Source organism: Nicotiana sylvestris, chromosome 11 (assembly GCF_000393655.2).
Source record: "Nicotiana sylvestris chromosome 11, ASM39365v2, whole genome shotgun sequence".
NCBI classification, from domain to species: domain Eukaryota; kingdom Viridiplantae; phylum Streptophyta; class Magnoliopsida; order Solanales; family Solanaceae; genus Nicotiana; species Nicotiana sylvestris.
In genome coordinates, this window is record NC_091067.1 from 61,953,010 (window position 1) to 62,025,098 (window position 72,089).

The following is a 72,089-nucleotide window of genomic DNA, read 5'->3' on the forward strand; positions in this document are numbered from 1 at the left end:
AGGAAATGCACTAGACTTAGGGTCAACTCGTTCCGGTACCAAAATCTACACAGAAAGTGCAGAGTGCAGTATCAGTATAACTGACCCCATGTACTGGTAAGGGTCGAGTCTAACATCGGCGAAGTAGTGACGAAGCTAAGAAAAGACACATTCATAAACTTGTGCAGTTAAATAATATACGAGCACAATAATGATTAATAGAAGCTGAACAGATAATAACGGGAGGGGAAACATGCTAAGGGGAGTACAAGATAAAGAAAATTGTAATAGTAAAGAAACCACAACAGACAATATGCTTTGCACCAATGAAAGTATTAAACATAGTAAAAACAAGTGCACGACATCACCCTTCGTGCTTTTACTCTTATCCTCACCATAATAATTAACAGAAATGGCATGGTATCACCCTTCGTGCATCATCTTTCATCCTCACCATATAAACAAAAGAAACAGCACGGCATCACCCTTCGTGCATTAACACTCACATATCATGGCATGGCATCACCCTTCGTGCATTAACTCTCACTCCAAAAACATTGCACGACATCACCTTCGTGCTTTAACAGACTCCCTCACCAAAACAATGAACAATAACAACAGAGAAATAGAAATATCAAGAACCAGTCATAGTTGAAGATTTAGTTCCACAATAGCAACCTCAATTTTGAGTCAATACTCATTCAATACCAAATTCCGTAAAACATGATAAGAGTTGCTCAACATAACGAATAGCTAGTCTAAGCATGAACAATATGATTCAAGAATACAACAATTATAAGAATAAGACTCACTCGCATGCTATGACTCGACAACAACGCATAGGTGCTCGTCACCTCACCTATATGTTGTACGCAATAACCAAACATGTAGCAAATAGACAAATAATACCTAATCCCTCAAGCCAAGGTTAACCATGACACTTACCATGCTCCAACGACCAAACTCATAGCTCAATAACAAATTTTCCCTTCACACAAGCCTCCGGACCAATAGAATCTAGCAATTTAACAACCAAACAATTCAAATAATGCCTTAGGATCTACTTACGATCGTAAAGAATTCAATTTAGGCTATTTTTTAAAAAGTCAACAAAAGTTAACCCGGGCCCGCTTGGTCCAAACTAGAAATTCGGACCAAAACCCGATTACCCATTAACCCCGAGCCCGGATATATAATTGGTTTTGAAATCTGACCTCTATTTGAGGTCTAAATTCCCAAATTTCGAAATCCCTAGTTTCGACCCAAAACCCCCAATTTCACCATGAAAACCTTAGATTTTTTGTTGAATCTTATGAAAAAGTAGTGAAAGATTGAAAGAAATTAGTTTAAGATTCTTTACCAATAATTTGGGGAAGAAAAGTTCTTTGGAAAAGCGCCTCTTATATTTTAGGTTTTGAAAATTTGGGAAATGAATCAAAAATCCCGTCTAAGTCATCTTTTTTTAGCTGCAGGTATCGCATTTGCGAATAAAACTTCGCATTTGTGAATGAACAGTGTTTTCACAATTGCCATAAATGGTTCACAATTGCGAATGAACAGTGTTTTCGCAATTGCCATAAAAGGTTCGCAATTGCAAATGAACAGTGTGGCACGAAAAACCAGCAAAAGCCAAACTTCTGCGAAATGATCCGAAACCACCCCAAAACTCATCCGGAACCTCCCGGACACAAACCATACATGAATTTTTATCATAAAACACGCTACGGACCAGCTCGAGCACTCAAAACACTAAAAAGAGGTCGTCTTAACCCGATATTGACCATGGTCAAGCTCCCAAATTTCTTAACTTTACTAGTCTCTCAACCAAAGATCCAAAAATACACCCAAGCCCCTCAGCACTCCAAACCAAAAGTGCACACCAGTCTAAAAACATCATATGAACTTGCTCGCATGATCAAATCACCAAAATAATACCTAGAACTACGAATTGAATACCAAATCAAATGAAATTTTCAAGAAAACTTTGGAATCTCTATTTTTACCACCGGACGTCCGAATCACATCAAACCGACTCTGTTTCCCACCAAATTTCACGGATAAGTCAAATATTATATTAGATTTGTACCGGGCTCCGAAACTAATACACAGACCCGATACCAACGAGATCAAACATCAATAATTTCTTAAAGGCAAATAAATTTTTAGACTTTCAATTTTAAATAAAAATTCATAACTCAGGCTAGGGACCTCCGAATCCAATTTCGGGTATACGCCCAGGTCCCAAATTTCGATACACACCCACCAGGACTGCCAAAATACGAGTTCGGGTCCATTTACCAAAAATATTTACCGAAGTCAACTCAAAAGGGTTTTAAGCAAAATTCTTTATTTTTATCAACTTTCAATATAAAAGCTTTTCAAAAATACGTCCGGACTACGCACATAAATCGAGGGATAAAATGAGGTTTTATAAGGCCTCAGAACACAGAATTTATTTTTAATTCATAAGATGACCTATCGGGTCATCATAGTTGCAAAGGATTAGGGGATTGTTTTATTTGACTTAAGGTATATTACCGATACCGGATTTGGTTATGAGAAACTATTATCGTCTAAAGGGTTAGCATGTTTTGTGCTCTGCATTCAGAATGAGTGGAACGTGATCGCGATGAATAATTTTTGTTAGGGGTTTCTTTTGTCCAGAAATTCAGGAATTGCTCAGGAAAAGCCGACTTTGGAGGGGGAGTTTTACTACTATTTTATGGGTAAGTTATTTCTACTTGGATTTTATTATATATATAGTTTTCCTATGAGGTGTTACGGATGTAGGGTCAGATTTGTGTACCCAATATGGATGGATTGCGTGAGTTGATTCTTGAGTAGGCCAATAGTTCGCGGCATTCCATTCATCCGGGTGCCGCCAAGATGTATTTGCATTTGAGGCAACACTATTGGTGGAGAATAATGAAGGAAGATATAGTAAAGTATGTGTCTTGGTGTTTGAACTGTCAATAGGTGAAGTCGAGCACTAGAAGTTGGGTGGTTTGCTTTAGAGATTTGACATACCTGAGTGGATGTGGAAGCTTATTACCATGGATTTTGTTGTTTGTCTCCTAAAGTTGAAGAAATTCGACATAGTATGGGTTATTGTGGATAGACTAACCAAGTCTACATACTTCATTCTAATTATAACTACCTATTATTCAAAGCACTTAGCTCGGATCTATATCCGCAAGATAGTTCGTCTTCATGGTGTGATAGTATCTATAATCCCCGATCGAGGTAAGCAGTTCACATTGCATTTCTAGAGAGTAGTGTTGCATGAGTTAGATACACAGTTTGAGTTAAGTACAATATTTCACCCCCAGAAAGACGGGCAGTCCGAGCACACTATTCAAATCTTGGAGGATATGTTACGCGCTTGTGTTATGGGTTTCGGGGTTCATGGGATCAGTTTTTACCGCTTGTAGAGTTTTCCTACAACAACAACTACCAATCAAGTATTCAGATGGCTCCTTATGAGGCCTTATATGGGAGGTAGTGTCGTTCTCTAGTTGGTTGGTTTGAGCTGGGAGAGGCTAGGTTGTTGGGAACTGATTTGGTTCGGGATGCCTTGGAGAAAGTCAAGTTGATTTAGGATAGGCTTTGTATAGCACAATCTAGGCAGAAGAGTTACGTTGATCGTAAGGTTCATGATATTGCATGTATGGGTAGTGAGAAGGTGTTTCTCATAGTTTCACCTATGAAGGGTGTGATGAGGTTTGGGAAGAAGGGAAAGTTGAGCCCTCGGTATATTGGTCCCTTTGAGGTTCTTGAGAGAGTTGGAGAGGTGGCCTACAAGCTTGCATTGCCACCTAGTCTATCGGGTATTCACCTAGTGTTTCATATTTCTATGCTCCAAAAATATTATGGTTATCCGCCATATGTTTTGGACTTCAACACAATTCAGTTAGATACGGATTTGACTTTTGATGTGGAGCCGGTGGCCATTTTAGACCCGCATGTTCAGAAGTTGAAGGTCAAAGAATATAGCGTCAGTGAAGGTGCGATAGAGAGGATAGACACTCGAGGAGGTTACTTGGGAGACCGAACGGGAGATGAAAAGTATATATCCACACCTATTTGATACCCCGATTATGATTCTAGATTCGTTCCAGAAAGAACGTTTGTTTAAGAGAGGGAGAATGTAACGACCAGGCTGATCATTTTATATATTGTTGTACTGTTCCCCTATTTATCGCTTCTTTTATATTCATTTGTGATTATGTGACTTGCAGGGGTAGTTGGATTTATTTCAGAAAAGTTTCAGAGTGAAATGGGACACTTAGTCCCAAGGTTGAAGGCTTAAGTTGAAAGAGTTGATTGGAGTTTGACTTTTGGGAAGACGACTCCAGAATGGAGTTTTGAGGGTTCCAACAGCTTCGTATAGTGATTTGGATTTAGGCATATGTCCGGATATTGACTTGGAGGTCCGTAGGTTGATTTGAAGTTTTTTGGCAAAAGTTGGAAAGTTGAAAGTTGGAAGGTTGGGAGGTTTGATCGAGAGTTGACTTTGGTGATATTGAGTCCAGATTTTGGTTCCAAGAGGAGGAGTAAGTTCATTGTGTCATTTATGACTTGTGTACAAAATTTGGGGTGCAATTTGTAGTTTTGATATTGTTTGACGTGATTTGAGGCTTCGACTAAGTTTGTATCATATTTTAGGACTTTTTGGTATATTTGAATGGGGTCTGGGGCCTCAGGTGCGATCCGGATGATGTGCAGACCAAGTTTGGACTTAGTAGAAATGCTGAAGAATTTCAAGTTCTGGTTCAGTCGCACCTGCGGGGATTTGGTCGCAGGTGCAAGACTGCAGAAGCGGTCAGACCACCATAGGTGCGTAATATGCTTGGGCTGGGGAATTGCACAGGTGCGAATGTTGGTCCGCATCTGCAAGCTCGCAGATGGGGGAAGTGGAGCATAGAAGCGAAGTGGAGTGTGGTCGTGGTTTTCCGCAGATGCAGATGTTAGGGCGCAGGTGCCCGTGCGCAGAAGCGCAGATGTGACCATAGGAGCAGATGTTGGCTGGAAGGTCTGGGACCGCATATATGACAACTTTTCAGCAGATGCGGTTAAGTGACCGCAGGTGCGGATTGACTGGCAGTGTTATATTTCAAAGGGTTTCGCAGTTTTTCTCATTTGGAGAGTTTTGGGACTCGGCTAAGGGCAATTTTTGAGAAGGATTTGGCTACAACTGAAGAGTTAAGTGAAGATTCATCACTTTTATTGATAAAAATTGATTACCCATTGACTATTACACTTAGGCTATGTTGTTGGAGAGTGAAATTTGGTGATTTGGGGGTCGATTTATGGATGAAATTGGATGAAATTAGTATGGTTGGACTCGTAATTGAATGGATATTCGAAATTTGTGAATTTTATGGGGTTCCGAGGTGTAGGCCCGAGATTGGCCTTTTGGGTTGACTTTGCATATTTGATTCAAGACCTTAGCTTTATCTTATGGAATTGTTTCCTATGGCTATTATTGATGGTATTAAGTTGTTTGTGATTATATTTAAGTCATTCGGAGGCCGATTTGCGAGGCAAGGGCTTGTTGGAGTTTTGAGTTACACGCTTTGAGGTATGTAGCACATCTAAACTTGGATTTGAGGGTATTTAACCCCAAGAACTATGTTATATGAAAGATATTGGGGTGACTTGCACGCTAGGTGACAAACATGTGTATATACCAGTGTGTTCATGGTTTGGGGAGACCTTTTAGGCTATATTTTGCTATCATATCTTGTTATTCCCCCGTTTTCCCTACTTGTTTGATAATTTGAATTGTGATTTATGTTAGACATCATGTTTAGGCTAATGCTATTTGTTTGAGACTGGATAGGGCAATTCTTGATGTTTCAGAGTTATGTGCCTTATTTGATTATCGTTTTGAGCTCGACATTGCTTTCAGCCCAAGGCTAGTGTTGTTACTTATTGAGTACATGAGGTTGGTTGTACTCATACTGCGCTCTGCATTTTGTGTGCAGATCCAGGTACATCGAGTCGAGGTGATTTCCAAACTTGAGTTGTTGCAAGCCTTTGGGAGACTACGAGGTAGTTGTTATGTCGTCATCAGTCCTTGAAATTCTCTTCAGTTATTTCTATCTTTACTTTGTATTTTTCAGACGGTTGTATTAGATAAATTTGCTTATATCTTGTTATTCATTAGTGCTCGTGTACTTGTTGACACCAGACTTTGGGGATGGTTGTAGCAGTTCTATGGTTATATTCTCAGATATTTTATAATTTTTTTTCCGTTTTGGCTTAATTATCGGGTTGGGGTTAGGTACCATCACGACTAGTGAATTTGGATTGTGACATATCTTTTTCTATTTTTAATCTCTCTCATTCTTCCTCTTCCATACGCTAGTTTTCTTCCTCTTTCCTTTTTCTCCCTCTCACGTACGACTTACACTTATACCAGAACTATAAATACAACATTTTTTCTACCTTGCCTCTGATCTGTCCATAGCAGCTAGCAGCCTCCATCCAACAATTCGGTCCAAAATCATAGTTTTGACCAACTTCTTTTTTTGCTTTTCAAAAATACGTCAGAAATCAATTATAACCTCAGTAATGATAGCTTTGTCGCTTTACTGATTCTTAACCACACCTATTTGACATATTCAATGCACATGTTAGGACTTTGTTTTTAAATCACAGTAACTTTAATAAAATCAAAAAAAGAAGAAAAGAAAAAGGAATAAGCAGAAAATGCAGTATGCAATCTATGTATCCAAGTGGACAGAGTATTGCAAAGACAAAGTCGAACATACATGTAATAGAGATGTTTATCTTACCACATCCGAAGAGGTGTTAGGTTGAGAGATGATGCAACTGGCAAATAGCAGCAATGCATATTGTGTGGAAGGCTTGTTAAAAGAAAGAAGGTAACAGTGATGGCTCGTTTAGTAAGAGGGATAAAGAATAATTAATCATGAGACTAAGTTTAATAAAAATATATTTTATATTTAGTTGGTAAAAAATTACAGTATAATTAATCTCATACTAATTATCCCGAAATTGTGTGGACGGCTTGTTAAAAGAAAGAAGGTAACAGGTAGAGAGGTTAGTTACTGATCAGGACACAACCTTTCTAGAAAGGTTTCATCTTGTTCATTTTTCTTTTAAATTTTAATAGAGAAAAAGGGCCAAAAATCATGAGAAAAAGAAATACGTATTCTGATCATTGAGGTTGTCACATCATCGGGCCCATGTCCCAAGATTATATATATTCAATGAAAAGTACCTCAAAAGTTTTTAGTAACTTATTTGGCCAAGCTTTTAAAATCAAGTTATTTTGAATTTTTTTTTTAAAAGTGCTTTTAAAAAAATATTTTGGGATTTTTTTTTCTATTTCTCAAAAACAGCTTCTACTCAAAACACTTCTTTACCTTGCCAAATATCTTTGAAAAAATATATTTTTGTCCAAAAAAAACCTTGACCAATCAGACTATAAGTGGTGTAAGCATTTTATGACCATTTGCCTCCCCACCCCACCCCACCCCCACACCCACACCCGACAAAACGCAATGCAGGATGGCATTGTTTTGTATACATGTGGTTTTTTCGGTCTTTGACAATCCAAACAAAAAGTTCGAAAATTAAATCCTCTTATCACCACATGAATCATGGATTTTGGACCACATATCTATGCGGGAGATACAATATATCCTCATTGCTGATTTGGGCCGTAACACCAACATGGGATTGTTTACTGGAAACCGGATGCCCTTTGCTAGTCAGACTTGGAATTGAAACCACACAATATTTAGCTTGGAATCCAGTTCGTTGGTCCAGTTATCATGTAGATTAATTTGAGATTGTTATAGAAACCCATAAACTTAAAATTCTGGATCCGCCTCTGCAGCTCTCATGGAATATAACGGAGGATCTTTTATTCTGCTTTTAATTTGCATAAATAGATATTGACATTTTTAACACTTTCTTGACATTTCTGTGGACAATTTTTGAAAATAGTTCTCGTGAGTCTTTTAAAGATTTTGTGTTAACTGGATGGTTGTAGCCTTTTATTTTTTATTTTTTGAAGTTTCGTGAAAGTTTTCAAAAGAATCACTACTAGAAACTTGAGAAAAATTGTAAAAAAAAACGATCAAAGTTAGCCAGTAATGGTCAATAACCGTCCAAAACGCGACCATTAATGTGTGACTGATATTTTGAAGGTCGGAAGGGCATACCAACCAAAGTTGGTCGGAAATTACAAACCAACTTTGGTCGGTCAATTAAATTCAAAAAAAATTGCCGAAAAAATCGACCAAAAGCTGGACGGTATTTTAATTATGTAATTAAAAAATGTACCATATGAGAATCGAATCGGGGTCTGTACAGTGGCAGGATACTATTCTACCGCTAGACCATTGGTGCATTTTGTTTTAAAACTATTTTTATTTCATTTATACTCTTTAATTGTATTTTCGCGCAAAAATAACCGACCAAAGTTAGTCAGTTTTATTAAAAAATATAATTATCGACCGAATTCGATCGATTTTTTAAATGACCGGCAGAATTAACTGACCGAAATTGGTCGTTTTTTTAAATATTAATACTAATTTATTTTAAATGAAAAACCAACCAAAGTTGGTCGGTTTCTTGAAAAATTCGAGGGACTCAAAAATAGTTTCCCGCATATTTGCGCTAAAGAAAACTGACTAAAGTTGGTCGGCTTCGTAAATAAAATTAAAAAATAAAATATTTTGAAAACACGACCGACTTTGGTCATTTTTTGGCCGATTTTTTGGCCGATTAAAATTGGTCAGTCGACCGTGTCGCGCCCCCTTTTTCCCCTCCGCGGAGAGAAGTTCGGGTTTCGACGTTCATGGAGGGTAATAACTCATTTCCTTTTGGGATTTGGGTATTTTAAGAGTCGCCACATAACGGGTTATGGTGCGTTAGGACACCTGTCACGACCCAAATTTCTCACCCTCGGGAGTCGTGATGACCCCTACTCGTGAAAGCTAGGCTAACCGAGTATTATAGATTCACTAACTCTTTATTTATCCCTTTTTAACAATTTAAATCAACATGCGATCAACAGTGAAATATTAACAATAATTAAATACATGCGGAAGACATAATCTGATAACTTAGCCAAAAACAAGTACGACAATATCAAGTACATCTCTACCCGGAACCGGTGTCACAATATCACGGACCGTCTACGAATACTACAATCAATTGTCTGGAAAGAAAGATACAATCTGTATCTGAAGTAAATAAAATAGAATATGAAGATAGAAGAGAACACCGGGGCCTGCGGACGCTTGCAAGACTACCTCGGGATCTCTGACTGGACTGAAGGCAACCACCCAAAGTTATGGTCCAAAAGCTGCCGCTCTAGGATCTGAACACAGTGCAGAGTGTAGTATCAGCACAGCCGTCCCCATGTGCTGGTAAGTGCCTGGCCTAACCCCGGCGAAGTAGTGACGAGGCTAGGACCAGACTACCAAATAAACCTGTGCAGTTATATAATATGCAACGGAAAATAAAATAGAAATAAACAAGTAAAGATGGGAGGGGGACATGCTGCGGGGGAATATCATTTACCAACAGTAATTTAAGAGAAAATATAAAGAACAATTTAGAATTCACAGCAAAAGAATAAGGAACTCGTAACCAACTAATAAGCACTTTTATTATCTATTGTTGAGGCACACAACCCGATCCAAGTCATAAAAATACTGTTGCGACGTGCAACCCGATCCATATCATTTATCACTGTTGTGGCGTGCAACCCGATCCAATCATATTATTGTCGTGGCGTGCAACCCGATCAAAATATAATATTGTTACGGTGTGCAACCCGATCCAAATATAATATTGTTGCAGCGTGTAACCCGATCCACATATACAATTCAACACCAATCACAAAGGGAGTCCCGGCAAGGGATCAATAAAGAAACAACACTATCCCGGCAAGGGAATCGATAATATAAGTAAATACGTCCCAGCAAGGGAAAATCAGCTATAACCAAACTTGTTCCAACATCTAACTTCCTCAACTAGCACCAATACTCAATCATAAGTAATTTTCACGAGAATAATCATAATCTATGCTCAACATAGAGAATCAACAACTTAGGCATTCGTAGTATTTGTTAAGAACACAACAATTTCAATTTAAGACTCACGGTTATGCTTGAGACCAACGTATAGATACTCGTCACCATGCCTATACGTCGTACTCAACAAGTAACACGTAGCAAATAGGACACAACTCCTAATCCCTCAAGCTAAGGTTAGACCAAATACTTATCTCGAACTTCCACGGTCAACTCAAGCCTCAAACACCGCTTTTCTTTTAGAATTTGCCTCTGAACAACTCGTATCTAGTCCAAATTGATTTAACAACATCAATAAATGCTAAAGAATTCATACCCAATGCTTAATTATAGATTTCCTATCATTCTTCCCAAAAAGTCAAAAATTGATCCCAGACCCGCTTGGTCAAAACACGAGGTTTGGACCGAAACCCGATCACCCATTCACCCACGAGCCCGGATATGTAATTAGTTTTGAAATCCGACCTCAAAACGAGGTCTAAATTCCAATTATACAAAAAGCCCTAACTCTACCCAAATCCTTAATTTTCTACCCTTAAGAACATGATTTAGGCCTAAAAATCTAATAGGCGTTAATGAAAATTGAAGAAAATGAGTCTAAGATTACATACCTATGAATTTGTGGTGAAGTTCTCTTTATAAAATCGCCCAATTTGGAGTTTGGAAGAAGATTTTATGAGTTTTGGGTTAAATCTCGTTTTTGTTACTGTTTTAAAATCACTGGCCAGACATTCATCGTGTTCGCGATGGGTCTGCCGCGTTTGCGAAGAGCAGCCTTCCTCAGGCTTATGCGCTCGCGAGATCCTCTACGCGTTCGCGAAGGATAAGCCCCCTGGCCTTCGCATTCACGGACAGCAGTACACGTTCGCGTAGATGGAATGACAAGTCCCTAGCCCACCTCTATTTTACACTATGAGTTTGCGTGACACTGGTCGCGTTCGCGATGAGCAACCCCCTAGTGCTCCGCATTCGCGACTGTAGCTTCGCGTTCGCGAAGAACAAATCCACCCCTACCCAATTTTCCCTCTCGCGATCACATGATAGGCTTTGCGATCGCGAAGTATAGAAGGCCTGTGCATTAGAACAGCAGTTTCTGCAATTTTCCTAAGTTCAAAAACCTTCCAAAACCTATCCGAAACTCACCCGAACCCTCGGGGCTCCAAACCAAACATGTACACTACCTCAAAAACACCCTCCAGACTTACTTGTGCGATCAAATTACCAAAATAACATCAACAACTGTGAATTTAGCATCAAAATCATGAAATCACTTAAGAACTTCAAATTCTCCAATTTTCTCAAATACGGTCTGATTCACGTCATTTCAAGTCCGTTTCTTACCAAATTTCACAGACTCGACTTAAACCACATATAAGACCTGTACCGGACTCCGAAACTAGAATATGGGCTTGATGCCATCAAATTTTAAATACATTTCATATTTAAAAACTCATAAATATTCCAGAAATAATTTTCTTTAAAAATTCATTTCTCGGGCTTGGACCTTGAAATTCAATTTCGGGCATGCGCTCAAGTCCCATATTTTCCTACGGACCCTCCGGGACTGTCAAATTACGGGTCCGAGTCCATTTACCCAAAATGTTGACCGAAGTCAACTTAAATTCATTTTAAAGTTAAAATTTATTATTTTTCACAGGTTTTCATATAATGGCTTTCCGGCTATGTGCCCGGGTTGTGCACGCAAATCGAGGTGATACTGAAAGAGGTTTTTAAGGCCTCAGAACGCAGAATTTATTTCTAAAACAAGTGATGACCTTTTGGGTCATCACATTCTCCACCTCTAAAATAATCATTCGTCATCGAACGGACATAAGAAGGAAATACTTTAGTCGGGGAAAAGATGGGGATAACGGCTCCGCATATCGAACTCGGACTCCCAGGTCGATGCCTCAGCAGGCTGACCTCTCCACTGAAGACGAACAGAGGGAAAACTCTTCGATCTCAACTGACGAACCTGCCGGTCTAGAATAGCTACCAGCTCCTCCTCATAAGACAAGTCCTTGTCCAACTGAACAGTGCTGAAATCTAACATGTGGGATGGATCGCCGTGATACTTTTGAAGCATGGACACATGAATACTGGGTGCATGGCTGATAAGCTTGGCGGCAATGCAAGTCTGTAAGCCACCTCTCCCACTTGATCAAGAATCTCAAACGGGCCAATGAACCAAGGGCTAAGCTTGCCCTTCTTTCCAAATCTCATCACGCCCTTCATAGGTGACACTCGAAGCAATACCCGCTCACCGACCATGAAAGCCAAATCACGAACCTTACGGTCGGCATAACCCTTTTGCCTAGACTGAGCTATATGAAGCCTATCCTGAATAATCTTGACCTTGTCCAAGGCATCCTGTACTAGATCTGTACCTAACAACCAAGCCTCTCCCGGCTCAAACCATCCAACCGGTGACCGACACCACCTACCATATAAGGCCTCATAAGAAGCCATATGGATACTTGATTGGTAGTTGTTGTTGTAGGAAAACTCTGATAAAGGCAAAAATTGATCCAACGAGCCTCCAAAGTCAATGACACAAGCTCGGAGCATATCCTCCAAAATCTGAATAGTTCACTCGGACTGCTCGTCTGTCTGAGGATGAAATGCTGTGCTCAACTCAACCCGTGTGCCCAACTCTCTCTGAATTGCCCTCCAGAAATATGAGGTAAACTGCGTACCTCAATCCGAAATGATAGACACGGGCACACCATAAACACGAAGAATCTCCCGGATATAGATCTCAACTAACCCCTCGGAAGAATAGAAGACTGCCACGGGAATGAAATGTGCTGACTTGGTCAGCCTATCAACAATAACCCACACTGCATCAAACTTCCTCTGAGTCCATGGGAGTCCAACAACGAAGTCCATAGTGATATGCTCCCACTTCCACTCAGGAATCTCAATATTTTGGAACAAACCACCAGGCCTCTGATGCTCATACTTAACCTGTTGATAGTTCAAACACCGAGCCACATATGCAATAATATCCTTCTTCATTCTCCGCCACCAATAATGCTGCCGCAAATCCTGATACATCTTAACGACACCCAGATGAATAGAGTACCGGGAACTATGGGCCTCCTCTAAAATCAACGCTCGGAGTCCATCCACATTAGGCACACAAACTCAACCCTGCAATCTTAAAACTCCATCATCACCTAAGGTAACATGCTTGGCACCTCTGTGCTGCACCGTGTCTCTAAGGACACACAAATGGGGATCATCATACTGCCGATCACAGATATGCTCCAATAAAGAAGAACGAGCGACCATGCAAGCTAGTACACGGCTAGGCTCAGAAATATCCAACCTCAAGAACTGATTGGCCAAGGCTGAACATCGAAAGCAAGCGGCCTCTCACCGACCGGAATGTAAGCAAGACTGCCCATACTGGCTGACTTCCTACTCAAAGCATCGACCACCACATTGGCCTTTCCCAGATGATATAAGATGGTGATATCATAGTCCTTCAACAGCTCCAACCACCTTCTCTGCCTCAAATTTAGCTCATTCTGCTTGAACAAGTACTGCAGACTCTTATGATCCGTGAACACCTCGCATGCAATGCCATACAGATAATGCCTCCAAATCTTCAATGCGTGAACAATGGATGTTAACTCCAAATCATGAACTGGATAGTTCTTCTCATGAATCTTCAACTATTGTGAAGCATAGGCAATGACCTTGCCATCCTACATCAACACCACACCAAGTCCAATACGAGATGCATCACAATAAACTGTATATGGCCCTGAACCTGTGGGCAAAACCAACACTGGTGTTGTAGTCAAAGTTATCTTGAGCTTCTGAAAGCTCGCCTCACACTCGTCCGACCACCTAAACTGGGCACCCTTCTGGGTCAACCTGGTCATCGGGGCTGCAATAGACGAAAACCCTTCCACAAATCGACGATAGTAGTTTGCCAAACCCAAGAAACTCCGGATCTTTGTAGCTGCCACAGGTCTAGGCCAGTTCTTGACTGCCTCTATCTTCTTCGGATCAACCTGAATACCCTCTGCTGATACAACATGACCCAAGAATGCAACTGAACTCAACCAGAACTCACACTTCAAAAACTTGGCATACAATTGACTATCCCTCAAAGTCTGAAGAACCACTCTAAGATGCTGCTCGTGCTCCTCCTGGCTGCGGGAATAGATCAAAATATCATCAATGAAGACTATCACGAACGAATCTAAGTAAGGCATGAACACTCGGTTCATCAAATCCATAAAAGTTTCTGGGGCATTTGTCAACCCGAATGACATCACCAAGAACTCATAATGCCCGTACCGAGTGCGAAAAGCTGTCTTAGGGACATCAGATGCCCTAATCCTCAACTGATGGTAGCCAGATCTCAAGTCAATCTTCGAAAATACCTTGGCACCCTGAAATTGATCAAACAAATCATCAATCCTCGGCAATGAATACTTATTCTTGATTGTAACCCTGTTCAACTGCCGGTAATCTATATATATTCACATCGATCCATCCTTCTTCTTAACAAACAACACCGGCGCACCCCAAGGCGAAACACTAGGTCTAATGAAACCTTTTTCAAGCAAGTATTGCAACTGCTCCTTCAACTCTTTCAACTCAGGCGGGGCCATACGATACGGCGGAATAGAAATAGGATGAGTGCCTGGAGCCAAATCAATGTAGAAGTCAATATCCCTATCGGGTGGCATACTCGACAGGTCTAAAGGAAATACCTCAGGGAACTCATGAACAACAGGCACAAAATCTATAGAAGGAACCTCGGCACTAGAATTACGAACATATGCCAAATAGGCCAAACACCCCTTTTTGGCTATACACCAAGCCTTCACATAAGAGATAACACTATAGGTAGAATGGCCAGGAGTCCCTCTCCACTCTAAATGAGGTAGACCCGGCAAGGCTAAGGTCATAGTCTTGGCATGACAGTCCAAGATAGTGTAGTAAGGTGATAACCAGTCCATCCCCAATATGATATCAAAATCAACCATGTCTAGAAGTAACAAATCTACACGAGCCTCAAGACCCCCAATCACAACTATACACAAACGATGGACTTGATATACCACAATAGAATCACCCACCAGTGTAGACACATATACAGGGGCACTCAAGGAATCACTAGGCATGACCAGATACGGTGCAAAATAAGATGACGCATAAGAGTATGTAGACCCTGGATCAAATTAAACTGAAGCATCTCTACTACAAACAAGAACAGTACCTGTGATAACTTCATCGGAAGCCTTAGCCTCAGGCCTGGCTAGAAGAGCATAACATAGGGGTTGGTCCCCACCACCCTGAACTACATCTCTAGGATGGCCTACTGCTGGCTGGCCTCCACCTCTACTTGTCTAACCTCCACCTCTAATATCTCTACCTCTACCTCTAGCACCTATACCCCCACCCCTAGCTGGTGGAGCGGTCAACGGAACACCTGGTGCCTGAACCATAGCATGGGAACCCTGCTGCTGCGACTGAGTACCCACCAATCTCGGATAAGCCCTCCAGATATGACCGTACTCACCGTACTCAAAGCATCCACCTAAGTGTTGCGGCTGAGGAAATTGAGACTGGCCTTGGCGACCTGAATGACCACCCCAAAAACTCTGGAGCGGCGGTGCACTAATAGGAGCTTGTGGTGCATTATAGGGTTGTTGATTAGAATAGTGCGTATATGAACCACGGCCACTCGAAGCGCCGTGAAAAACCTGAAGTGCTAACTGAAAAGGCCTAGGAGAATGGCCTCTACCATACGAATACCTGCCTCTAGACGAGGCACCATTGAATCTGCCTAAATGACGAGGCCTCTTATCTGACCCCTGACCACCCCCCTGTGACAGAACCATCTCAACTCTCCTGGCCACATTGGCCTCCTGAAAAGAAATCTCACTCCTTGTCTCCTTAGCCATCTGAAGTCGAATCGACTGAATAAGTCCCTCAATGAACCTCCTTACCCTGTCTCTCTTGATGGGAAGTATGATAAGAGCATGACGGGCCAAGCCGATGAATCTGGCCTCATACTGAGTAACAGTCATAGAACCCTGCTGGAGACGCTCAAGCTGCCTCCAATAGATCTCTCTCTAAGTGATAGGGAGAAACTTCTCTAGAAATAGCTGAGTAAATTGCTCCCAAGTCAAAGCTGGTGATCCGGCTGGTCTAACCAAACAAAAATCTCTCCACCGAGTCTCGGCGAATCCATACAAGCGGAAGGTAAAAAAGTCAACCCATTGGTCTCCACTATCCCCATGTTCCTGAGAATCTCATGACAACTGTCTAGATAATCATGGGGATCCTCAAAAGATGCACCGTTGAAAGTGGTAGTGAAGAGCTTGGTGAACCTGTCCAATCTCCACAAAGCATCGGTAGACATAGCTGCTCTATCACCGATTTGAGCTACCATACCCGATTGAACTACTCCAACTAGATGAGCTACTGGAGTTTGAAACTGGGGAGCCATATGCTCCGGAGTGCGAGTATCACTAGTCTGGGCTCCACCTCCATCTTGAGAGACGACTGGTGCTACAGGAAGTAAGCCTGCCTGGGTGACACTCTCCATAAGGTCCACTAGACGGACTAGAGCATCCTAGAGCTCTAGTGTAGCAATAAACCCTCTAGGACTAGAGTTGGGCCCATCGGGACTGTCTGGGCCAGAACCTCATCCTCAAAGTCAACCCGAGGCTCTGTCGCTGGTGCTGTTGCTCTGGGCTGAGCTCTACCCCTACCTCGACCTCTAGCACGGCCTTGGCCTCGCCCTCTACCCTTCGTGGGAGCTGCTGCTGGGGGCTTGGGCTGCTGATCGGTGGATGAGGAAGCGCGTGTTCTCTCCATCTGCGAAAGAACAGAGTAGAAATTCAATTAGCATTGAGAAACCAAATTGTACGACAGGAAAGAATAAATGAGATGTTTTTCCTAACTCTGTAGCCTTTGGGGAATAAATACAAACGTCTCCGTACCGATCCCTCAGACTCTACTAAACTTGTCCGTGAATTGTGAGACCTATGTAACCTAGAGTTCTAATACCAACTTTTCACGACCCGGATTTCCCTCCCTCAGGAGTCGTGATGGTTCCTACTCGTGAAAGCTAAGCAAGCCGAGTATTATAGATTCACTAACTCTTTTATTTAGCTCTTTTTAACAATTTAAATCAACATGCGATCAACAGTGAAATATTAACAATAATTAAATACATGCGGAGACATAATCTGATAACTTAGCTAAAAACAAGTACGACAATATCAAGTACATCTCTACCCGGAATCGGTGTCACAATATCACGGACCGTTTACGAATACTACAAACAATTATCTGGAAAGAAAGATACAATCTGTCTCTGAAGTAAATGAAAACAAAATATGAAGATAGAAGAGAACGCCAGGGCTTGCGGATGCCTACAGGACTACCTCGGGATCTCTGACTAGACTGAAGGCAGCCACCCAAAGCTATGGTCCAAAAGCTGCTGCTCCGGGATCTGCACACAGTGCAGAGTGTAGTATCAGCACAACCGATCCTATGTACTGGTAAGTGTCTGGCCTAACCCCGACGAAGTAGTGACGAGGCTAGGACTAGACTACCAAATAAACCTATGCAGTTATATAATATCCATCGGAAAATAAAACAGAAATAAACAAGTAAAGGTGGGAGGGGGACATGCTGCGAGGGAATATCATTTACCAACAGTAACATAAAGAACAATTTAGAATTCACAGCAAAAGAATAAGGAACTCGTAACCAACCAATAAGAACTTTTACTATCTATTATTGCAGCACGCAACTCGATCTAAGTCATAAAACAGTGTTGCAGCGTGCAACCCAATCCATATCATTTATCACTGTTGTGGTGTGCAACCCGATCCAATCATATTATTATTGCGGCGTGCAACCCGATCCACATATACAGTTCAACACCAGTCACAAAGGGAGTCCTGGCAAGGGATCAATAAAGACACATCACTATCCCGTCAAGGGAATTGACAGTATAAGTAAATACATCTCGGCAAGGGAAAATTAGCTATAACCAAACTTGTTCCAACATCTAACTTCGTCAACTAGCACCAATACTCAATCATAAGTAATTTCCACGAGAATAATCATAATCCGTGTTCAACACAGAGAATCAACAACTTAGGCATTCGTAGTATTTGTTAATAACACAACAATTTCAATTTAAGACTCACGGTCATGCTTGACACCAACGTATAGATACTCGTCACCATGCCTAAACGTCGTACTCAACAAGTAACACGTAGCAAATAGGACACAACTCCTAATCCCTCAAGCTAAGGTTAGACCAAACACTTACCTCGAACTTCCACGGCCAACTCAAGCCTCAAACACCGCTTTTCCTTTAGAATTCGCCTCTGAACAACTCATATCTAGTCCAAATTGATTTAACAACATCAATAAATGCTAAAGAATTCATACCCAATGCTTAATTATAGATTTCCTATCATTCTTCCCAAAAAGTCAAAAATTGACCCCGCCTCCGCTTGGTCAAATCACAAGGTTCGGACCAAAACCCGATCACCCATTCACCCACGAGCCCGAATATGTAATTAGTTTCGAAATCCGACCCAAAACGAGGTCTAAATTCCAATTATACAAAAAGCCCTAACTCTACCCAAATCCCTAATTTTCTACCCTTAAGAACATGATTTAGGCCTAAAAATATAATGAGTGTTAATGGAAATTGAAAAAAATGAGTCTAATATTACATACCTATGAATTTGTAGTGAATTTCTCTTTCAAAAATCGCCCAAATTGGAGTTTGGAAGAAGAAGTTAAGAGTTTTGGGTTAAATCTTGTTTCTGTTACTGTTTTGAAATCACTGGGTAGACCTTCATCGCGTTCGCGATAGATCTGCCGTGTTCGCGAAGAGCAGCCTTCCTCAAGCTTTTGTGAAAGATAAGCCCCCCAGGCCTTCGCGTTCGCGGACAATAGTACGCGTTCACGTAGAAGGAATGACAAGTCCCTAGCCCACCTCCATTTTACACTAAGCGTTCACGTGACACTGGTCGCGTTCGCGATGAGCAACCCCCCAGTGCTCCGCATTCGCGACTGTGGCTTCGCGTTCACAAAAAACAAATCCACCCCTACCCAATTTTCCCTTTCACGATCGCGAAGCATAGAAGGCCTATGCATCAGAACAACAATTTCTGCAATTTTCCTAAGTTCAAAAACCTTCCGAGACCTATCCAAACCTCACCTGAGCCCTTGGGATCCAAACCAAACATGTACACTACCTCAAAAACACCCTACGGACTTACTCGTGCGATCAAATTGCCAAAATAACATCAACAATTATGAATTTAGCATCAAAATCATGAAATCACTTAAGAACTTCAAATTCTCCAATTTTCTCAAATACGATCCGATTCATGTCATTTCAAGTCCGTTTATTACCAAATATCACAAACTAGACTTAAAACACATATAAGACCTATATCGGGCTCCGGAACCAGAATACGGGCCCGATACCATAAAATTTTAAACACATTTCATTTTCAAAAACTCATAAATATTCCAGAAAATAATTTTCTTTAAAAATTTATTTTTTGGGCTTGGGACCTCGGAATTCGATTCCGGGCATATGCCCATGTCCCATATTTTCCTACGGACCCTCTAGGACCGTTAAATCATGGGTCCGGGTCCGTTTACCCAAAATGTTGACCGAAGTCAACTTAAATTCATTTTAAAGTCAAAATTCATCATTTTTCACAGATTTTCATATAATGGCTTTCCGGCTATGCGCCCGGACTGCGGATACAAAATCGAGGTGATGTTGAAAGAGGGTTTTAAGGCCTCAGAACGTAGAATTTATTTCTAAACTAAGTGATGACCTTTTGGGTCATCACAACACCTAGAGCGATTAACTCTTAGACTACTTTGCATTACCAGAGATTTAAGGTAAGAGCTCGAAATAACCTTGAAGGGAAGGTGTTAGGAACCCCTCGTGGTCCACAACGGTGGGTCTCGGCCGAACTTATACTCATGTAAATTAGTCCTTAGCAGATAAATAGTTTAAACACAAACTTGCAAATACAGGTATGTTTTGAACATTGTATGACTCAAGTAATAAGACAAAAGAAAAAGACTTGAACAAGTTGCATAAATAGAGAAGAGTAAAGTTTAAACATCAGGAATTGGGAAAGAGGGGTCCTAGGTTAGTAAGCCTATAGAATTACCCCACACAATGCCCAGTAATTACTCCTCAATGAGGGGCTACACGTGACATTAGCGCGTAGTCATCATATCCTTACTACCCAATTCCCTCCCCTTGGTCATAGCCTAAAGCATTCTAGTAACCTTGAAAATGTCCTATGCGTGCACTACCCGTCCCTTCCTTGTGGCCCTAGAGGTATTTAGGACCTCTAATTTAGGTAGTTCTAGAACTTCCTAAGGTTTTAAAGGATAAAAGTCTAGGCGTCAATCAAAACAATTAGGACTGCATCTAAAGAGAACAAATTACAGGCTCACAATCACCTCCACAAATATAACAAGCAAGTGCACGTCTTCAAACAATAGTCAAGTATTTAAGAGAAAATCCTAGAACATGATATCTAGGTGAGCAGGGATAATACTGCATTAAGTGTCAAAGACCTATTAAATTGCCTACTGATTTTAGACCTGAGAATGTGAGCAATTTGAAATAACAAAGTGCAGTTTATAGTTGCAGAATTTTAATCGCCCTAGAGGCTTGCCTAAACGCATAATAGTGATGTCCTAAAAGCATGGTATCTATATTGATTAGGAATGCAGTAAAACAGAAAAATAATTTTTAAACGACAACTTGAGATCCTATAGACATGCTTTCTAGCGGTACTAATTCAGGGCAGTGTTTGAAAACTTATTTAAAGAAGCGGACATATTAGTTAAACCAATTCAGAATGAACAAACATGAATTAAACTGGTTTTAAGTTCTATAGGCATGATTTCTATTAGAGCTGATTTTAATTCCTATAGGCATGGTATCTAGTTATTAAAAGCTGACTCTTGAACTTATAGGCATGATTTCTATAAAGACGAATGTGAATACATGCTTAACGAAAACTGAACCTCAATTACCTTACACTATATAGGCATGATATCTAATTATAAAGCTGATTTTAACCCTATAGGCATGATCTCTATTATTACAGCCCTTTAGATCCTATATGCATGGTTTCTAATATTTTGGAAGGAAAGCAAACATGGCAAACACATTGAATTAACACAACCCTATAGGCATGATATCTACCCAATTTACCTAATATATATATATATATATATATATATATATATATATATATATATATATAACTACCAACCCTTTTTTCACTAATCACCCCAATGTTGTTTACAATAATTATTATAGACCAATGAATTAAATAAAAATACATGAATAGACAGGAGTTAATCTATAGGAAGCCTGAAGTAGGCCCAAATAATTTCCAAGCTTCCAATAGCCTCAAATACTAAAGTTCCATAGCCAATTTCATGTCCAGGTGTGTCAGAGTTCCCTAAGGATCTCAATGATCCCGGGCAGTGCTCATACCTAGACCTTTTCTCAAATAATAACTGATTTAGGTACAGTGTGGAAAGGCCAGCTCTGACATGGCAGAGTTTAGAGAGATCTCAAGGTAGTACATGTATCAGAGGGGCAGAACCTAGTATTCTAAGAGTAAGTGGAAGTTCATAACAGTTGAAAGAGTTTAATAGAAAGGTCTTAAGACTGAAAAGAACTTTTGAAAATCATTAGTGCTAAAACAATTTGAGGAAAAGTATGAAGAAAATAATTGGCAATCAGAACCAAGTCATAGAACAAGTTTCAAGAACAACTTTCACACAAAGGGGATAGGGGTTGGGAACATAGAGGGCATCTCTTAATGGAGCATACAAACGACAAGACATATGGAGAGGGGGGAGGGGGGTTCTGCATATGCAACAAAGATCACAGTAGAAACATGCATCACAGAGATAGAATTACTTTAAAGGGATTGACTGACTTAGTAGGAATGAAACAGAACATGCAAGGATTTAAATGAGCATGCTCGGCAAGTACTAACAACGGAGGCATGCTAATTATATAGAAGCAGAGTTTAGGAAAGACAGTAGTTAGGCCAAATATATGCAGACATGCTAAACAAGACAACAAGCAAGTAAAGTGGAAATATACTAATCATAGGTTTGGATGGGCAATATTAGACATGCTTGAACAAGCAGTAGACAAAAACATGAACAGACTTAAGCCATATGAACTAAAGCAGTAAGTAAACACATAGGTTTGGTTCTTAAAAATTAATCAGAATCATACCTAGTTAAAGAATGAAAAGCACAAGATGTAAGAAGAGTAGTGTGCAACTTCCAGCCTTGGCTTGCAGCCGGGTAGAATGGCAAAGATCACAAGTAGCAAAGAGAGCAGAAAGAGAGCCTTTTTGAGGGTAAAAGAGTGGTGGTTTTTGAACTATTGTCATTGTCTAGAACTTAAAATAAGAGGGGGTTTATATAGTAATCAAAAGCTTAACAAATAAAGTAAGAGATCAATTAAGTAACAAATCAGGAAAGTTTGTGGAATCAATCACATATGTAAATCAGCGAGTCCTTCCCTTAATCAAGGGATAATCAAATCAATGGTAAAACATGCTAGGTATTTAAGGAAAAGAATCAAGTAAGGCTTGAGTATAGAGTAGGTAATTAGGGCTAAATGAATAGAAGTTTCAGTTAAGGAAACAATCAGCAAGAATCAGCAAAATACGAACAAAGTAAGGGAAAATTAATTAAGGCAAGTAATTCAATCAAATTGAGTAGAGAGGTAAGAATCAGAAGTTTAAGGGAAAGTGTTCAAATCAAACCAGAAAAATAAGGAATTCAGAATAATCAAAGGTTCAATCAAAGAGAAAGTCATGAAAGATTCAGCAAGTTTAGCATATAAAATAAGGCAAGACATGAATAGTCAGGAATCGCCATATAACTTTAACAAAACAAAGGTTAAACGACACTGATTTAATGAGAAAGGTACAGGTCTTGATATGAATAGTCAGGATGAATACAAGCATATAGAATCAGTGAACGGGTTGAACTAAGAAATTCAGTAGAAGCATATTAGGACAAGAAAATCACGAGAAATCACAAGAACCCAAAGCAAGAACACAATCAGATGTCCTAGTACTTAGAAACCAAACGAAGAACCCTAAAAATTAGGGATTTCAGTACAAGAGAGCTAAGGTTGTAGCAGACTTATAAAATTAGTCAAAACATATGAGAAGTAGAAGATTAAACACAAAAAGTCATCAAACATTTTGTAAAAGAAATTTCGGAAACCCTACTTTAGAAAAAGATGAAAATCACTTGAAAATCATACGATTCTTGTAAAGAACCTCAAGGTCGTTGTAAACTCACATGAAACAAACCCAGATCATCTTAGATTTGTACAGATCTAAGATTTTTAGAAAAGAAATTAGGGTTTCGAAGAGAACAACACAGAGGTGAAGAAACATGCTAAGAAACTCATAGATCGTAGTCAATATAGGATGATCTTACTCGGAATCACATTGGAACGGCCTGAAACAGGCGAGAAAGGAACCATAGATGCAAGTTGTCACACCTCCTTTTTCCGCGCCCGAAGGGGGAGCAGGGGAGTTTTTTTCCAATTAAAGGACAATCGAAACGGGATTTGTTTATTTATTTCAGAGTCGCCACTTGGGAGATTTAGGGTGTCCCAAGTCACCAATTTTAATCCCGAATCGAGGAAAAGAATGACTCTATATTACAGTCTGCGTACCAGAAATCCGGATAAGGAATTCTGTTAACCCGGGAGAAGGTGTTAGGCATTCCCGAGTTCCGTGGTTCTAGCACGGTCGCTCAACTGTTATATTCGGCTTATTTATCTGATTTTAAATACAATTATGAACCAATGTGCCAATTTTAACTTTTTACCGCTTTATTATTGTTATTTCAAAAGAATGTGAACATCGCTTAAAACACGTCTTTGGATTGCGTCACATGAAATGCACCCACAATCCGGAACGCATTTTATTTGATGTTTTGAGATTTGGATTTGGGTCACATGAAATGCACACCCAAGTTTAAGAAAATAGATTATTAAACACGCGCCTAAAGAGACTATCGTGTTATTATTTTGGGAAGGCCGTGAAATTCGCTAAACGGCCCTCCTGAATTCTAAGTAATTTATAATATATATACATTTAGAGGGCCCCGCAGCTTCTACATTTTTGTTTGTCGAGGCTCGTCTCATTTATTATTAAAAGGAATTTACAACGTCATGGAAATGCATCTCGGGCCACGCCATAATCAATATACCCGTGAGTAGAGACACATTTCGATTCCGTTGAGATTTAGATTTGGGTCACATAAATGTGCACCCGAGTTTAGAAGAATTAAATTATTAAAGGCGCGCCTGAAGCAACTAGCGCATTATTATTTTGGGGTAGGGCCGTGAAATTCGCTAAACGGCCCGACCCAGAATCCAAGTATTTAATGCATATATTTTTATGAGGGCTCCGCAATCTGTACATATTTTTTATTTTTTGGCGAAGCTGGTCCCGTTTTTTTTTTTTTTTTTATTATTATTTATATTTTTAACGGATGCCATTTTTACGCCTTTAACAATACTAAACCTTACGGCTTCTTTACCACTACAATCTCATAGCTTGTCAAGATTTAATAAAAGAAGTTAAGCGAATGAGTGTTTCGGGCGTAGTAACAACATGTACTAATACTAATTTTGTCCAAATAAACTGAGACAACGAAGGGACGAGCGAATCAACGTCAAACTGTGTCTTAGGACTACTAATACAACTAAATCAAATGATATCAAGTAAACAATAATAACATAACACAAAAATGAACTAAAATGCATACGGTGAAACATAAGCAAAAAATCATCATATCAATTTATATATTGCATCTTCAAACATTTAATGTAAAGTTCCTTTATCTAATACATCGAGGTTTACTAACCTTTGAACCTCGGCCAACTCAGGACGACAAACACGACCCCGACGGAATTCAAACCAGACCTCACTGGACGCGGAACAGCGACGAAACCTCGGACTAACACCTCGACAAACCAAAGACGACCTCGATGGAAAGCTTGGACCCCAAAACTGTCAACGCCCAAGAATGTTGGTGGCTGCTGTATATTTTTTGACGCAGCAGTTGGTACGTGGATATGAAGCAAAGGGGTCGTTTGGACAGTAGGGTGGTCGTTTGGGTGGTGGTTATGGCGGACTGGTGGTTTTGGGGTAAGGTCGAGACGATTTGGGTGGTGAACGAGATGCGTGTGGAGCTGGTTTCAATGGAGGGAGCTGGTGGAAGCAGCCATGGTGGGTTCACGGAGGAAGATGGCGATGTCGTTCGGACGTAAGGTGAGTGTCACGACTGGTTTGGTGGGTTACGCCGGGAAGGTGAGGACAGTGGCGAGGAGGCAGTGAAGGTGGCGACGCTGCTGCTACTCGTCGGGCTGGTAGTTTGGACGACGCAGGCGAGACGCTGTTGGTCGTGGTGCTGGGGGAAGGTGATGGTATGGCGGTTGACGGAGGTGGAGCTCGTTTGTTTTCCGGCGTTCGTTTGGATAGTAGGGTGATGGAGTTGGACTGGTGTTGGGTTTGGACGCGGGGAGGTTGACGGTGGTTTTGGGGTCTGTTTGGTGGTGGTTTAGCGTCGGGGGAGTGGTCGGGTGGTGTTGGGTGGTTTTTGCCGATGGTCTTTAGGGTTTCTGCTTCTTCTTCTTTAAGAAGAAGAAGCATGAACAGTCTTTTTCCAAAAAATTCAAAGTCCTCCCCATGCCTTTGCCTTTGTCCGTGTTTTGTAATGTTTTGCCAAGAAAAATGAGCCCCACGCGTGGTGGGTTCCCCACGTGTCCTGGACACGGTTTATTGTGGGCTAGGTCTGAAAATTAGGCCTAAAACCGGGTAGTTTGAACCCGAATATTATTCTTTTGCCCGGACCCGAGAAATAGGAACACGTTGCTTAACTAGTCCTATGTAAGCAAAATAACTACCAAAAATAAGACTAGTATTTAAACAAAACTATATCTTTTTTAAATATTTTTCAAGATTTAAAATAGCTACAAAACTATATCTTTTTAAATATTTTTTCAAGATTTAAAATAGCTACCAAATATTAATGAAACTATTTTTGTAATTTTCGTTTTAAATATTAAGATAGAATATGAGGTAATATTTTTGTATTTTTCAAAGTTAAAATGACTAAAAAAACCTTAATAGAACTATATTTTATTTATTTTTTGCAATTTTTCGAAATTATATAAAGTACAAAAATAAAGTGCAATTTTTGTATTTTTCAAGTTTATGAGAGATACATAAACTAAAATTTATATATATATATATATATTTTGAAATTTTTCTCTTTTGCGAGAAAAATAAAGTAAAAATAGTCAAAATAGCTATATTAGTCCTAAATTAAATATTTAAGCTAAGAATGTAAAAATTCCCGGGGAGGGTCAAAAATCACGTGCTTACAGCTGCCCCTCTTTGACTGGAAACACGAAGAGTTTTCCGACAAAGAACGACTAGTCGTGTTTTTTGACCCGACCATTACCTGGAGGGACTACACTAAGGAAAGGGAGGGAATGTGACCGAGCCCTGGTATCTGAGCTGCCTACATATCCTTGGTTTTACAGGAATCAGGCCACGTGTAGTTCGGATATGAGAGAGATAGTGAAGTGTACCGAGGTGAAGAGCCGATCGAGGTGCCGTTCCGTTGAGGTTCCGGTCCGCGGTCCTGTCATTACAACAAAAATGAAAACTGAAAAAGACTAACTAAGCCTATCAGCTACTAGTTACAAGGATTCCTATCTCTTAAGTCTTCTGAAACTTGGTCTTGAGTCTTGAATGGTGCTTCATACAGACTTTGGATCTAAACCTTGATACTTGCTAGTTGTAGGTGCTAGTTCTTGAGCAGACCACATTTGTTCTCCACTTCCGTAATTTGGGCTCTTCTCTTTCTTCTTTTTTTTTCTTCTTTTTGTTTTTTTTTTGTTTTTTTTTTGTTTTGTTTTGTTTTTGTGACCAGCTTCTGTTGATCATCCCAGACTATTGATTCGCGTTCTTGAGGCGAGCTTCTAACTTGGATTGAATGCTGGGGATTTCTGTTGTAATCCTTCTGCTTTCTAGTGGGTCACTGCTTGATTTTGAAAAATGTTTCTCCGTTCTACAGGCGGACTCCTGACTTCTTCTATCTTCGACACGCAACAAACTCCGTTCTACAGGCGGGTCCCTGAAAATCAAAACAAACAAAACAAACAAAATTCCCTAACCAGTTTGTACTGGGAAGATTTGTGAGTCGTTAGCAAAATTGTAACTCACTTACACTATTGATGCAATGATGAGAGTAAACTAAAGACTAGGATGTGCATCTCCTATGAGTAAAACCAAAACTCTTGCTAGCAAATGTGTCTGCTAAAACCTCAATGACTCAAACTAGAAAGTGCTTCTTCTATGGTTGAATCGGAATGAGCTAAAACTAGGAAGTGCATCTCCTAAGGGTGAAAACTTCAGTGACTAGAACTAGGAAGTGCGTCTCCTATGAATAAAATCTCGATTAGGAAGTGCGTCTCCTACGGGTAAACTTCAAAAAACTGGACTAGGAATTGTGTCTCCTATGGTCGAACTTAAAATGAATCAAACTAGGAAGTGCATTTCCTAAGGGCGAAATATCGATTCCGGAAGTGCGTCTCCTAAAGCAAAAGTATAACTTGAGCGAACCAGACTAGGAAGTGTGTCTCCTAATAATGAAAACTTAATTCAGGAAGTGCGTTTCCTGTGCATGGAATTAAACTTAGGAAGTGCGTCTCCTAGGGGTAAAACTAAACTTTAGGAAGTGCGTCTCCTAATGGTAAAACTGAACTTAGGAAGTGCGTCTCCTACTGGTGAAACTTTTTAGGAAGTGCGTCTCCTACTTGTGAAACTTTTTAGGAAGTGCGTCTCCTACTTGTGAAACTTAGGTTAGGAAGTGCGTCTCCTATTGGTACAATGGACTTAGGAAGTGCGTCTCCTATTGGTGAAACTGAACTTAGGAAGTGCGTCTCCTATTGGTGAACCTATTCTTAGGAAGTGCGTCTCCTAATGGTAAAACTGAACTTAGGAAGTGCGTCTCCTATTAGTAGAACTAAACTTAGGAAGTGCGTCTCCTATGGGTGAAATGAACTTAGGAAGTGCGTCTCCTATGGTGAAACTGAACTTTTAGGAAGTGCGTCTCCTATTGGTGAAACTTGCTTTAGGACGTGCGTCTCCTATTGGGTGCAATAAACTTAGGAAGTGCGTCTCCTATTGGTAGAACTGAACTTAGGAAGTGCGTCTCCTATGGGTGAAATGAACTTAGGAAGTGCGTCTCCTATGGTGAAACTCGCTTAGGAAGTGCGTCTCCTATTGGTGAAACTTGCTTTAGGAAGTGCGTCTCCTATGGTGAAACTGAACTTTAGGAAGTGCGTCTCCTATGGTGAAACTGACTTAGGAAGTGCGTCTCCTATTGATGAAACTTGCTTAGGAAGTGCGTCTCCTATTGGTGAAACTTGCTTTAGGAAGTGCGTCTCCTATGGTGAAACTGAACTTTAGGAAGTGCGTCTCCTATGGTGAAACATATCTTAGGAAGTGCGTCTCCTATTGGTGAAACTGAAACTTAGGAAGTGCGTCTCCTGTGGGTACAATAAACTTAGGAAGTGCGTCTCCTATTGGTAGAACTGAACTTAGGAAGTGCGTCTCCTATGGTAAAACTGGACTTTAGGAAGTGCGTCTCCTATGGCAAAATTAAACTTAGGAAGTGCGTCTCCTATTGGGTACAACAAACTTAGGAAGTGCGTCTCCTATTGGGAAAAACTATTCTTAGGAAGTGCGTCTCCTACTGGGTGAAACTATTCTTAGGAAGTGCGTCTCCTGTTGGTGAAACTGACTTAGGAAGTGCGTCTCCTACTGGTGAAACTGAACTTAGGAAGTGTGTCTCCTATGATAAACTGAACTTAGGAAGTGCGTCTCCTGTGGTAAAACTGAATTTTAGGAAGTGCGTCTCCTATTGGTACAACTATTCTTAGGAAGTGCGTCTCCTATTGGTAGAACTGAACTTAGGAAGTGCGTCTCCTATTGGTGAAACTTCTTAGGAAGTGCGTCTCCTATTGGTACAATGGATCTAGGAAGTGCGTCTCCTATTGGTAAAACTGAACTTAGGAAGTGCGTCTCCTATTGGTGAACTATTCTTAGGAGGAAATGCATCTCCTATGGGTAAAAATAAACTTTAGGAGGAAATACATCTCCTATGGGTAAAGACGTGGAATGTATGCCTCTGTTATCTGGGCGGGCTCCCAACTTCAATACTTGAAACGTAAAGACTGAATGTATGCCTCTGTTATCTGGGCGGGCTCCCAACTTCAACACTTAAAAGTAAAGACTGAATGTATTCCTCTGTTATTATGGGCGGGCTCCCAATTTCAACACTTGAAATAAAAAGACTGAATGTATGCCTCTGTTATCTGGGCGGGCTCCCAACTTCAACTCTGGAAATATAAAGACTGAAATGTATTCCTCTCGTTATTCAGGTGGGCGCCTGTCCAAACTAAGACATAAAAGTATTCCTCTCGTTATTCAGGTGGGCGCCTGATGGTAAAGATATGAAAAATGATATGCCCGCATTGTACTGGTGGGTGACCTAGAACAGAAATGAAAAGACAAAAATGTATTCCTCTCGTTATTCAGGTGGGCGCCTGTCAAGAAATTTAAAGACTGAAATGTATTCCTCTCGTTATTCAGGTGGGCGCCTGGCTTCATCAATAATTTTGAAAATAAAATCCTATTCGAGGGCGGATGAACCCAAAATATCCTATTCGAAGGCGGATGAACCCAAAATATCCTATTCGAGGGCGGATGAACCCAAAATATCCTATTCGAGGGCGGATGAACCCAAAATATCCTATTTGAGGGCGGATGAACCCAAAATATCCTATTCGAGGGCGGATGAACCCAAAATATCCTATTCGAGGGCGGATGAACCCAAAATATCCTATTCGAGGGCGGATGAACCCAAAATATCCTATTCGAGGGCGGATGAACCCAAAGTATCCTATTCGAGGGCGGATGAACCCAAAGTATCCTATTCGAGGGCGGATGAACCCAAAATATCCTATTCGAGGGTGGACGAACCCAAAATATCCTGTTCGAGGGCGGACGAACCCAAAATATCCTGTTCGAGGGCGGACGAACCCAAAATATCCTTAAGGCTTGAAAATGTCTTACCTCAACACTTGCTGGGGATTATTTACTTACCTGCTGGGGGATAAAATGTTATCAGCTGGGGGTACCTGACTTCCAGAAAATTTTTCTAAATGGAAGGAAAATTTTCTGCCCCAGTTTGATAATATCCCTTGTGGCATGCAGTTCTGGCATCAATGCCATTTCCGTTACCTGCTTCAAATCAAACAAAATTTTGTTAGTTTAAAACGCGGTGGTTGGTTGTGATACTCCTACTGGGATGGCTTTCCCTTTCTCTCTTCCTTGCTCTGTGCTCCACAACTTGTTGGGGATGATATTATGTGCTGGGGATAATCCCTTCCTGCTGGGGATATCCCTCTTCTTTCGTGGCATAGCTCGGAAACTGGCATTTCCCCGACCTTTTAGTCTAGCATGAATTTCCCCAAATCATGCACACTGCTTTCCTTGCTTTGTTCATGGGCCTTGGCCTTGAGGTTTATAACTTTTGGTAAAGGCGATGGTATCCCTCTTGACACTTATCAATCTTTTTGTCAACTCTCTTTTGGGGATATCTTTTTGACACTGGCCTCGCGCTTGTTCCTTGACGACTATACCATTTGGGTGCACTAGTCAGATCTCATCTGGCATAATTGGAAAGCTGATGGCATATTTTGAAGTCAATTCACACTTGTTCTGACCAGACAGACTCTATTGGGGATTTTTCTATGAAAGGAGAAAAATAAAAAAGGAACAGAATATAAAGATAAAGGGGAAAAAAACATGACTCTTTAACGAAAGAAACTATAAATAAAAACCCTATCAAATGCATATACCGACTCTAATGGCCATGACATGCGTATGTGGCTTATCCTCTACCGTCAATCATCTTTCAAAATCTTCAATTGGCGATTCCCCATCTGATTCTCAATCTTATTCGACTTGTAGTGCCCGGAGGGTTTTCACTATCAAGTCTCTCTCATTTTTGGGTTCTTCTCTCAGCTTTCATCGCCTTATGGTGCCTGTGAAGGTTTTCACCGATAAGACTCTCTCATTTGTATCACTTTCCAGCTGGGGGATTTGGAGTGTTGCCGGTATGACTCTTTCTGTTGGAGATTAGAGTCCTTTCTGCTGCGGAACAGAATGTTATGTTCGCCGGTAAGACTCTTCATTTGTCTGACTTGGCAACTTTTGAAGACTGATCGGAAGGTCTTTCTTTGGACCGTAATGTGAGTTTTGGATAGGCTAGAAAGAAAGGGTATAAAAGGCTCAAAAATACATTAATTTTTTGGGTTATTAGTTACAACCTTCGGAATTAGATTTATTTACAACGACCGCAACCTCTGCCCCAGTTTCTTGCTTGGGGATATCTTAATTGTTTTTTTCATTTTTTTCAAAACTATGACCGAGCCGTGAAGCGCCTACGTATCCTCTTTGAGGAATCAGGTCAAACGTAGTTCCCAATTCCTCTTTTCCATTTGACTTTCTTCTTTTTTTTTTTTTTTGTTATCACTTTTCTTTTCTTTTCTCTTTTCCTTTTTGTTGTTTTCTTTTCTTTCTTTTCTCTTACCTGCCATGCTTGCGTATTTTATTCGTTGCTACTAATTCCGAACGAGGGGTATGAAAGAAAATAAATAAGGCTCAAAGGGCTAACGAAGGATAAAGTGTTTGGGTAGCAGAACAAAATGCCTTCGTCATTCCAGTCTTCAACACATGCCAAGTGCAAACAACACAATTAAACAATAGATTTATAGTCTCTTCCGATGGTGCCGGACTTGACAATTATATTCAACATCTGTTTGTTCATTTGTCACTTCTAAAACACCGTTGGGCGACACTCTCATTCTCATTATTATGAACGACCCTCATGCCAATTTAGGCGAATCTTTCTTTAACGGTTTTCTTTGTGTTTAACTTGCCCCAGTTCCACATGACTCGGGCTCCAAATAATCTCAAACCGTCCTTATTTTCTTTAAATGGTTTGATCGCCTTTCTGGGGTTTTATGATTAACTTTAAAGACTAGGCCCAAACTGTGTGCGCATGTCATGTCACTAGAATCGGTGCTGAATAAAAATGACATAATGACTAAACAGAAAGATGACTGGGAATAATCAAAGACTGAATTTTTTGCATTGGACTGAACAAATGGTTTTAAAAACAAAGCAAACCGGAATAAAATCCTAAACAACTTGGACAAAACTTAAACAAACCGCTATGACAAAACGGAAAGATAAGCGGAAAGATATTGACACAAAACAAATCCGAATTACAATCCTAATAATCCGAACAACGGAAATGACAACAAAATAGACCATCAAAGATCCTCTCCGGTTGACCCAAAATGGAGTGTCTTTCCAACTATCCAAGCACGGCATCTCCGGCTGACCCAAAATGGAGTATCTTCCAACTGCAAAGCATGACATTTTAGCCATTGAGCTCTATATCAACATTGCCAAGACCATCCCCAACTTCAGTATTATCAACATCAATCAACAAGTTCTCAAGATGATTCGCCTGCTCCCTGTCACTGTCGTCGATCACAATTGCCCCTTCCTGAATCATTCTTTCGATTTCCTTTTTCAAAGAACGACAGTCTTCAATGCTATGTCCTTGGACATTAGAGTGGTACATGCATCGTACAGCAGGATTGAACCCTTTTGCATATGGATCTGGAGTATAGCCAAGGAGCGGCTCAATCAGTCCTGAAAGCTTTAGCTTTTCAAACAAACTTGCGTAGGACTCCCCAATTGGCGTGAAATTGTTTCCTTGCCTTTGTTTTCCCCCATGCCCCTGTTTTCTAGGGTCGTTGGGTGCTTGAAAACGATGTGAAAGCAAGAATACATTACGTGGTGCTGGCTCTCGATAGCGGGGGTGACCTGATGGTTGACCCTGCGACCGGACCTTGTTTGGAGGATAATATTGAGGCGGATTATATGGAGCTCGGGGGCAGGCTTGGGCATGATAGGCTGAAAAGAGTGGCTCTGATGGTGGGTAGTAGGGTTGTGGAAGGTTGTATGGAGTGCGTGGATAATTTGGATGACTGGGTTTGGGCTGGTAGTGAGAGGAAGGACCTCTGAATTTGGACCTAGTACCTGCTTCGACTGATGCGACCTCGCGCGCACCTCCCGTGCCGCTCTGAATAGCCTGGGTCGTTGCCTTGAGCGCTGAGTAATTTAGGATCTTGTTAGACCTTAGGCCCTCCTCTATCATGACCCCTATCTTTACCACTTCATTGAAGGATTTCCCAACCGTTGTCACCAAGTGACCAAAGTAGGTTGGATCCAATGTTTGCAAGAAGTAGTCCACCATTTCTCCCTCTCTCATGGGAGGATCAACTCTGGCCGCTTGTTCTCTCCAGCGGAAACCAAACTCACGAAAACTTTCCCCAGGCTTCTTTCCAGTCCTCAGCAATGTGAGACGGTCAGGGACTATCTCGAGATTGTACTGGAAATGACCTGCGAAAGCCTGCGCCAGATCATCCCAAGTATACCATCTGCTGGAATCCTGCCTGGTATACCATTCTAGTGCCGATCCACTCAGACTTTGGCCGAAATAAGCTATCAGCAGCTCATCTTTGCCACCTGCCCCTCTCATTTTGCTACAGAATCCCCGCAAATGCGCCATGGGATCACCGTGCCCTTCATATAAATCAAATTTAGGCATCTTGAACCCGGCCGGGAGTTGGACGTCCGGGAAAGGGCATAGATCCTTGTAGGCCACGCTGACCTGGTTGCCCAAACCGTGCAGGTTCCTGAAGGACTGCTCCAGGCTTTTGAACTTTCTCAACACCTCATCCTGTTCAGGGGCTTTAACCGGTTTTTCGATCTCTGCCGGTACCTCCAAGTGTGGATTGTAAGCATGTGGTTCGGGGGCATGGAATGTAGGCTCAGAGGGATAGTATTGCGTATCGTGAGCCTGAAACAATGGCTCACTGGTCGTTCTGTGCAAGGGGGCTGATGTGGGTCCCACAAAAGTGGGAATATCGGGTGTGGGGAGAGGTTGATGGGGTGGTGGAGCCTGGGAATCATGAGGGCTTCTTTCTTGATGGTAACGGGGATTTGGGAGGCTTGTTGAAGGGCCGGAGTGAGGGTATTCCGGCATGTGCCCCAATGGCTCAGGGCTCTTTTGTGCTTTGGCTAGAGCTAGCTGCATTGCATTCATATCTAGTCCCATCCTTTCTATCTTTCCCATCGCTTCCTTTAACAACTGGCTCATCGGCCTTTCTTCCTCGGTACTATTCTCTGAAGTAGTCATGCTTGTTGTTATCGGTCCTTTGGATCTAGTTTGGTAAGGGTGTGTTGCCAGAATTCTTTAACAACTAACTGTTTGAGATTCGGAAAACAACAAACTTGTTAGCGTTTAGAGTGTAACAGATTTGATAACAACACATTGAGGATGCAATGCCCCTAGGCAGTTAACCGTTTCTAACATGCTTTGCTTCAAACAACATGCGTCACCCTGGCTTGCTTATTTGCCCCTTTGAAGTACTTTGGGAACCCCTGTATTTATTCTATTTTGTATTTTCTTTTTCTTTATTACTGGCGGTCGAATCTTATGGAGATTGCCTACGTATCATGACCCCGCATGAATCAGACCTTGCGTAGTTCGGACCAATAAAAGATAAACAATAATGAACAATTTTTCAATTTTCATATTAGAACAAACTGGGTTTCAAGGATTTAAAGATGACCCGCAAACTTGAAAATCAAACAAACCGCATGTTCTAATCAAAAGATTGGTAGACTCAAAAACAAAATTCCAGCTCCCTTTCTCTGTTCGACAAATGCAACCAAATGGTTATTTTTTGCAAATGTGGCCCCTTCCAAATTTCACATGAATTTTGAGGCCGGGGAGGATTATTTTATGACACTTTTACAAACTTGTCCGTTCTTTTACGAAAATAACCTTTCGACAACTGAAAGATACTCTAAGGCTATTTCGGCAAGAACGGTTTAAGACGCGGCCGAAGCTGGGTCGGCTTATTTTGACCAAAAATCCGAACGGTATTCACCAAACGGCATTCACCCGACCGTTGACTCTTTGTTTTTTTTCAAATTGTGATAAAAACCTTGTATTGCAAACACGGTCTTTCGACGTCTCGGGGACGAAGCTTTTTAAGGCTCTGTGGGTCAACTGGACCAACAATCCTAATCATGACCCAAAGGTGGCTGTTTATGCAAAGTCAGCCTTCCGGCGTCCCTTTCGGGAACATTCGGCTACGTCTTGATAAAACAGCGGCACCCGACTTCTTTATGACAATTAAAATTTGACAGATTTGTTTTTGCTATATTTTTTGTAAAAGGGGGAAGTTACATCACTAGACTTATTTACGACAAAATTAAAAATCTTTGACATGTTTTTTTTTGTTTTTCATTATTATTTGTTTTTGGCTTTTTAGCAAAAGGGGGGTTGGACCCGATGAGGGTTGCCTACGTATCTCACATCCGGTGAGAATCAAACCCGCGTAGTTCGGGCAAATAAACTATTTTTGAGAAGACAGGAAGCATTTTTTTTGATTGATTTTCTTTTTAAAAGAAACACTTCTAAGGTATATTTTTTGAATTTTCATTTGCTCTTTTTTTTCGGAATTTTACTTTTAATAAAAGAAATGCTTTCTCAAAATGTTTTTTTTTTTTGAATTTTAATCTTCTTTTCAATTTTGAAAAAAGAATCAAAATATTTTCGGATTTGCTTTTTTTTTATTTTATATTATATTATTTTTTGAAAACAATTAGAAAGACTTCCTAGAGAAGCCAATAATGGAGAAAATATTTTTGGATTATTTTAATTTTGTCATTTTCATAAACAAATAAATAACACATATTTTAAAAACAAGACTCTTTTTTTTCATTTTTATGGCAAGACAAACAATTTTCTTTTCTATTAATGCTTTTTTTTTTATAAAACAAACTAATAAGACATATATTTTTTATTTTTTATTCTCAAAATTTCGGCAGAGCTTCGACACTACTTGGACATTTGTTTTTTTTTTCTTTCTAAAAATAAGAAGTTATATCTCTATACTGCCATTCCCTCATCTTTTCACGATTTTCTAATTTGTGGAAAATGATGACAACATACAAAATCTTTTGAATTTTCATGCCTTGTTTTTATATGTATTTTTATTTTTTTATATTTATTGTTATTTTCAAAATGTGGCATGGGAAACATAAGGATTTCCAAGACATCTTGGATTTCGCAAATGTTCCCCATGCGCTTTTTCCAACATATGAAGCGTGGGGGACATATGGGAATTCCAAGACTTCTTGGATTCCACAAATGTTCCCCATGTGTTTTCCCAAAAAGCAAGCGTGGGGGACATAGGGAATTCCAAGGCTTCTTGGATTCCACAAATGTTCCCCATGCTTTGATTAAAATAACATCATGCTGGAAATGACCAAATGACCCATTCGCCCTTGACTAAATACAACATGTAGCACATAGGATGCCAAAAGCTGGTCTATTATTTTCAGGTTGCTTGTCCTAGACGGACCCAACCCTTGTGTTGAGTCCCCTAAGTCAAATGCATATGATGCAAATATTCGTTCCTACTAGGGATCCGGTACATGGCTGAGTTATTCTAAGTGTAAAACCTTAGGTTGATTGTTCTAAACCTGGCTTACCCAAACGGACAGTTTGAGCCGAAGCGGGGGCAACGTACCGGGAGCACGAAAGTCTGCCCGGCCTAGTTACTTGTCCCAACTCCGTCTTATTTGGTATGACTTTAACAGAAAGGTGGGTCACGCGCACGTGTACACCATAAATTCAGAAGACTCAGAAAGAAGGGTTTCGTAGCAGTTTTATATACACAATTCAGATAATATTAAAGCGGTAAAAGCATCATTTAGCACATTAAGCATATATCATGTAAAAATCAGATAATAAATAAAGCCAAATAACAACAATTATTCTAAGCTCGAATTCTTAACCCTGAACCAGTGGTTCTGGGTTATGATCCCCAGCAGAGTCGCCAGAGCTGTCACACCTCCTTTTTCCGCGCCCGAAGGGGGCGCAGGGGAGTTTTTTCCAATTAAAGGACAATCGAAACGGGATTTGTTTATTTATTTCAGAGTCGCCACTTGGGAGATTTAGGGTGTCCCAAGTCACCAATTTTAATCCCGAATCGAGGAAAAGAATGACTCTATATTACAGTCTGCGTACCAGAAATCCGGATAAGGAATTCTGTTAACCCGGGAGAAGGTGTTAGGCATTCCCGAGTTCCGTGGTTCTAGCACGGTCGCTCAACTGTTATATTCGGCTTATTTATCTGATTTTAAATACAATTATGAACCAATGTGCCAATTTTAACTTTTTACCGCTTTATTATTGTTATTTCAAAAGAATGTGAACATCGCTTAAAACACGTCTTTGGATTGCGTCACATGAAATGCACCCACAATCCGGAACGCATTTTATTTGATGTTTTGAGATTTGGATTTGGGTCACATGAAATGCACACCCAAGTTTAAGAAAATAGATTATTAAACACGCGCCTAAAGAGACTATCGTGTTATTATTTTGGGAAGGCCGTGAAATTCGCTAAACGGCCCTCCTGAATTCTAAGTAATTTAAAATATATATACATTTAGAGGGCCCCGCAGCTTCTACATTTTTGTTTGTCGAGGCTCGTCTCATTTATTATTAAAAGGAATTTACAACGTCATGGAAATGCATCTCGGGCCACGCCATAATCAATATACCCGTGAGTAGAGACACATTTCGATTCCGTTGAGATTTAGATTTGGGTCACATAAATGTGCACCCGAGTTTAGAAGAATTAAATTATTAAAGGCGCGCCTGAAGCAACTAGCGCATTATTATTTTGGGGTAGGGCCGTGAAATTCGCTAAACGGCCCGACCCAGAATCCAAGTATTTAATGCATATATTTTTATGAGGGCTCCGCAATCTGTACATTTTTTTTATTTTTTGGCGAAGCTTGTCCCGTTTTTTTTATTTATTTTTATTATTATTTTTTTTATTTTTTATATTTTTAACGGATGCCATTTTTACGCCTTTAACAATACTAAACCTTACGGCTTCTTTACCACTACAATCTCATAGCTTGTCAAGATTTAATAAAAGAAGTTAAGCGAATGAGTGTTTCGGGCGTAGTAACAACATGTACTAATACTAATTTTGTCCAAATAAACTGAGACAACGAAGGGACGAGCGAATCAACGTCAAACTGTGTCTTAGGACTACTAATACAACTAAATCAAATGATATCAAGTAAACAATAATAACATAACACAAAAATGAACTAAAATGCATACGGTGAAACATAAGCAAAAATCATCATATCAATTTATATATTGCATCTTCGAACATTTAATGTAAAGTTCCTTTATCTAATACATCGAGGTTTACTAACCTTTGAACCTCGGCCAACTCAGGACGACAAACACGACCCCGACGGAATTCAAACCAGACCTCACTGGACGCGGAACAACGACGAAACCTCGGACTAACACCTCGACAAACCAAAGACGACCTCGATGGAAAGCTTGGACCCCAAAACTGTCAACGCCCAAGAATGTTGGTGGCTGCTGTATATTTTTTGACGCAGCAGTTGGTACGTGGATATGAAGCAAAGGGGTCGTTCGGACAGTAGGGTGGTCGTTTGGGTGGTGGTTATGGCGGACTGGTGGTTTTGGGGTAAGGTCGAGACGATTTGGGTGGTGAACGAGATGCGTGTGGAGCGGGTTTCAATGGAGGGAGCTGGTGGAGGCAGCCATGGTGGGTTCACGGAGGAAGATGGCGATGTCGTTCGGACGTAAGGTGAGTGTCACGACTGGTTTGGTGGGTTACGCCGGGAAGGTGAGGACAGTGGCGAGGAGGCAGTGAAGGTGGCGACGCTGCTGCTACTCGTCGGGCTGGTAGTTTGGACGACGCAGGCGAGACGCTGTTGGTCGTGGTGCTGGGGGAAGGTGATGGTATGGCGGTTGACGGAGGTGGAGCTCGTTTGTTTTCCGGCGTTCGTTTGGATAGTAGGGTGATGGAGTTGGACTGGTGTTGGGTTTGGACGCGGGGAGGTTGACGGTGGTTTTGGGGTCTGTTTGGTGGTGGTTTAGCGTCAGGGGAGTGGTCGGGTGGTGTTGGGTGGTTTTTGCCGATGGTCTTTAGGGTTTCTGCTTCTTCTTCTTTAAGAAGAAGAAGCGTGAACAGTCTTTTTCCAAAAAATTCAAAGTCCTCCCCATGCCTTTGCCTTTGTCCGTGTTTTGTAATGTTTTGCCAAGAAAAATGAGCCCCACGCGTGGTGGGGTTCAAGGCATATGTCCCCCACGCGTGGTGGGGTTCCCCACGTGTCCTGGACACGGTTTATTGTGGGCTAGGTCCGAAAATTAGGCCTAAAACCGGGTAGTTTGAACCCGAATATTATTCTTTTGCCCGGACCCGAGAAATAGGAACACGTTGCTTAACTAGTCCTATGTAAGCAAAATAACTACCAAAAATAAGACTAGTATTTAAACAAAACTATATCTTTTTTAAATATTTTTCAAGATTTAAAATAGCTACAAAACTATATATTTTTAAATATTTTTTCAAGATTTAAAATAGCTACCAAATATTAATGAAACTATTTTTGTAATTTTCGTTTTAAATATTAAGATAGAATATGAGGTAATATTTTTGTATTTTTCAAAGTTAAAATGACTAAAAAAACCTTAATAGAACTATATTTTATTTATTTTTTGCAATTTTTCGAAATTATATAAAGTACAAAAATAAAGTGCAATTTTTGTATTTTTCAAGTTTATGAGAGATACATAAACTAAAATTTATATATATTTTTTTGAAATTTTTCTCTTTTTGCAACGAAATAAAGTAAAAATAGTTAAAATAGCTATACAGTCCTAAATTAAATATTTAAGCTAAGAATGTAAAAATTCCCGGGGAGGGTCAAAAATCACGTACTTACACAAGTTAACTAGCCTGGTCCCTTAAGGACCCTGGAGATGGCAAGACTAATGTGAGGGAGACCATTAGAGGCCTGGGGGTGGTGAGAGATCATTGTAGACAGCCATGGACGAGGGTCAGTGAGGTTTGATTAGGGTTAGGTTTTAGAGTGTTTGAGAGTAGAGAGGGGTTTCAGGGCGGCAAGTAGTGTAAAATGATAGGGTTGGGGGGGGGGGGTCTTTTGGGTTTATTTTAGGAAGGATCGTTTGTGGCCACTGATCTTTATGATCAACGGCCGAGATTAAAGGGTATTGGGGCCGAATCGGGTCTTCAGAATATGGGCTGGGTAATTTAATTGGGGATTGGGCTGGTAATTGGGTTAAATTAGGTCTGAAATTGAAAATAAAATAGGCTAGATTTTAAATAGTCACTTTTAATAGTTATATAATTTATAAAAATAGTAAATGATTTCCAAAAAAATATTTTCGTATACTAAAATGATTTAAAATAGTTCTTTAACATTTTAAAAATATAAAAAATTATTTTATGCATCAATAATGTATATACGTTAACATGAGCTATTATTGCAAAGATATGCAATTTAGCTTAAAAATGTAAATATAATTACAAAAATGTACTAAAAATGTTTAAACAATATTTTGGCATAAATAAAGAATTTAGATGACTAAATCAACACAAAAATAATTTGAAGGATAATTATTGGAAATTTTATAAATAAAAGAGAAGAAATAAATCAATTTGGAGCTTTTAAAAATTATAGAAAAATTATAAAAATATTTATGCATGCTTATAACTGCATATGTGCTATTTTGAATATATATATATATATATATATGTATTAAAAATATATGAAAAAAATGGGTATCAACGGACCGTGGTCAATTATAGCGAAATAGGATGGTATATTATATGTCTCAACTTGTTGATAATTTAGTTTGAAATTGTATAATCTGATGGTACGATCCAAATCAGAATAGAGAATATGTTGCATCTCCGACATGGATAGGTGGTCTATTCATTGTCATGTGCCGATAAGATTAAACTCTTCTTAGTTTTAAATAATGGTTTTGGATTGTCACCATCCTCAAAAGAGGGCGAATGGGCTTCAAGGTTTTTTAAAGAATTTCAAGCAATCTTTTCTTTCCAAAAGTTAAGTTCTTATAGAAGAGTGTTTGAAACATATTTTTCATTGAAATTCACTACTACAAATTCGGCAATAATTGATCACGGTCTGTTGATACCTAATTTTTTCTCATATATTTTTAATACATATATATATTTTCAAAATAGCACATATAAGCATTTTTATAATTTTTCTATAATTTGTAAAAGCTCCAAATTGATTTATTTCTTCTCTTCTATTTATAAAATTTTCAATAATTATCCTTCAAATTATTTTTGTGGTGATTTAGTCATCTAAATTCTTTATTTATTTCAAAATATTGTTTAAACATTTTTAGTACATTTTTTGTAACTATATTTATATTTTTAGGCTAAATTGCATATCTTTGCAATAATAGCTCATGTTAACATATAATTACATTATTGATGCATAAAATGGTCTATTATATTTTTAAAATATTAGAACTATTTTAAATCATTTTAGTGCACGAAAATATTTTTTTGGAAATCATTTATTATTTTTATAAATTATATAACTATTAAAAGTGGCTATTTAAAATCTAGCCTATTTTATTTTAAATTTCAGCCCCAATTACCAGCCCAATCCCCAATTAAATTACCCAGCCCAAACCCTGAAGACCCGATCTGGCCCCAATACCCTTTAATCTCGTATTGATCATAAAGATCAACGGCCACAAACGATCCTTCCTAAAATAAACCCAAAAGAACCCCCCCAAACCCTATCATTTTACACTATCCGTCGCCCTGAAACCCCTCTCTACTCTCAAATGCTCTAAAACCTAACCCTAATCAAACCTCACTGACCCTCGTCCATGGCTATCTATGATGATCTCTCACCACCCCAGGCCTCCAATGGTCTCCCACACATTAGTCTTGCCATCTCCAGGGTCCTCAAGGGACCAGGGCTAGTTGACTTGCATCTATGGTTCCTTTCTCACCTGTTTTAGGCCGTTCCAGTGTGATTCCGAGTAAGATCATCCTATATTGACTACGATCTATGGGTTTCTTAACATGTTTCTTCACCTCTGTGTTGTTCTCTTCGAAACCCTAATTTCTTTTCTAAACCTCTTAGATCTGTACAAATCTAAGATGATTTGGATTTGTTTCATGTGAGTTTTACAACAACCTTGAGGTTCTTTACAAGAATCGTATGATTTTCAAGTGATTTTCATCTTTTCTAAACTAGGGTTTCTAGATTTTTTTTTACAAAATGTTTGATGACTTTTTATGTTTAATCTTCCGCTTCTCATATGTTTTGACTAAATTTATAAGTCTTTTACAACCTTAGCTCTCTTGTACTGAAAGCCCTAATTTTTAGGGTTCTTCATTTGGTTTCTGAGTACTGGGACATCTGATTGTGTTCTTGCTTTGGGTTCTTGTGATTTCTCGTGATTTTCTTGTCCTAATATGCTTCTACTGAATTTCTTAGTTCAATTCACTGATTCTATATGCTTGTGTTCATCCTGACTATTCATATCAAGACATGTACCTTTCTCATTGAATCAGTGTTGTTTAACCTTTGTTTTGTTGAAGTTATGTGTCGATTCCTGACTATTCATGTCTTGCCTTATTTTATATGCTAAACTTGCTGACTCTTTCATGACTTTCTCTTTGATTGAACCTTTGATTATTTTGAATTCCTTATTTTTCTGGTTTGATTTGAACACTTTCCCTTAAACTTTCAATTCTTACCTCTCTACTCAATTTGATTGAATTACTTGCCTTAATTAATTTTCCCTTACCTTGTTTGTATTTTGCTGATTCTTACTGATTGTTTCCTTAACTGAAACTTCTGTTCATTTACCCCTAATTACCTACTCTATACCCAAACCTTACTTCATTCTTTTCCTTAAATACCTAGCATGCTTTACCGTTGATTTGATTATCCCTTGATTAAGGGAAGGACTCGCTGATTTACATATGTGATTGATTCTACAAACTTTCCTGATTCGCTACTTAATTGATCTCTTAACTTATTTGTTAAGCTTTTGATTACTATATAAACACCCTCTTATTTTAAGTTCTAGACAACGACAATAGTTAAAAAACCACCACTCTTTTACCCTCAAAAAGGCTCTCTTTCTGCTCTCTTTGCTACTTGTGATCTTTGCCATTCTAGCCGGCTGCAAGCCAAGGCTGGAAGTTGCACACTACTCTTCTTACATCTTGTGCTTTTCATTCTTTAACTAGGTATGCTTCTGATTAATTCTTAAGAATCAAACTTATGTGTTTACTTACTGCTTTAGATCATATGGCTTAAGTTTGTCCATGTTTCTGTCTACTACTTATCCAAGCATGTCTAATATTTCCTATCCAAACCTATGATTAGTATGTTTCCACTTTACTTGCTTGTTGTCTTGTTTAACATGTCTACATATGTTTGGCCTAACTACTATCTTTCCTAAACTCTGCTTCTATATAATTAGCATGTCTCCATTGTTAGTACTTGCCCAGCATGCTCATTTAAATCCTTGCATGTTCTGTTTCATTCCTACTAAGTCAGTCAATCCCTTTAAAGTAATTCTATCTGTGTGATGCATGTTTCTGCTATGATCTTTGCTGCATATGCAGAACCCCCCTCCCCCTCAAAACTCCCTATGTCTTGTCGTTTGTATGCTCCATTAAGAGATGCCCTCTATGTTCCCAACCCCTATCCCCTTTGTGTGAAAGTTGTTCATGAAACTTGTTCTATAACTTGGTTCTGATTGCCAATTATATTTTTCATACTTTTCCTCAAATTGTTTAGCACTAATGGTTTTCAAAAGTTCTTTTCAGTCTTAAGACCTTTCTATTAAACTCTTTCAACTGTTATGCACTTCCACTTACTCTTAGAATACTAGGTTCTGCCCCTCTGATATGTGTACTACCTTGAGTTCTCTCTGAACTCTGGCATGTCAGAGCTGGCCTTTCCACACTGCACTTGGAAATTATTTGGGCCTACTGCAGGCTTCCTATAGATTAACTCATATTTATTCATGTATTTTTATTTAATTCATTGGTATGTAATAATTATTGTAAACAACATTGGGGTGATTAGTGAAAAAAGGGTAGGTAGTTATATATATGTTAGGTAAATTAGGTAGATATCATGCCTATAGGGTTGTGTTAATTCAATGTGTTTGCATGTTTGCTTTCCTTTCACAATATTAGAAACCTGTCTATAAGATCTAAAGGGCTTTAATAATAGAGATCATGCCTATAGGGTTAAAATCAACTTTATAATTAGATATCATGCCTATTGAGTGTAAGGTAATTGTGGTTCAGTTTTTGTTAAGCATGTATTCACATTCGTCTTCTTAGAAATAATGCATATAAGTTCAATAGTCAGCTTTTAATAACTAGATACCATGCCTATTGGAATTAAAATCAGCTCTAATAGAAATCATGCCACTAAAACTTAAAACCAGTTTAGTTAAATAAATTAGTTTAATTCATGTTTGTTCATTCTGAATTGGTTTAACTAATATGTCCGCTTCTTTAAATAAGTTTTCAAACACTGCCCTAAATTAGTACCGCTAGAAAGCATGTCTATAGGATCTCAAGTTGTCGTTTAAAAATCATTTTACTGTTTTACTGCATTCCTAATCAATATAGATACCATGCTTTTAGGACATCACTATTATGCGTTTAGGCAAGCCTCTAGGGTGTTGAAAATTCTGCAACTACAAATTGCGCTTTGTTATTTAAAATTGCTCACATTCTCAGGTCTAAAATCAGTAGGCAAGTTAATAGGTCTTTGACACTTAATGCTGTATAATCCTTGCTCACCTAGATATCACGTTCTAGGATTTTCTCTTAAATACTTGACTATTGTTTGAAGATGTGCACTTGCTTGTTATATTTGTGAAGGTGACTGTGAGCCTGTAATTTGTTCTCTTTAAATGCAGTCCTAATTGTTTTTAATTGACGCTTAATCTTTTATCCTTTAAAACCTTAGGAAGTTCTAGAACTACCTAAATTAGAGGTCCTAAATACCTCCAGGTCCACAAGGAAGGGACGGATAGTGCACGCATAGGACATTTTCAAGGTTACTAGAACGCTTTAGGCTATGACCAAGGGGAGGGAATTGGGTAGTAAGGATATGATGACTACGCGCTAATGTCACGTGTAGCCCCTCATTGAGGAGTGATTACCGGGCATTGTGTGGGGTGATCTATAGGCTAACCAACCTAGGACCTGTCACACCTCCTTTTTACATACCCGCGAGGGTACAAGGGAGTTTTTTCCAATTAAAGGACAATCGAAACGGGATTCGTTTATTTATTTTAGAGTCGCCACTTGGGAGATTTAGGGTATCCAAGTCACCAATTTTAATCCCGAATCGAGGAAAAGAATGACTCCATATTACAGTTTGCGCACCAGAAATTCGGATAAGGAATTCTGTTAACCCGGGAGAAGGTGTTAGGCATTCCCGAGTTCCGTGGTTCTAGCACGGTCGCTCAACTGTTATATTCGGCTTGATTATCTGATTTTATACAAATATGAACTTATGTGCAAAATTTTATCTTTTTACCGCTTTCTTACTTATTGTTATTATTTTACGAGAATTGCAACGTCGTGGAAACATATCTCGAACCACGTTACATCAATGCACCCGTAGTTGTTTGGCATATCTCGACTCGGTTGAGATTTGGATTTGGGTCACATAAATGTGCACCCGAGTTAAGGAAAATAAATTATTAAAGGCGCGCCTAAAGCAACTAGCGTCTTGTTATTTTGGGGAAGGCCGTAAAATTCGCTAAACGGCCTGTCCTCGAATTCTAAGTATTTTAATATATACATTTAGAGGGCCCCGCAGCTTGTGCATTTTTTGTTTGTCGAGGCTCGTCTCATTCATTATTAAAAAGAATTTGCAATGTCATGGAAATACATCTCAGACCACGTCACAATCAATGTACCCGTGATTAGAGACACATTTCGATTTCGTTGAGATTTGGATTTGGGTCACATAAATGTGCACCCGAGTTTAAGGAGATAACATTATTAAATACGCGCCTAAAGCGACTAGCGCAGGGTTATTTTGAGAAAAGGCCGTGAAGTTCGCTAAGCGGCCGATCCCGAGTTCTAAGTAATTAACACATACATTTGTGAGGGCCCCGCAATCTATATATTTTACTAGGCGAGGCTCATCTCATTTATTTTAAATGGACAAATCCTAAAGCGACTACATCTTTTCTATTAAAATTAGTCTCTAAAATAAATAAAGAAAATCCTAATTAATTACGAGCTTTTTTTATTTAAGAAAGCATGGCATACTAATTGCTATATTAATACAAATATTGATGAACAAGAATTTTACTAAAAAAATTCGAAATTATAAATAAAATAAAAATTTGACAACTAATATTCAAAAGAATCAAATATAGTTAGATTGAAGCTCGCATTGTTATATATAAAAAAAACTATTGGAATTAATTATTCACAACCATTTGAAACTGGATTTAACCATAATTACTAAAGCTTAATAGAAAGTTTATTAGACTTAAACGTTCTTCTAATTTTGTTTGAACTCAAATCATGCCTTAATACCTAATTCACGAAATTTAGTTCAAATTCATGCCTTAGCTAAATTTAAGTACTTGTTCACAATTAACCTACTGTTGATAATCTTAGAACCTTCATAGCTAGTGAATTAACCCGTTTTGCCAAGCCGATTCATTAAAGACTAACTTATGTTATTTTCTCTTATTCCAATTATTATTCAATAATACATAAAATAGCCTAAATACAATCAATAAAAAGAACAGAGAAAAAGCGAAATTAAAACTTCAAAATTCGATTCTTCATATGTATTCATGCTTCCACATTTTTAGCTTGCAATAACTAGTATTACATTCGTGTACCTGGTATTGGAAAACAAGAGAAGATGAAGCTGAGAAGCAGCAACAGTAGTAACAATGTAGCACAACAACGACAGTCCAGCAACACAGGAATAGACCAGTAACAGTAGGAATAGTAGAAAACCCAGGAGACTATAAACGACTCCAAGTATAGAGAAGAAGTAAAAGGCAGGAAGGTTCTGACTATTTCAGATCTTAAGCGAGGCAATGAAACAGTAACTATTCTTTTTCAACTTCAAAACTCTCCAAAATGAATTCTGCCCCTGTATATTCAGTGTATCCAGAATGTATATCGGGTGTATACTTCTCACTCCGCCCCCTCTTTTTTTCTTCTCTCTATCTAGTTTTTCCTCTTTTTTTTCCACCCCTTCTTCCTAAATTTTCTCTTCTATTTATAGCAAAATTTTCGAAATTTTCAGATTTGTTTTTTTATTATTTTATTATTTTTTTAATTAAAAGAAATCCCACTTACAAATTGCTTTTATTTTTTTAGAAAAAGAAATCCCACCTTTATTTACTTTTATTTTTAAAATTCCAACTTTAATTACTTTATCTTATTTAAAATCCCACTTTTTATTTTTTTAAAAGAGAATCTCACTTTATTTAACTTTTCTTTAAAAAACAAACCACTATCTTTTCTTTTTCTTTTAAAAATGCTACTTTCAATTACTTTAAATTTTTTAAATTTTCAGATACCTTTATATTTATTTTTTAATTCCAACCTTATTTTACTTTTAAATTTTTTAAAACTTTTTACTTTTTTTAAATTTTCTACATTCTTTTACTTTTTTTTATTTTTTTATTTTTTATTTTTTTAAAATCATTTCCGAAATTACTATATATATATATATTTTTTAAAATAAATAAAATAAAATATTTTCGGATTTTTTTTATATATAAAAAAAACAAAAAATAAAACTATTAATAGTGATAATTCACTTTTTATTTTTTATTTTTTTGGTTTTGTTTTGTGTTGGACAAAAATGAAGAAGGGGTGTTGGGTTAATGGAGCGGACCGGATCGACCCGGTTTGAAACGGACCGGGTCATGGGGAAAGTTGGGCAATTATTTGGGCCTGTGGTTTGAAATTGAAGAAGTGGCCCAATCCGATTTTTCTTTGTATTTTTGTTCTCTTTTCTTCTTTTATTTTTCTAAAACTAAATTATAAAAGTACTTAAATTATTATTAAGAACTAAATTAAGTTATAAAAGCGCAAATTAACTTCCAATAACAATTAACGCACAATTAAGTAATAATTAAGCATAAAATTGTTCATTTGGACATTAAATGCTAAAAATGCAAAAGATGCCTATTTTTGTATTTTTTATTAATTTAACAAATAAACATGCATAGACAAACATACAAATAGTTACACAAAATATCACAAAAATTGCACACCAAGAAAAATTATTTTATTTTTGAATTTTTTGGGAGTAATTCTCATATAGGGCAAAAATCACGTGCTTACAGCTGCCCCTCTTTGCCCGAAGACACGAATGGTTTTCGTGCAAAGATAAAGCGAGCGATTTTTGCCCATCCGAGTACTCCGTGTGAAGCATTTTTTTTATTTTTTTATTTTGAAAAAGATTTGACCGAACCTTTGCTTCAAAGGTTTCCTACATATCCTGGGCTAAACAGGAATCAGGTCAATGTAGTTCGGGAAGTTTTGGTAGCTGGGACTACCGTGGGACTGCGATGTTACTGCTGTTGCATGTTGTTATCACTACTTACCGATCTCCTTGTTACACCGTGCTTAAAAGAAAACAAGAAGCTAGGCTAGATTGAAATTTGTTCTTGTTGCCTTGCTTTCTTGTCGACTTGTGTTTCCTCCGGTGCTTTTCTTCCGTGAATTTTGGAATGATACTGGCCATCTGCTTTTCTGAATACCAGTTTTCATCATTTTGCTCGGTCCGCTGGGGACATGGCTTTCTTCATTAAGCTTTTGGCGGTTCCTCTGGTGGGTACGGCTTTCTTCATCAGACTTGTTATGCTGGGCATGATTTAATGTTCACCAGCTGCTTCTTTCAAGACGCGTCTTTTCTTCCTTTTGAGTCATGCGCCTGAATTTGTGCTGGGACCTCTTGTTGCAACCTTCTGTTTCCGGTGCTGAGATTTTATTGTTTCCTGTTGGAGATTCTTGTTGCAACCCTCTGTTTTATTGTCTTCTAAGTTGATCTTGAAATGTATGCCTCTGTTATTATGGGCGGGCTCCCAACTTCAACACTTGAAAAGTAAAGACTGGAATGTATGCCTCTGTTATCTGGGCGGACTCCCAACTTCACTACTTGAAAATTAAAGACTGAAATGTATGCCTCTGTTATCTGGGCGGGCTCCCAACTTCAACACTTGAAAAGTAAAGACTGGAATGTATTCTTCTGTTATTATGGGCAGGCGCCTGGCTTCATCATCTTGAATTTAACAACCTCTATTCTCCAGGTGGGATCCTACAACCAAAACAAACAAAACAAACGAGAATTTCCTAACCCAGTTTGCACTGGGAAGATTTGTGAGTCGTTAGCAAAATTGTAACCTATTTATACTACTGATGCAATGATGAGAGTAAACTAAAGACTAGGCTAGGATGTGCATCTCCTACGAGTAAAACCAAAACTCTTGCTAGCAAATGTGTCTGCTAAAAAAACCTCAATGACTCAAACTAGAAAGTGCTTCTTCTATGGTTGAATCGGAATGAGCTAAACTAGGAAGTGCGTCTCCTAAGGGTGAAAACTTCAAAGAACTAGACTAGGAATTGTGTTTCCTATGGTCGAACTCAAAATGAATCAAACTACGAAGTGCATCTCCTAAGGGTGAAATCTCAATTCCGGAAGTGCGTCTCCTGAAATAAAGTATAACCTGAAAAGGCCAAACTAGGAAGTGCATCTCCTAAAGTAAAAGTATAACCTGAAAAAGCCAAACTAGGAAGTGCGTCTCCTAAAGTAAACTTAATTCACGAAGTGCGTTTCCTATGCACGAAAATTAAACTTAGGAAGTGCGTCTCCTAGGGGTTAAATAGTCTTAGGAAGTGCGTCTCCTATGGGTGAAACCTTAATGATTTTGAACTAGGAAGTGCGTCTCCTATGAATGAAAATAATTTAGGAAATGCGTCTCCTATGCGTGAAATCTTAATTTAGGAAGTGCGTCTCCTATGGGATAAAAGTAAACTTAGGAAGTGCGTCTCCTATGGGCAAAACTAAACTTTAAGGAAGTGCGTCTCCTATTGGGTACAATAAACTTAGGAAGTGCGTCTCCTGTGGGTACAATAAACTTAGGAAGTGCGTCTCCTATTGGTAGAACTGAACTTGGGAAGTGCGTCTCCTATGGTAAAACTGAACTTAGGAAGTGCGTCTCCTATTGGTAGAACTGAACTTAGGAAGTGCGTCTCCTATGGTAAAACTGAACTTAGGAAGTGCGTCTCCTATGGTAAAACTGAACTTTAGGAAGTGCGTCTCCTATGGTAAAACTGAACTTAGGAAGTGCGTCTCCTATTGGGTACAATAAACTTAGGAAGTGCGTCTCCTATTGGGAAAAACTAAACTTAGGAAGTGCATCTCCTATTGGTAAAACTTACTTAGGAAGTGCATCTCCTATGGGTACAACTATACTTAGGAAGTGCGTCTCCTGTTGGTGAAATAAACTTAGGAAGTGCGTCTCCTATTGGTGAAATAAACTTAGGAAGTGCGTCTCCTATTGGTGAAACTTTTCTTAGGAAGTGCGTCTCCTATTGGGTAAAACTAACTTAGGAAAGTGCGTCTCCTATTGGGTGAAATAACTTAGGATGTGCGTCTCCTATTGGGTGAAATAACTTAGGAAGTGCGTCTCCTATTGGTACAACTAAACTTAGGAAGTGCGTCTCCTATTGGTGAAACTATTCTTAGGAAGTGCGTCTCCTATTGGTAAAACTTGGCTTAGGAAGTGCGTCTCCTACTGGTGAAACTATTCTTAGGAAGTGCGTCTCCTATAGGTGAAACTATTCTTAGGAAGTGCGTCTCCTCTTGGTGAAACTTATCTTAGGACTAACTTAGGATGTGCGTCTCCTCTTGGTGAAACTATTCTTAGGAAGTGCGTCTCCTCTTGGTGAAACTATTCTTAGGAAGTGCGTCTCCTTAGGATGTGCGTCTCCTATTGGTGAAACTTAGCTTAGGAAGTGCGTCTCCTATTGGTGAAACTTAGCTTAGGAAGTGCGTCTCCTATTGGTGAAACTATTCTTAGGAAGTGCGTCTCCTATTGATGAAACTATTCTTAGGATGTGCGTCTCCTATTGGTGAAACTGACTTAAGATGTGCGTCTCCTCTTGGTGAAACTTACTTAGGAAGTGCGTCTCCTCTTGGTGAAACTTAACTTAGGATGTGCGTCTCCTGTTGGTGAAACTAACTTAGGATGTGCGTCTCCTGTTGGTGAAACTAACTTAGGATGTGCGTCTCCTCTTGGTGAAACTATTTTTAGGAAGTGCGTCTCCTTAGGACGTGCGTCTCCTATTGGTGAAACTTTTCTTAGGAAGTGCGTCTCCTCTTGGTGAAACTAACTTAGGATGTGCGTCTCCTCTTGGTGAAACTATTTTTAGGAAGTGCGTCTCCTTAGGACGTGCGTCTCCTATTGGTGAAACTTTTCTTAGGAAGTGCGTCTCCTCTTGGTGAAACTAACTTAGGATGTGCGTCTCCTCTTGGTGGAACTTACTTAGGATGTGCGTCTCCTATTGGTGAAATTGACTTAGGAAGTGCGTCTTCTAATGGTGAAACTTATCTTAGGATGTGCGTCTCCTATTGGTGAAACTTAACTTAGGATGTGCGTCTCCTATTGGTAAAAATAAACTTTAAGAGGAAATACATCTCCTATTGGTAAAAATAAACTTTAGGAGGAAATACATCTCCTATGGGTAAAAAACAAACTTAGGAGGAAATGCATCTCCTAAGGGTGAAACTAAAACAAACTTAGGAGGAAATGCATCTCCTATGGGTGGACCAAAACAAACTTAGGAGGAAATGCATCTCCTATGGGTGGAACTAAAACAAACTTAGGAGGAAATGCATCTCCTATGGGTGGACTAAAACAAACTTAGGAGGAAATGCATCTCCTATGGGTGAAACTAAAACAAACTTAGGAGGAAATGCATCTCCTATGGGTGGACTAAAACAAACTTAGGAGGAAATGCATCTCCTATGGGTGAAACTAAAACAAACTTAGGAGGAAATGCATCTCCTATGGGTGGACTAAAACAAACTTAGGAGGAAATGCATCTCCTATGGGTGGACTAAAACAAACTTAGGAGGAAATGCATCTCCTATGGGTGAAACTAAAACAAACTTAGGAGGAAATGCATCTCCTATGGGTAAAAATAAACTTAGGAGGAAATGCATCTCCTATGGGTGAAATAACTTAGGAAGTGCGTCTCCTATGGGTAAAGCTTAGGAAGTGCGTCTCCTATTGGCAAAACTAGACTTAGGAAGTGCGTCTCCTATTGGTAAAGGCTAGGCTTAGGAAGTGCGTCTCCTATTGGTAAAGGCTAGGCTTAGGAAGTGCGTCTCCTATTGGAACAGACGTGGAATGTATTCCCTTGTTATACAGGTGGGCGCCTAATGGTAAAGACATGAAATGTATTCCCTTGTTATACAGGTGGGTGCCTGAAATATGAAATGCACAGACAAAAAGTATTCCTCTCGTTATTCAGGTGGGCGCCTGTCTATACTAAGACATAAAAGTATTCCTCTCGTTATTCAGGTGGGCGCCTGTCTTCGAGAAAATTTTCACAATGAGAAAATTTTCTGCCCCGGTTTGATGATTTTCTTTATGGCCTGTCTTTCCGCCATCAATAACGTTCATTTTCCCTGTTTCTAAATCAAAGAAAAATTTGTTAGTTTAAAAACATGGTAAGCGGTCATGCCACTCTTGTTGGGGATGGTTTCCTCTTTCTCCTTTCCCAGCTTTGTGTTCCATTATGCTATCAAACTTGCTGGGGATGATATTAATTGCTGACACTGGCCCATCCCTTTTATCAATCTCATCTTGATAGGGATACCCTTCTTGACACGGGTTTTGCGCCTGTTCCTTGTACCACTTGGATGTACTAGTTGATGGCCTATTTTGAAGTCATTTCCCACTGGTTCCGACCAAACAGACTCTACTAGGGAATTTTCCTATGAAAGGAAAAAAATAAAAAGAAACAAAATAAAGACAAAGGAAAAGATGACTCTTTAACAAAAGAAACTATAAATAAAAATCTATCAAACGCAGATACCGACTCTAATGGCCATGACATGCGTATGTGGCCTATCCTCTGCCGTCAATCGTCTCTCAAGACCTTCCCTTGACGATTCCCCATCTGATTCCCAATCTTATTCGACTTGTAGTGCCCGAAGGGTTTTTTCACTATCAAGCCTCTCTCATTTTGGTTTTCTCTCAGCTTTCATCGCCTTATGGTGCCTGTGAAGGTTTTCACCGATAAGACTCTCTCATTTGTATTACTTTCCAGCTGGGGATTTGGAGTGTCGCCGGTATGACTCTTTCTGTTGGAGATTAGAGTCCTTTCTGCAGTGGAACAGAATGTTATGTTCGTCGGTAAGACTTTCATTTGTCTGACTTGGCATCTTTTGAAGACTGGTCAGAAGGTCTTTCTTTGGACCGTAATGTGGGTTTTGGATAGGCTAGAAAGAAAGGGTATAAAAGGCTAAAAAAATACATTAATTTTGGGTTATTAGTTACAACCTTCGGAATTATATTTATTCACAATAAACGCAACCTTTGCCCCAGTTTCTTGCTTGGGGATATCCTAACTGATTTTTTTTCATTTTTCAAAACTATGACCGAGCCGTGAAGCGCCTACGTATCCTCTTTGAGGAATCAGGTCAAACGTAGTTCCCAATTCCTCTTTTCATTCCGACTTTCTTTTGTTTGTTTTTTTCTTTTCTTTTTTTCTTCTTTCATTTTTCTCTTTTTTCGTTTTGTTGTTTTTTTTTCATGCCATATGCTTGCGTTTTCTAGTCGTTTTTTCTGATTCCGAACGAGGGGTATGACAAAAAATAAGTAAGGCTCAAAAGGGGTAACGAAGGATAAAGTGTTTAGGTAGCAGAATAAAATGCCTTCGTCATTCCAGTCTTCAAAACATGCCAAGTGCAAACAACACGATTAAACAATAGATTTATAGTCTCTTCCGACGGTGCTGTGCTTGACAATTATGTTAAACATTTGCTTTTCCCTTTGTTATTTCTAAAACATCGTTGGGCGACACTCTCATTATCATGAATGACCCTCACGCCAATTTGGCGAATCTTGATTTTAACGGTTTTCTTTGTGTTTAACTTGCCCCAGTTCCACATGACTCGGGCTTCAAATAATCCCAAACCGTTCTTATTTCCTTTAAATGGTCTGATCGCCTTTCCAGGGTTTTACGATTAACTTTTAAAGTTAGGTCCAAACTGTGTGCGCATGTCATGTCACTAGAATCGGCACTGAACAAAAATGATAAAAGGACTAAACAAAGAGATGACTGGAAATAAAGAAAGACCGGATTTTGTATTAGACTACCGGTGAAATGGTTTAAATAACAAAACAAACAAAACAATCCAGAACAAAATCCTAAAACAAACTGGACAAGACAATATCCGACTTATAACCCTAATAATCCGAACAACATAAATGTCAACAAAATAAGCCACCATAAGCTTCTCTCTTGTTAACCAAGGAACAGAGCGTCCTTCCACTTTATCAAGACTGGCATCTTAGCCACTGAGCTTGCATCGATACTGCCAAGACCATTACCAGCTTCAATATCATCAACATCCGTCGGCAAGTTCTCGAGGGGGCTCGAGTGTACCATGTCACTGTTATTAATCACAACCCGCCCTTCTTGGATCATTTTCTCTACTTCCCTTCTCCAAATATGACAGCTCTCAATGTTGTGCCCTATGACATTGGAGTGGTAGGCGCATCACGCTGCCGGATCAAAGCTCCTTGCAAGTGGATTTGGAGTACATGCGGGGAGTGGCTCAATCGAGCCAGCATGCCTTAGCCTTTCAAACAGGCTGGCATAAGATACCCCGATAGGGTGAGAGCCTTTCCTCGTTTCAGCAACCTCTTCATTCTTGCATGTTGACAGGGCCGGAAACCTGATCCAGATGGATTTTGGTAGGCTTGTATGGGTGGGTAAGCATTTCATGGAGTCGGGTACCTGGGAAGTGAGGTATGGCTTTTGAGGTCACGGGGAAAGAAGTGGTGTTGGGGAGCGGAGAAGCATTGAGGAGTGATGGAGCTACTCGGATAGCTGGGAAAGCTGCCATAAGTGGGTTGGGATGGAGAGTATGGGGGATCTTCCATTATGGTGTTGGGTGCTTGGGAAATGACCGAGTTCAAGAAACTTGGCGGTGGAGGGGGTGGTGGTTTTCCCGTTATCCATGCCTGATACATGTCTGCCACATGCTGTCTCAGCATTTTCACTTCTTCTACCAACCCGTTGTTCCGTTCGACCAATTGTTGTCGGTCATCAGTACCGACCCACTCGGTTCTGCGGTTCTGAGCCATTGTCCTTTGATTTTGCTTTGCAGGGAGGAGTTACCACAACCAACCACTTTCTATATATGGACACATCAAAGGGAAGCCATCACGTTAGTGTTAGGGCATTGGACAGACAATCATGTATCAGAGATACAATGTACCTAAGCAGTTAGACAATTGTGCCCCCCTGAAAATCTTCCACACTCTCTTTTATTTATTTATTATTATATTTTTTTATATTTTTTTATTTTAGTGGTGGTCGAATCTTATGGAGATTGCCTACGTATCATGACCCCGCATGAATCAGACCAAGCGTAGTTCGGACCCAATAAAGATAAACAATACTAAACATTTTTTTTTCAATTTTCATATTAAAACAAACTGGGTTTCAAGGGTTTAAAGATGACCTACAAACTCGAAAATCAAACAACCCACATATTCTAATCAAAAGCTTTACAAACTCAAAAATAAAAGGTCAGCTCCCTTTCTCTGTTTGACAAATGCAACCAAACGGTTATTTTTGCAAATGTGGCCCCTTCTAAATTTCACATGAATTTCGAGGCTGGGGAGGATTATTTTATGATACTTTACACAGTTGTCCATTCTTTTACGAAAATAGTCTTTCGGCAATTGAAAGATACTCTAAGGCTATTTCGGCAAGAACGGTTTAAAATGCGGCCGAAGCTGGCTCGGCTTATTTTGACCAAAAACACAAACGGTATTCACCTGACCGTTGATTTTTCCTTCAAATTACAATGAAAATGCGGTGTTGCAAACACGGCCCTTCAGCGCCACGGGGACGAAGATTTTTAAGGCTGAGTGGGTCAACTGGATCAAAATCCTAAAATGACCCAAAGGTGGCTGTTTATGCAAAGTCAGCCTTCCGGCGTCCCTTTCGGGAACATTCGGCTATTTATGACAAAACATCACCTGACTTATTCATGACTCTTTTTATCGTTTTTCAAATTAGAAAACTCAATATTGCAAACACGGCCTTTCAACGTCTCGGGGACGAAGATTTTTAAGGCTGTGTGGGTCAACTGGACCAAATCTTAAATATGACCCAAAAGTGGCTGTTTATGCAAAGTCAGCCTTCCGGCGTCCCCTTCGGGAACATTCGGCTATGTCTTGATAAAACAGCATCACCCGAACTCTTTATGACCGAATTGAAAGTTTGACATGTTTTTTTTTAATTTGTTTTTGGCTTTTTAGCAAAAGGTGGGGTTGGACCCGATGAGGGTTGCCTACGTATCTCACATCCGGTGAGAATCAAACCCGCGTAGTTCGGGCAGATCATGAATAAGTAAATGAACTAACACATTTTTTTTAATTGGAATTTGTGAAAGAACTGCTTCAAAATAAGAAAGGAAGTATTTTTTTTGATTGATTTTCTTTTTGAAAGAAAGACTTGTAAGAATTCCTTTTCTTTTGATTTGAACTTTGAGAATTGCAAAAGTAAAAGGAAGATATTTTTTGTCTGAATTTTCATTTGTTTTCTCTTATTCTAAAGAAGAAAGAAAATATTTTTGGAATTTTACCTTTAATAAAAGAAATGCTTTCTAAAAAAATATTTTTTGAAATATTTTCGGATTTTTATTTTATTTTATTATATATATATATTTTAACAATTAAAAAGACTTTCTAAAGAAGTCAATAATGGAAAATATTTTTGGATTTTTTGTTTTGAAAATTGGGAGTCTAAAAACTTTTCTAGACTTTTTGGCAAGACAAATATTTTTGCAACAAATAAAGATATATATACATTTTTTGGAAATAAAGAAAAACTTTTTGGATTTATATATATATATATATATATATATATATATATATATATATATATTTGCAACAAATAATAAAACCACTTTCAACGCCCAACTCATTTTATTTTATTATTTTTATTTTTATTTTGGCATTTTCATAAACAAATAAATAAATAAAAACCCATTTTAAAACAAGACTCTTTTTTTATTTTTATTTTTATGGCAAGACAAACTATTTTTTTCTAATTTGTTTTTTTTTTTGAAAAACAAGACAAAGCCACTACTCTTTTTTTTTCTATTTTTCCCTTGCTTTTAATAAAACAAACTAATAAGACATTCTTATTTTCTCAAAATTTCGGCAGAGTTTTGACAGTATTGGGGTATTGGTTTTTTTCAAAAATAAACAATCAATTCCCTAACCGCTATTTTTCGATTTCACAATATTCATAATATTCAAACACCGGTCAGCGAGACAAAATAAATGCACGGAAAACAAATAGGATGCATCAGGATGGTCTTTTCATATCAGGTTGCTAGTCCTAGACGGACCCAACCCCTGTGTTGAGTCCCCTAAGTCAAATGCAACGTGATGCAAATAAGCGTTCCTACTAGGGATCCGGCATGAAGTCACGTTATTCTATGTTCAAAACCTGGGTCGGTGTTCTAGACAGTGTACCCGAGCGGACAACTCGAGCTGAGGAAGGAGCTCCTTTCCGGGAACCAAAAGGCCAGCCGGCTTAGAAACTTTCCGAGCCTCTTTTATTTAGGGTACGACACTAACAGAATAGGGAGTCTCAACCAGTAAGCACATCCCCAGAGGTAAGAAGAGAAGGGTTTCGGCACAGTTTATATACAGTTCAAATAATATCAAAGCGGTAAAAGTAGCATTTAGCACATTAGGCTCAAACATGTAAAAATCAGATAAAACCAAATATAACAATTTATCTAAGCTCGAATTTCTAACCCTGAACCAGTGGTTCTGGGTCATTGATCCCCAACAGAGTCGCCAGAGCTGTCACACCTCCTTTTTACATACCCGCGAGGGTACAAGGGAGTTTTTTCCAATTAAAGGACAATCGAAACGGGATTCGTTTATTTATTTCAGAGTCGCCACTTGGGAGATTTAGGGTGTCCCAAGTCACCAATTTTAATCCCGAATCGAGGAAAAGAATGACTCCATATTACAGTCTGCGCACCAGAAATCCGGATAAGGAATTCTGTTAACCCGGGAGAAGGTGTTAGGCATTCCCGAGTTCCGTGGTTCTAGCACGGTCGCTCAACTGTTATATTCGGCTTGATTATCTGATTTTATACAAATATGAACTTATGTGCAAAATTTTATCTTTTTACCGCTTTCTTACTTATTGTTATTATTTTACGAGAATTGCAACGTCGTGGAAACATATCTCGAACCACGTTACATCAATGCACCCGTAGTTGTTTGGCATATCTCGACTCGGTTGAGATTTGGATTTGGGTCACATAAATGTGCACCCGAGTTAAGGAAAATAAATTATTAAAGGCGCGCCTAAAGCAACTAGCGTCTTGTTATTTTGGGGAAGGCCGTAAAATTCGCTAAACGGCCTGTCCTCGAATTCTAAGTATTTTAATATATACATTTAGAGGGCCCCGCAGCTTGTGCATTTTTTGTTTGTCGAGGCTCGTCTCATTCATTATTAAAAAGAATTTGCAATGTCATGGAAATACATCTCAGACCACGTCACAATCAATGTACCCGTGATTAGAGACACATTTCGATTTCGTTGAGATTTGGATTTGGGTCACATAAATGTGCACCCGAGTTTAAGGAGATAACATTATTAAATACGCGCCTAAAGCGACTAGCGCAGGGTTATTTTGAGAAAAGGCCGTGAAGTTCGCTAAGCGGCCGATCCCGAGTTCTAAGTAATTAACACATACATTTGTGAGGGCCCCGCAATCTATATATTTTACTAGGCGAGACTCATCTCATTTATTTTAAATGGACAAATCCTAAAGCGACTACATCTTTTCTATTAAAATTAGTCTCTAAAATAAATAAAGAAAATCCTAATTAATTACGAGCTTTTTTTTATTTAAGAAAGCATGGCATACTAATTGCTATATTAATACAAATATTGATGAACAAGAATTTTACTAAAAAAATTCGAAATTATAAATAAAATAAAAATTTGACAACTAATATTCAAAAGAATCAAATATAGTTAGATTGAAGCTCGCATTGTTATATATAAAAAAAAAACTATTGGAATTAATTATTCACAACCATTTGAAACTGGATTTAACCATAATTACTAAAGCTTAATAGAAAGTTTATTAGACTTAAACGTTCTTCTAATTTTGTTTGAACTCAAATCATGCCTTAATACCTAATTCACGAAATTTAGTTCAAATTCATGCCTTAGCTAAATTTAAGTACTTGTTCACAATTAACCTACTGTTGATAATCTTAGAACCTTCATAGCTAGTGAATTAACCCGTTTTGCCAAGCCGATTCATTAAAGACTAACTTATGTTATTTTCTCTTATTCCAATTATTATTCAATAATACATAAAATAGCCTAAATACAATCAATAAAAGGAACAGAGAAAAAGCGAAATTAAAACTTCAAAATTCGATTCTTCATATGTATTCATGCTTCCACATTTTTAGCTTGCAATAACTAGTATTACATTCGTGTACCTGGTATTGGAAAACAAGAGAAGATGAAGCTGAGAAGCAGCAACAGTAGTAACAATGTAGCACAACAACGACAGTCCAGCAACACAGGAATAGACCAGTAACAGTAGGAATAGTAGAAAACCCAAGAGACTATAAACGACTCCAAGTATAGAGAAGAAGTAAAAGGCAGGAAGGTTCTGACTATTTCAGATCTTAAGCGAGGCAATGAAACAGTAACTATTCTTTTTCAACTTCAAAACTCTCCAAAATGAATTCTGCCCCTGTATATTCAGTGTATCCAGAATGTATATCGGGTGTATACTTCTCACTCCGCCCCCTCTTTTTTTCTTCTCTCTATCTAGTTTTTCCTCTTTTTTTTCCACCCCTTCTTCCTAAATTTTCTCTTCTATTTATAGCAAAATTTTCGAAATTTTCAGATTTGTTTTTTTATTATTTTATTATTTTTTTAATTAAAAGAAATCCCACTTACAAATTGCTTTTATTTTTTTAGAAAAAGAAATCCCACCTTTATTTACTTTTATTTTTAAAATTCCAACTTTAATTACTTTATCTTATTTAAAATCCCACTTTTTATTTTTTTAAAAGAGAATCTCACTTTATTTAACTTTTCTTTAAAAAACAAACCACTATCTTTTCTTTTTCTTTTAAAAATGCTACTTTCAATTACTTTAAATTTTTTTAAATTTTCAGATACCTTTATATTTATTTTTTAATTCCAACCTTATTTTACTTTTAAATTTTTTAAAACTTTTTACTTTTTTTAAATTTTCTACATTCTTTTACTTTTTTTTATTTTTTTATTTTTTATTTTTTTAAAATCATTTCCGAAATTACTATATATATATATTTTTTAAAATAAAAATAATAAATAAAATAAAATATTTTCGGATTTTTTTTATATATAAAAAAACAAAAAATAAAACTATTAATAGTGATAATTCACTTTTTATTTTTTATTTTTTTGGTTTTGTTTTGTGTTGGACAAAAATGAAGAAGGGGTGTTGGGTTAATGGAGCGGACCGGATCGACCCGGTTTGAAACGGACCGGGTCATGGGGAAAGTTGGGCAATTATTTGGGCCTGTGGTTTGAAATTGAAGAAGTGGCCCAATCCGATTTTTCTTTGTATTTTTGTTCTCTTTTCTTCTTTTATTTTTCTAAAACTAAATTATAAAAGTACTTAAATTATTATTAAGAACTAAATTAAGTTATAAAAGCGCAAATTAACTTCCAATAACAATTAACGCACAATTAAGTAATAATTAAGCATAAAATTGTTCATTTGGACATTAAATGCTAAAAATGCAAAAGATGCCTATTTTTGTATTTTTTTATTAATTTAACAAATAAACATGCATAGACAAACATACAAATAGTTACACAAAATATCACAAAAATTGCACACCAAGAAAAATTATTTTATTTTTGAACTTTTTGGGAGTAATTCTCATATAGGGCAAAAATCACGTGCTTACAGGACCCCTCTTTCCCAATTCCTGATGTTTAAACTTTACTCTTCTCTACATATGCAACTTGTTCGAGTCTTTTCCTTTTGTCTCATTACTTGAGTCATACAATGTTCAAAACATGCCTGTATTTGCAAGTTTGTGTTTAAACTATTTATCTGCTAAGGACTAATTTACATGAGTATAAGTTCGGCCGGGACCCACCGTTGTGGACCACGAGGGGTTCCTAACACCTTCCCCTCCAGGTTATTTCGAGTCGTTACCCTAAATCTCTGGTAATGCAAAGTAGTCTAAGAGTTAATTGCTCTTGGTGTTGTGATGACCCAAAAGGTCATCACTTATTTTAGAAATAAATTCTGCGTTCTGAGGCCTTAAAACCCTCTTTCAGCATCACCTTGATTTTGCGTGCGCAATCCAGGCGCATAGCCGGAAAGCCATTATGTGAAAATCTGTGAAAAATGATGAATTTTGACTTTAAAATGAATTTAAGTTGACTTCGGTCAACATTTTGGGTAAACAGACTCGGACCCATGATTTGATGGTCCTGGAGGGTCATAGGAAAATATGAGACTTGGGCGTATGCCCGGAATCGAATTACGAGGTCCCAAGCCCGAGAAATGAATTTTTAAATAAAATTATTTTTTGGAATATTTATGAGTTTTTGAAAATGAAATGTGTTTAAAATTTGATGGTATTGGGCATGTATTCTGGTTTCGGAGCCTGGTATAGGTTTTATATGTGTTTTAAGTCGAGTCTGTGAAATTTGGTAAGAAACAGACTTGAAATGACGTGAATTGGCCCGTAGTTGAGAAAATTCGAGAATTTGAAGTTCTTAAGTGATTTCATGATTTTGATGGTAAATTCATAGTTGTTGATGATATTTTGGCAATTTGATCGCACGAGTAAGTCCGTATGGTATTTTTGAGTTAGTGTACATGTTTGGTTTGGATCCCCAAGAGCTCGGGTGAGTTTCAGAAGGTTTTTGAACTTAGGAAAATTGCAGAAATTGTTGTAATGATGCACAGGCCTTCTGTGCTTCGCGATCGCAAAACCTATCACGCGATAGCGAAAGGGAAAATTGGGCAGGGGTGGATGATATGAATATACCCACTTGGAATTCACTTTAAATCTTGAATTATTGATGGAATTAATTGAAATCTTAAACTTAATTTTCAAAAAATGTGAGACATTATTTTGGAGGCAAAAAGTTGTTGGAACGATTGGGAGCACCAAATCACAATAATTACTTTTGTCTTTCCGTAGTTTGTACTTTTTATACTTTCAACTATTAACATGATTGTTAACATGACTACGAGTAGCTAAACACCTTACCTAGTATTGTGATTGAACCATTTGTTAGATGAATTCTTGTTATATTTAATGTTATTTTGCCTTTGCACTTTTCTACTTATTCAACTACATATTGATTGTTGTTAATTAAAGGACCCTCAATTAGTTGTTCCTATTAATTACTCTCTTCGTTTCATTATACGTGCACATATTTGACTGGACATGAAATTTAAGAAAAAAGAGAATTGTTTGAAGCATTATCAGAATCTGAGCAAGCAATCAAGGCGTTAAATCATGAAAAAAAACGACAACAGAACCCAAACGAACAAATTAAAATAGAAATAAGTGACATCATAGCAACAAAAATAATAGAAACAATTTAAACAATGCAAACAACGGGAACAACCGGATCAATCAGTTTGTGGAACCTCTTGTTTCAGAAGTTGCTTTATATAATTAGGCACAATACTTCGTTGAAAATGTGACAACCGTATGTCACGACCCGGATTTCCCACCCTCGGGAGTCGTGATGGTGCCTACTCGTGAAAGCTAGGCAAGCCAGTATTATAAATTTATTACCCTTTTTATTAAGCATGTTCAATAATTCAAAGTAATAAGTGATTTAAGCAGCGGAATAAACTAAATAACCAGAAGTGCGAAAGACGAAAACTTAATCATTAACCGAACATTTGCTACATAATCTGGAATACAATACTACCCAGAATTTGGTGTCACAAGTCACGGACTATCTAAGAATACTACAAATAAGGGGTGAATGGAAATACACAAATCTATCTCTGAATAAGTAAAAATAGAAAGAGAAATGATAGAAGGAGACGCCAAGGCCCGCGGACGTCTGTAGCACTACCTCGGGTCGCCTGAGTGGACTAAAGACAGCACCCTCACTGCGGTCCAAACGCTCCGCTATCAGTATCTGCACACAGTGCAGAGTGTAGTATCAGCACAACCGACCCCATATATTGGTAAGTGCCTAGCCTAACCTCGACGAAGTAGTAACAAGGCTAGGACCAGACTACCAAATAAACCTATGCAATTAAATCATATACAACAAAAATAAAAGCAGATAATTACAGCTAAAGTTGGGTGGGGAAAACATGTTGCGGGGAGTAACAGATAACAACAGAATAACAATAGAGAAATGTAAGTAACGTCATAAATCAATTACCAGCAAAAGATAAGGAAATAAGAAACAAGTACACATGTCATACCGTTGCAGGCATGCAATCCGATTCCATTTCATATAATACCGTTGCAGGTGTGCAACCCGCTCCCATTTCATATAGTACTGTTGCAGGCGTGCAACCCGCTCCCATTTCATATAGTACCGTTGCAGGCGTGCAACCCGCTCTCATTTCATATAGTACCATTGCAGGCGTGCAACCCACTCCCATTTTATATAGTACCGTTGCAGGTATGCAACACGCTCCCTTTTCATTTATCAACACCAATCATAAAAGAATCTCGGCAAGGGAACAATAATATATCAACAACATCACGGAAAGGGAACAATAATATAACAACAATATCCCAGCAAGGGAGCAATAATATAACAGCAACATCCCGGCAAGGGAACAATAATATCACAACAACATCCCGGCAAGGGAATAATAAAGATCATCCTCATATGAAGCACGAATAAACCACAATAGAGTCACAACAATTATAATACAAGACTCATGGGCATGCTTGACACCGACGTATATATACTCGTCATAATGCCTATACGTCGTACTCCACAGTTAACATATAGCAAATAAGACACGACTCCTAATCCCTCAAGCTAAGGTTAGACCAAACACTCGCCTCAAACTTCCACGACCAACTCAAGCCTCAAACACTGCTTTTCCTTTAGAATTCGCCTCCAAATAACTCGTATCTAGTCCAAACTAATTTAACAACATCAATAAATGCTAAAGAATTCATACCCAGTGCTTAATTATAGGTTTTCTATCATTTTTCCCAAAAGGTCAAAAATCGACCGAGCCCGCTTGGTCAAAACTCGAGGTTCGGACCAAAACCCGATCAACCATTCACCCACGAGCCTGAATATGCAATTAGTTTCGAAATCTGACCCCAAAACGAGGTCTAAATTCCAATTAATCAAAAATCCATAACTTTACCCAAATTCCTAATTTCTACCATAAAAAACCCTTGATTTTTGGATGAAAATTGATGAAATGCAATGGGAATTCACAAGGAAAAAGTTTAGAATCATATACCAATGCTTTGGGGAAGAACTTGTTCTTTGAAAATCGCCTCAATGCTCTCTAGTTTTGAAAATATGAAGTTTTGAACTAAATCCCGATTTGCTATTATTTTTAATTCACCGGACAGGCCTTTTTCGTGTTCACGAAGGGCATGTCTTGTTCACGAAGGGTCAGGCCCATTAGCCTTCGCATTTGTGTTTAGCGGCTCGTGTTCACAGAGCTTTGACTCCTCAAGCCTTCGCGTTCGCGGGCCAATGGCCGCATTCACATAGAACAATATCCCCTTCCCCCTGCCCCAACCCAAAGGCCTTCGCGTTCGCGATAGCATGTCCGCGTTCGCAAAGGGTAGCACCCCCAAAGCTTCGCGTTCGCGATCTGTTTCTCACATTCACGCAGAAGGAAAATTCCTTCAGCCTGACTTACCCTTCGCGTTTGTGAGAGTCCTTCCGCGAACTTGAAGAACAAAACATTAGAACACCAGAAACTGAAAACTTGCAACTTTTCTAAGTTTAAAAACTTTCCGAAACCTATCTGAAATTCATCCTAGCCATCGAGGCTCCAAACCAAATATGCATACTAACTCAAAAACATCGTATGGACTTACTCGTGCGATCAAATCGTCAAATTAACAGCTTTAACAATGAATTTAGTATCGAAATCAAAGAAAATTTTCAAGAACACTTAAGTTTCAAATTTCACAACCGAGGGTCTGATTCACGTCATTTCAAGTTCGTTTCTTATCAAATTTTATAGGCCCAATCTAAACGCTATATAAGACCTGTACCGGGCTCTGGAACCAAGATACAGTCCTGATACTATCAATTTCAAAAACATTCAAATTTTCAAAAACTCTTAAAATTTCAGTTAAACAATTTTCTTCAAAAATTCATTTCTCGGGCTCGGGACCTCGGAATTCAATTCTGGGCATACGCCCAAGTCCCATATTTTCCTTCGGTCCTTCCGAGACCGTCAAATCACAGGTCCGGATCTGTTTACCCAAAATATTGATCGAAGTCAACTTAAATTAAATTTTAAAGGCCAAATTAACGTTTTCATCGCATTTCCACATAAAAACGTTCCGGATATACGCCCGGACCGTGCATGCAAATCGAGGTGAGGAAAAAGGAGGCTTCTAAGGCCTCAGAACATAGATATATTCGTAAATCAAGTGATGGCCTTTTGGGTCATCACACCGTGGTTAGATATAGTCCCTCACAACATGCTGTATTTGCTGCAGAACAAGGGACTATTCGCTAGGTCTTACATCAAAGATCAGTATTAGCACTTGAAAAATTTCTTGTCAATTTATGTCACTTAGAGGTAGCCTAATGTGACAAAGGAGTCAATTTAACCACTATTGTTTCCATTTTCAATGACTGGAGAAGCACAAACTTGGTTCAATTCGCTCCCAATCAAATTCATTACTACTTTGGAGGAGTTACTCAAGTAGTTCTTGAATAAGTTCTATCCACCCAATAAAATTGCGAAGCAAATTGATGAGATATTGCAGTTCAGGCAGAAACTGACTTAACTTTGCAAAAAACTTGGAAAAGGATCAAGGGGATGTTGGTGCAATTTCCACACCATGGAATTCCAAATCAGATATTGGGATAGAGATTTTATATAGGTTTGAATGAAAGTCTGAAGGCTAATGTTGCTGCTTTAACATGTGGCATATTCTTGAGCGAATTATTCATAGAGTGCAAGAATCTTTTTGATAAGATGACTCAAAATTCAGGCTGGATGACGAGAGACTCAACCCTTACCCTAGTTGTTCATTTTGTTGCTCTTGACCCAAATAATTGAAATGCTAAAAAAATTGCCACTCTGACAACCTAGATGAATTTGTTAATGAAGAAAATTGATGAGATGGGCATAAAACATGTTCACAAAACAAATAGATAGCTATGCACACTTTGCTCTGATCAGCCATATGTCTGCTCGTGAAATGGTGAAGGTAATAATTAGAGATCCACAGAGGACATGAATTACATGAACAATTTTGAGGGACAGAGACAAGGTGGACACAAATGGGGACCACCAAATTAGAGTGTAGACCAACCCAACAATAATACAATAACACTTTTGGGGGAGCACAAACTAGGGACTGATGGTGCCCTATCAAGGGCAACCTAAATATAAAACAACATCAACAACAATTTACTTATCAACAACTTCAGCAACAATAGGCGGCTAGGAAGAAAGATAGTAATATGGCACCAATCAAAGTTACATTGCAGCATATTATTGAGGCAAATGGTAAGATGTAAGAAAAGATAGCTACACATAACTTGGATATTATAGGCATTTAAACTCAGTAGGGCCAACTGTCTTTGGTGGTCCCCAACTCAGTAGGCTCAAAATGCGCATGAAGAAATGGACGAGCAGGTATTCTGAATTCATCATGATAGTCAGGACGAGTCGGATATAAAAACTAACAATCCTATTCTGTAGGTTCGATAGAGGCTCGAACAGATCAAGGGCCTCCAAGGGCAAATAGATAACGTGCAAGCCGAAACTGAGCATTTCAAAGGATGTATGGATATTTTGGCCGCACAAAAAGAGGCCATTCAAGTAGAGCTGGATTCTGCCAAGTCACAGCTTCGATATGCAAGAGAGAATGCCTCTGTCCAAGTGAAAAAGGTCGAGGAGCTCGAGTCCAATTTGGCCAAGGAGCTCGAGGTTGCCAGATCTGAAGTGGTCGCGGCTAACACTAAGGCCCAGGCTACTACGGCTAAATACAAAGTCGATGCCGAAGCCACCCTCGATCACATGGAACTTTATTTCTTGGATGTTCCCGGCCACATTTACTGGCAAAATAATTTCCTCTTTGGTGGTTGCACTTGCCATGTTGAAGCCGTTAAGTACTCGAGCTGCGGGCATAATTTGATCTTGGAAGTCGAGTTGCTCTACGACCCTTTATTGAATAATGTTTGACGAGCTACCTGGATTAATCACACATGTTTAACTTGAAATTTATTCATAAGGATAGATATTATCAGTGCATCGTTGTGGGGTTGTTCAATCCATTCTGCATCCTCTTCTGGTAAATCATCCCGAGTTCACTTTTCCCTTGTGATCTTCACCTTGATGCATTTAAATACTGGTCCTTGAGGAACATCGACTTCTTCAACGATCATGTGAATCACATGATGTGGCTCTTCATGCTCGTTTTGTCTGCTCTATTTTTGAAGTGGTTCTTGGCTCGATCACTTAAGAATTATCGAAGGTGCCCCTCATTGAATAATCGGGTTATTTCCTCTCTTAGATGCCTACAATCTTCTATTTTATGGCCATCGGTGCCATGATACTCGCATATTTTGTTTGGCTTTCTCTGGGCCAGATCAGTCTGCAAAGGTCGAGGCCACCTGGTATCTTTGATATGCCCAATGACCGAAACTATGGCAGAAGCATCTGCGCTGAAGTTATATTCTGACAATCGAGGTGCTTTTTGGATCCGGTATCCCTATTGAAGCCACTCTTGCTCATGAGTCATCGGGAACTTTGTCCCCAATCATTCCTTCCATCATTCCGATAGGGTTGTGTCCAGACCCGTTATTTCTCCGATCTCTCCCGTATGGCTGATGTTGGTCTCTATTCTATCGTGATTCTAGATTGACATCCCTTTTAGCTTTGTCCACGGGCCTTTTGGGATAAATTTAACTAATCAGAGTTCTTAGTTGATCGTTTTCAACCCTAATCTTTGACTGATATCGATTGTGTACATCAGATCAAGTGACGGCTGGATATTTGATCAAATTCTGCTTTAATTATTGCGAAGATATGGAACTCCATTCTTTGAGACCTTGAGTGAATGCTTGAAAAACCCAATCGTCGGTGATCGGTGGCAAATCTATCCGTTCCATTTGAAATTGAGATACGAATTCCCTGAACATCTCATTGTCTTTTTGCCTTACCTTGAATAGGTCCGATTTTCTAGTTGCAACCTTAGTGGCTCCAGCGTGTGCCTTTATAAAGGAATCTGCAAGCATAGCAAATGAATCAGTAGAGTTGGGTGGCAAATTATGATACCATATCATAGCAACCTTTGATAGAGTTTCTCTTAATTTCTTCAGTAACATGGATTCAATTTCATCATCTTCCAAGTCATTTCTCTTAATGGCACACGTATAAGAGGTGACCTGTTTGTTTGGATCTATCATCCCGTTATACTTCGAAATCTCAGGCATATGGATGCACTTGGGGGGAAAGGTTTTTCGACAAACATTTTGGAATTAAGTCCTTTCAATACCGGTGGTGCCCTCGGTATTTTGTCGACCCTGAAGTTATAAGTTTCCACCTTTTTATCATTTCCTCAATATTCTTTTCCCCTGTCTCAATCCGCTTTGTCAGTTCCTCGAGCATTTTTACAATGGCAGGATTAGTCTTTGATTCTCCTTCATTCGATATTTTTGGCACCGATTCGGCTCTATGAACAACTTCTAGTGATGGCTCGAGCTCGATCCTGCTTGGTGCACGATTCTAATTTTGGAATTGTGCTATTGTAGCTTGTTAAGTCTACAACATCTCGGATATTATTCGAAGGCTAATTCCGCCTTCTTCACCACTCAATGCATTCTGATCGGCTGTTCGAGCATCTCTGCGAATGCTATTTTTAGGGTCGATGCCCAAATTCCCACAAATGGCAATATGGCAGCTGATATCGACTGGGTCTATGGCCGATGGTCCATCGGGGTTGACTTGAGGTACTCCATTTCCCGATGCTGCTATGTTTTCATTCTAGCCATGAAGACCATGGCCGTTGTTTGTGTGAGTGGATGTTATTTGAGAGTTTGACATGTTGATTCCTGAAATCAAAGACACTTATGAGAACAAGCGTATAACAGTGTGTGTTATGAGAATTAATACTAGGCAATCATTATTATCCTTAGCCCCACGGTGGGCGCCAAACTGTTTACCCTTAAAATCAGATAACAATTAAACTTATAAGTGGTTTAAGAATATGTAATTTCACCTAGCACCAATTAATAAATATGATGATTAATAGTAGAAATAAAAAAACAAAGCAAAGCAAACCAGTATTGAAATGCAATTACGCCATCGAGCTAGGTTGCCCTCGAACTAAGTGAGTGAGAGTAGAGTTATGAAACAAACTGATGAACAAGAGAGTATAAGAGAATAGAGTATTGTATTGCTTTGATATGCGTGAATATAAGGTGATTGCAAATGGTTAAGACCCTCTTTATATAATAGAGGAATCCTATTTACAGTACAATTCTAATTACAGAAGGAAATCCCACGATTAACTGAATAACGGTCCTTGATTTGATCTGTTCCGAGATTTCCGCCATGATTCTTGATCAGTCACGGATATCTCACCTTTTCATTATTATGCTATCTTAGGTCTTGCTCAAGTTTGACCTCTATCATCACTGGTCTCGATCTCGACACGTACCTCGAATCCCGAACTCGGTACCTTATCCTCGTGTCTCAGTCCGACATATTACAGGCCAGATCCTCGACTTGTCCCCTAGTCCCTGTTACTCAGTGAAATTAGGTGGGCCCAGTTTTTTACCTTATACAATGTTATTGATTTCATCATTAAATTAGTGATTTGGGGTGGAAAATTTTGGAAAATGGAGGAAAATTCTTAGGCTGAATTTTAAGGTTTTGATCGAGAATTTGGTATCAGATATGAGCAATTTTGGTATGGTTGGACTTGTGGTTGAATGGGTATTCGGATTTTGCAACTTTCACCCGGTTCCGAGATGTGGGCTCGAGGGCCAGCTTTTGAGTTGACTGTTTTTTGACTTTTGATTAAGAGCTTAGTATTTTCTTATGGAATTTATTCCTTTAGCTCGTGTTAATTGCATCAAACTATTTGTGGCTAGATTCGAGGAATTTAGAGACTGTTTTGCGAGGTATATGCCTATCGGAGTAGGGATTTGCATAGCTTGAGGTGTGTAATACTTCTAAACTTGGTTCTAAGGGTATGAAACCTCGAATTATGTGTTATGTGATAGATGTGAGGTGACGCACATGCTAAGTGATGGGCGTGCACCGTAGAAATTATGATTTAGTCACTTCCTTGGAGTTGCGTAGCCATTTTATCTGAACATTCTTGTTGTATTCTATGTGTTAGAGCACGTGAGTTGTGATTCATGCTAGGAATCAGGTTTAGGCTACATGATGGTACTGTTGAGACCAATAGAGGTCGTTCTTTGATGTTGACTTATTTGTCAAATTGCAGTTATGTACTCGGTCTTATTCATCATTTCATATCACATCTCAGTCTCTATTATTGTGTATTGTCACATCTCATCCCATTGATTAGGGCTGCTTAGAGATTGATGACTGAGTAAGGTCAAGGGCCTAATTATGAGCGATTTTTATGGGATCGGCCTGCACGCTGCAACATGTTTTATTTATTTATGCATGGATTTGGCTTATTATAGCTCTTGGACTAAAAGAGCCCCTTTAGAGTCTGCACACCCACAACGAGCGCAGTTGATTTATATTGGGGGATGGATCTTCCCTAGGCATGGATCTTTCCACAATCATTCATATTTGAGGATGGATTTTCCCTGGGCTGGATTGGCCTTACACAATACCGAGTGACTGACTGTCAGTTATTTATATATTTTATATATATATATATATATATATATATATATATGGCATAGATCTTCCCTGGGCTGGATTGGCCATATACAATACTGCTTGAATGAGTATTCTGAGAATGTGAGAACACGAGGTTTTCAGTGTGGTGCCTCACATACAGTATATACATTGGCATATAGATATAGAGAGGTCATATTCCTCTTATCATTCAGAGTTGATATATCTTACTTGTATTGAGTTTAACTATTGAGCTTGAGAGCATGCCTACTTTCATGTACTGTATTTATGAAATTCCGTAATTGAGATGTACTGTGATGCTCATCACTAATGTCATTCAAAAGATTAAATTTGTTACTTAATGAGTTGGTTGTACTCACGCTACACCCTGCACCTCGTATGCAAATCCAGGTGCTTCCGGTCACGG